The 72089-nt window shown below is 43.8% G+C and overlaps 1 protein-coding gene across 7 annotated transcripts; it reads right to left on the bottom strand.

The window, feature by feature from the left end:
• Positions 1 to 20692: 20692 nt before the first annotated feature.
• On the bottom strand, positions 20693 to 47229 carry LOC147891714 (uncharacterized). 7 transcript variants are annotated; one of them, XR_015542491.1, is made up of 5 exons: positions 46901 to 47229; positions 46734 to 46809; positions 45575 to 45922; positions 20998 to 21082; positions 20693 to 20720 (listed from the first exon to the last, which is right to left on the bottom strand). XR_015542491.1 is itself a non-coding variant. In XM_087388751.1 (3 exons), exons 1-3 carry the CDS (start codon positions 47193 to 47195, stop codon positions 45859 to 45861), a joined length of 435 nt encoding a protein of 144 aa, XP_087244877.1. In that variant the 5' UTR covers positions 47196 to 47229; the 3' UTR covers positions 45380 to 45858. The 7 variants fall into 7 exon arrangements, 2 of the variants coding, with proteins under 2 accessions (XP_087244877.1, XP_087244879.1); XR_015542490.1 differs by lacking the exon at positions 20693 to 20720 and having other exon boundaries at positions 20963 to 21082; XR_015542493.1 differs by lacking the exon at positions 20693 to 20720 and having other exon boundaries at positions 45779 to 45922.
• Between the last annotated feature and the right edge of the window lie 24860 nt (positions 47230 to 72089).

Below are 72089 nucleotides of genomic sequence, written 5' to 3' on the forward strand. Positions count from 1 at the left end.
TCCCCCTATTCCATCGGCGGAATAGGGGGAAAGAGGCTTTCAAAAGTCCTAATGAGGCTTTCAATAGGGGGAATGAGGCCTCATTAGGACTTTTGAAAGCCTCTTTCCCCCTATTCCTGTGAAGATAGTGGGAGAGAGGGAAGGAGTCTCACTTGCGGCTTTCTCACATACACAATGGGGGAATACACACAAAGGTGGAGGCTAAAAACAGTTTTCCTCTTCTTAGTTGTGTAAGCCAAAAAGAACTCAAGTACAAAGAAATAGAAGAGCCCTATATGTGGGTCTCAAACCAAACTCAACTAACTAAGGTGGCACACTAACTGAGCCACAAACTAGAGCAGATAAGGATAGTTGTCATCCAGCTATTATTTGTGGGCGTTGTACCACCGCATCTGTAGCTAACAAGTCGGTGACATAAATGGACATCGATCACCCTGGCATATCACGAGTGGAGCTCGATATCTCAACACTCCCCCTTGAGCTCAATCCCAATTCCTGCACACCAAGCAGGTCTCTGAACTTGCGCAGCTTCTCTATGCCCAATGCCTTCGTGAATATGTCAGCTACCTGATCCTTTGTGCTGACATAAACTAGATCAATAAGACCTAGTAAAACCTTCTCCCGCACATAGTGATAATGCACCTCAATGTGCTTTGTTCTAGCATGATAAACTGGGTTATTTGCCAAGTGTATACTGCTCATGTTGTCACAATAAATGACAACTGGCCCATTTGTAGACTGATGCATATCATATAGTAGCTTATGCAACCAAGCTACCTCACATGCAACCATTGCTGCACCCCTGTACTCAGCCTTTGTGCTCGATAAGGCAACTGTAGGCTGTTTCTTGCTGCTCCAAGTGACTGCAGCACTCCAAAAGAGAACATATACCCACTCGTAGATCGTCTATCAGAAATACTACCAGTCCAATTAGCATTAGTGTATCCATGCAACTGTATCTGAACCCCAGCCTCATAAAATAGTCCATACTGCAATGTGGACTTCACATACCTGAGTATGCATCTAGCCGCATCCAAATGCGGTTTCCTTGGAGCTTGCATAAACTGACTTACCAATCCAACACCATAGCTCAAATCTGGCCTGGTAATAGTCATATAAATCAAACTTCCTACTATGCGTCTGTACATAGTAGGGTCTTCCAGAAGCTCACCTGCATCTGTGCTCAGCTTCACATTCTGCTCAAAAGGAACTGAAATAGGCTTACAGCCTGTCATCCCATATTTGGACAGCATGTCCAATCCATACTACCTCTGTAAGAGCTGTATCCCACTTGGTGATCTAATCACCTCAATGCCCAAGAAATAACACAGCTCTCCCAAATCCTTTATCTCAAACTTCTGCTTCAATAGCATTTTCACATGAAGGATATCTTCATCACTATCACCTGTGATGATCAAATCATCAACATAAATGACAAGCAGCATAATACCTTTCTCTGTTTTTCTCACATAGTGTGAGAAATGTGCCTTGGAGATCTGAAAGCCAATAGTGAGAAGATACTGTCCTATCTTGTCAGACCATGCTCTAGGTGCTTGCTTCAAGCCATACAAGGCTTTCTTCAACCTGCAAACACACTGAGGATGAACAGCATGAACATAACCTGGTGGCTGCTCCATAAAGACTTCTTCTTGCAAATCACCATGCAAGAAGGCATTCTTTACATCCATCTGATGTAAAGGCCATCCCTTTGATGCAGCCATAGCAATGAATGCTCTTATAGTTTCCATCCTTGCAACCAGACTGAATGTTTCTTCATAATCAATGCCATATGTCTGTGCATACCCCTTGACAACTAATCTTGCCTTGTATCTGTTCACAGAACCATCTGCATTGTGCTTGATCTTATAAACCCACTTATAGCCAATTGCATTCTTGTCTTTAGGCAAAGGCACTAATTCCCATGTAGCATTTGCTTCCAAGGCATCCATTTCTTCATCCATGGCTTTCTCCCATTTTTCATTTCCCATGGCTTGCTCAAAAGAAGTGGGTTCTGGTTCCTGTATCACTTTGACCATATAGGCATAGTGAATGGTTGTAAATCCATCATATTTCAGCCTATCCACAGGATACCTAGCTCTGGTAGACCTGTGCAAAATAGGCTCACTTCCAGGTGCTCTCAAAACATCCCTGGTCTTCCTTACTCTAGGTGTAACAACAGAAGGAATACCTAACTCATCATCAATGCTCTGTTTTGAGCCACTGGATTCACCATCCACATAAGAGTGACCTGCATTCACATCAAACATGGGCTGATTTACCTTCTCTTTTCCTTTTCATGATACCTGCGTACCACTATCTGCATTGCTTTGAGGAGATTCTCCTGATCTCAATTTGCCTGTCCATGGCAAAGTATGTGAAGCACTGCTAGAGGACACTACAGGTCCACTGATATTTTGTGATTGCTGCTGTGAATTTTGTGCAGCATTACCATTTTGTGCATCTACATCAATCATCACATTTACTGGTTTATACCAGCTGCTCATCTCATCAAAAACAACATCTCTGCTTACTGTGAACTTACGTGTAGAAGGGTTATAGCATCTATACCCTTTCTGCTGTAGAGAATAACCAATATAGATGCACTTCTCAGCTTTTGGATCCAACTTGGACCTCAACTCATCTGGCACATGAACATAGGCAATGCAACCAAAAATTTTCAAATGAGAAATGTCTGGTTTCTTACCAGCATACATCTCCTCTGGCATCATGCCATGTATTGCTGTAGTGGGAGTCCTGTTCATTATGTAAACAGCACTACTGCTTCAGCCCAATAATAATCTGGTAGATCTTTTTCATTTAGCATGGCTCGAGATACCTCTCCAATATGCCTATTTTTCCTTTCTGCAAGTCCATTTTGCTGTGGGGTATGACTGCATGAATATTGATGCTTTATGCCATGCTCTTGCAGGAACCTTGCAAACTCATTTGAGAGGTACTCTCCCCCTCCATCTGACCTTAGGCATTTTATTTGCATGCCTGTTTCTTTTTCAGCCATAGCTTTAAAAGCTTTGAAATGCCCAAACACTTCACTTTTCTTTTTCATAAAATGCACCCAAACTTTTCTGCTGTAGTCATCAATAAAAGTGACAAAATAATGACAGCCTCCAATAGATGCAGCTTTAGTAGTCCACACATCAGAGTGGATTAATTCCAATGGGTTCTTGCTCTCTTGAACATGCCTAGGAAATGGTTTCCTTGCCTGTTTTCCAAATTGACAGTCTTCACAAACCTTATGCATTTCTGCAACCTTGAATTTAGGCAATCCTGCAAAAATATTTTGGGCCTGCATCAATTTAAGTCATTGAACATTAACATGACCAATGCGTTTATGCCAGATATCAATATCTGCAACTACACCGGTCCCATGTGCAAACATTGCTGTACTCAATTCAGGCATGTCTACATCTAGCGTAAACATCTTGCCCTTCTTCTTTCCTTTTGCTATCAGGTGACCATTATTTTTCATATCCTCAACAAAGCATCCATGAGGATTGAATCTGACCTGCAAGCCCTGCTCAACCATTTGACCAACAGAAACTAGGTTCTTGGTGATGTTCGGGACATGAAATACATCAGACAGGTATTTCATTTTCCCATCCTGCATAGACAAAGGAATTTTACCAATCTGCACAATAGGATGTGTAGTATCATCACCAGTCTCCACAAATCCTAGTTTTTCCATTTTCCTTGCATCCTGCATCCATTCTGCATGACCTGTCATGTGGTTTGATGCACCTGAGTCAACATACCACACATCATTTCGTTCTTTTGCTCGTGTCATAGAATTGGTCATGTGTTGCACCATAAATAGATGCTCATTTCTGTCATCACTCTGTCTACTAGAAGATGCATAATTGCCTTGCTGCAATTTTCCATTCATAATGTCATTCTGCTTTTTGTAGCAATCTTTAGCCATATGACCCATTTTACCACAGTAGTAGCATTCAACATTGCTATTTGCATTTTAGCCTCTCTGCCATCCACCACGGCCTCTTTGGCTCCCCCTGCCTCTAGAGTTACCACGTCCTCCTCCATAGGACTGGTTTTCTTGAGTTTGCTGCATATTTTGATTTCTACCATGGCCTCCAGATGGGCCTCCTCTACCTCTACCTCTACCTCTTCCAGCATTTGAGTAGAAGACAGTTTCTTTTGAAGTTCCACTTGAAGAAGATGCACCCCCATTTCTCTACTCTTCAAAATTTAGAAGAGCAAACAACTCTTCAAAATCAGGAAAGTTTTCACGGACTGCAATGGATGTTCGGAACTGTGCATAATCCTTTCCTAGACCATTCAAGGTCACAGAAACTAGATCATCATCTTCCACTGGCGACCCAATGGAAGCAAGTGCATCTGCAATTTTCTTCACCTTCATGTGGTACTCATTGATGCTTAAATTTTCTCTCTGCACATTGTGCAACTCCTGCTTGAGCTGCATTTTCCTGGCTTGTGTATTTGTGCTGTACATTTTTGCCAAGGTATCCCATGCCTCCTTTGGCGTACTTGCATCCTGAATATGCACAATCATAGAATCCAAAATATTGATAGAAAGCCAATACTTAACTTTTCTGGCTCTCTCATGCCATCCTTTAAATGCCTGCATTTCCTGTCGATTGGGAACATTAGGAAGAACTGGTTCCTCTTCATTTCCTGTGATGAACTCCCAATAGCCTTTTCCCATAAGGAAATTTGTCATTCTAAATTTCCATGCTTGGAAGTTGTTCTTGTCAAGCTTTTCAGTGACAATCTATGAAAGAGAGTCAAACGCCATTATAGAACACTGCAAAGTATTCTGTCACTGCAAAAAAACACAGCTTTTGCCTCACACGAGCAGATCTGCAAAACTAACAAAAGTGGTATTCGACCACACAGTCACTTCCTAGTGACGATTTTGCATCAACAGGCAACAAGGATGATTCTGCAACTCCCAATATCTTTGCGCACAGGCATACGATGCAATTTCTGCAGGAACTTTTTACGGACTAGCAGAGCAGTGGTTGCACAGCAAAAACGGGGCCTTTTTCTGAGTGCTTGCAAAGAACTTCTGCCCTTCAAAACAGGCCCGAAAATGGCCTCAAATCAAAAAAATAAAGTCACCAAGGTCTTCGCCCCTCACCGTAGCATATACTGTCCTCTTGCCACACCATGAAGGGCGTCTCAATCTAAAATAGTGCACTCTTGCACTTCCGGCTGTGCTACCTACAGAGATTTGCTCCCAAAATCGAAAAGGAAAGCAACACCGGTCCTCTTACCAGGACACCATGAACTTGGTTTGCTTTCTTGAGCTCCTTACCATGAACAAGGCTCTGATACCATGTGAAGATAGTGGGAGAGAGGGAAGGAGTCTCACTTGCGGCTTTCTCACATACACAATGGGGGAATACACACAAAGGTGGAGGCTGAAAACAGCTTTCCTCTTCTTAGTTGTGTAAGCCAAAAAGAACTCAAGTACAAAGAAATAGAAGAGCCCTATATGTGGGTCTCAAACCAAACTCAACTAACTAAGGTGGCATACTAACTGAGCCACAAACTAGAGTAGATAAGGATAGCTGTCATCCAGCTATTATTCGTGGGCGGTGTACCCTGGCATAAATGCACAACGGTCACCCTGGCATATCATGAGTGGAGCTCGATATCTCAACAATTCCACTGGTGGAATAGGGGGAAAGAGCCTAGATTTTGAAGGCCTCTTTCCCCCTATTCCGCCGGCGGAATACCGGCGGAATAGGGGGAAAGAGGCCTTCAAAATCTAGGCTCTTCCTCATTAGGACATCCTCCAACCCCACAGCAGAATAGGGGGAAAGAGGATGCCCAATGGATTTGTTGGGTAATGCACATGGCCTATGGGCATTGGATGTACATGGCATTGGGCATTGGATGTAGCTTATGGTAGCTCATGGATACATAGGGAGCCACCCAGGTGCTACATGGGTAGCCACCCATGATATGAAAGGTCTCTCTCCCCCTATTCCGTCGGCAGAATAGGGGGAGAGAGACCTCTGATATCATGGGTGGCTGCCCATGCAATCCCATCTCATTGCTCCAAATGCTCATATCATTTCTCCAAATGCCCATCTCATTGCTCCAAATGCCCATCTCATTGCCCATCTCATTGCTCCAAATGTCCATCTCATTGCTCCAATTTCCCATATCATTGCTCACCTCATTGCTTCCCTACCCTATTCCACCGGCGGAATAGGGGGAGAGGCATTGCAGTTTCAAATGCTTGGGTGAAGCTAATTTCTCATATGAGCTCCGAATATAGCCATCCAAGTACTCAAATTGACCGGAACAAGTCATCTAGATCCATATACATGGTTAGATTTTTCAAATTATATCTTATAAAAAAATTTTATAAGAAGTTTATGTATACCATCACCCTTTAAAGCCTTAAAAATGGTAGCACGGGCTAATATTTGCAACTTTATGTTGGGGAATAGGGGGAGAGGCCCATCTCATTATTGCTCCACATGCCCATCTCATTGCTCCAAATTCCCATCTCATTGTCCACCTAATTTCTTCCCTACCATATTTTGCTGGCATAATAGGGGGAGAGGACCATCTCATTGCTCCAAATCCCCATCTCATTGCACACCTCGTTGCATTATTTGGCATCCATTGGCATCCATTGGGATTCTTTGGCATCCTTTGGCATCCTTGGGCATCCTTTTTCCCCCTATTCTAGTAGCGGAATAGAGGGAATGGCATCCTTTGGCATCCATAGGCATCCTATTTCCCCCTATTCTAGTAGCGGAATAGAGGGAATGAGGATGCCCAATGGATGCCTATGGTCATGTACATTGTACCTGGGTTTTTTTTTTCTCATGGATGTAGCTTTGGATGTAGCCCCTTTCATGGGGGATGCCTATGGGTGCCTATGGTCATGTATGCCCAAGCTTATGATACCTTGGGATTTCTTTTTCTCATGGATGTAGCATTGGATGTAGCTCCTTTCTTGGGATGTAGCCTCTTTCATGCATTGGGTGGCACTGGCGATTGACATTTGATTTCATGCATTGGATCTAGCTGGGGAGCAACACTTGCCCAAGCTCATGGATGCATAGGGAGCCACTCAAGAATAGTGGATGTAGCACAGCTGCATGGGTAGCCACCCATGATATCAGAGGTATCTCTCCCCCTATCAGAGAACTGTGATATCATGGGTGGGCAGCTCCTATATCCCCTATTCCTAGGTGGCTCCCTATGCATCAATGAGTCCAAGGATCCCTGAGCTTGGGCATCCATGGGAATCCATGAGCTTGGACCATGAGCTCTTTACTTTCATAATTCTCTAGTTACTATGTCAATAATTATTCCTTACTTTACCTCTCAGGTATTTCTCCTTTTGTGATTCTCATTTGGGTGGAATAGGCAGATTGTACATTAGGTTTTTCTCACAACATGGCTGCTCTTTACTGTTCTTATGATGCTATGTCAATACATGTTCTTGACATTCATGAATCTCTCTTTGCATATTGTTGGTTGGAAGATTGGAAACAACACCTATTTCATTAATTTTGGACTCTTGCATTGTCCAAATTCATTTTGTGAGATAATTCTGGATAAAACATTTCAAAAAAAGAGGCTCTTATAAAACAAAACATTGAGTCAAAAAGGAAGATTTAAAAAAATCAAATTAGAAAAAATGACGTGAGATGTTAAAAATAGAGTACATCACATTGTTAAAAGAGACAAAAAAGTAAGATTTTAAAAAATCAAATTAGAAAAAATGGCGTGACATGTTATGAAAACTAGAGTACATTTCAAAAAGAGCACATCACATTTGTAAAGAAGTAGATCATATTACTCAAAGCCATATGGTGTCAAAAAACACCTTAATACAGTCTCTCTTAACATCATCTTAACATCACATTTGTACAAGAAGTAGATCATATTACTCAAAGCCATATGGTGTCAAAAAACACCTTAATACAAAGCCATATGGTGTCAAAAAACACCTTAATACAAAGCCATATGGTGTCAAAAAACACCTTAATACAGTCTCTCTTATCTAAGTCTAGAAGATCTCATCATTGGTCTCTCTTATCTTCTCAACAACCCAATCCTTCACTGCCTCCATAGTTATATCCTCAACATAATTACATGCGAAGAAGAAGTTTAAGCAATCACAAATTGTTTCTTTATAATTTCTCTGAGAGGCTCTTATTATTCTCTCAGCATCCGCATCAAATCGCCCATGACGAGAGCTGCGATAACGCAGGTTACTTAAGAAGTCTAATAGATCTTGTCGTGCTTTTATCATACGTCTTAGAAGTATTTCACTGTCTGCTATCTTGAGAGTCTCCTCCCTCTTTGCGTGCCTTTGTGCAGCAAATTCCTCTCTCTCCATGTGTGTCAAAGGAGAACCTTGTTGAATTCTGGCCTCTCTCTGTGCTCCTTGGTCAGCAATCCATTCTTTGAGATTGTTAATTCCGAACTCCACGTCTTCGACAATGCCAAGGACATCCATGGGTGGGGAGATGATAAAGAAAGGGAGATGGACTACGATGCAAGAAAGAAGAGAGTGTCTGCGGAAGAACTAGGATAGAAGAATACTTGGTTATCAGGATGGATGAAAGAAGACTCTGAGAGTGTTTGCGGAAGGACTAGGATAGAAGAATACAAGAAGAATACAAGTTAATGAGAAGCACTAGGATGCAAGAAAGAAGAGAGTGTCTGTGGAAGAACTAGGATAGAAGAATACTTGGTTATCAGGATGGATGAAAGAAGACTCTGAGAGTGTTTGCGAAAGGACTAGGATAGAAGAATACAAGAAGAATACAAGTTAATGAGAAGCACTAGGATGGATGAAAGAAGAGAGTGTTTGTGGAAGAACTAGGATAGAAGAATACTTGGTTATCAGGATGGATGAAAGAAGACTCTGAGAGTGTTTGTGGAAGGACTCGGATAGAAGAATACAAGTTACTCAGAAGGACTAGGATGTAAGAAATAAGAGAGTGTTTGTGGAAGGACTAGGATGGAAGAATACAAGTGCACTAAGGCATGATGTGTTCACTACGATAAGGATAAGGGTTGGAATAAAGTGAGTGGCACGATGTGTTCACTATGATAAGGGTTGGAATAAAGCGAGTGGAGATTGAATGCTCTACTTTAAGTGAGTGGAGATGATAAGGATAAGGGTTGGAATAAAGTGAGAGAAGCATTGCGAATGCTCTACTTTAAGTGAGTGGAGACTGTCCAATTGAATAAAATTCTCATCACACAAGGATTTATTTCCAAATAATCACATCATCACACATTCATATCATAAAATTGTGTGCATGAAGAAATATATTACAAATATTACATCATCACATATTCATATCAAAATTCTCATCACACAAGGATTTATTTCCAAATAATCACATCATCACACATTCATATCATAAAATTGTGTGCATGAAATAAATATATTACAAATATTACATCATCACATATTCATATCAAAATTCTCATCACACAAGGATTTATTTCCAAATAATCACATCATCACACATTCATATCATAAAATTGTGTGCATAAAGAAATTATATAAATATCATGATTATGCCACTTAAGTAATAAGTCACAAATTGGTGTATAATCAACAAAAACTACAAACACAACATCATACATGCATCACAACTCTTGTGATGCTTCTAGTGGAGACTGTGGCAACTCTTCGGATGCTTCCAATGGAGGCTGTTGTGCTGTAGATGTACACTCGGTCTCTACTTCTTTTGTAGTATGTAGTGCTTTCGGAGTAGACCCAGTATCCTCTTCCTTAAATGCAAGCGGAGGCGGTGGCAACTCTTTTGATGCTTCCAGTGGAGGCTATGGTGCTGTAGGTGTACATTGGGTCTCTACTTCTTCTGTAGTGTGCAGTGCTTTCATAGTAGACTCAGTCTCCTCTTCCTTAAAGGGAAGCTCTGGTATTGCTTCAGTTGCACGTTGTATTCTAATGGTAGCAATTAGGTCTCGAATGATTTCAGCCCTAAACAATTGTATATCCTCCTCTGAATATTTGAGCTCCAAAGAGTCTTCCGATGAGATCTGTGGCTTAAGTGAGAAAATTTCTTTGAAAATCAACATGCAGTTGTAGGCAACTCTCCACACACAACTATGCCCATCTTCCTGCTCTACTACTAAATGCTTTTGGAAGTCTAACGAGTCTTTGTACTGTCCTGTTTCTCTGATAGCAGATACCAACTTCTCAATCGACCTGCTCATCGTGACATATTAAAAAAACTTAGTGTATCTATCACATAAGGTACATAATATAGAAGTAACAACAGATTAATAGAATACTTACGTTTGCACTGAGCCATGAAAGCCTGCAATCGAGTTAACAAACCAACAATAGTTGTCTTCAAGGTTCCAAACCACCAGACTCCAATGTTCCCTACACGAATAATTAAGAACCATTATTATTTAACACAATGTTGCCAGTATAAGATGAAAATAAAGGTTGCCATGATACTTACATCTCATGATATGCCATAAATAGGACTCGCACGCCATGTAAATGTAAAGGCTGTAATAATTTACAAACATCGGCTATTGTCTTTCTGCTATCGCTAAGTATAGGAGAAAGGAGGGAATCCAACATATACACACGATTTTGTACGACTCTACCAAATCGTGAGATAACTATACTGCACCAACAAATAAATGAATATTAGCTTATTAGATTTAATCAAAATAAATGAATATTAGCTTATTAGCTTATTAGATTTAATCAAAATATTGAATTATCAAGTAGAGAAAAAGTTTGTATCAAACCTGAGAATGGCCATCATAACGTTGTTATTGACCTCATTTGAAGCTCTAGAGAGAATTGAAATCTCCTCTCCCCCAAATTCAAGATACTGAGGTCTATGTTGAATCATAACCCTAACATTAAAAGAGCTTCCCAATTCTTTTAATGAAGCCATGTTTGTAGAGTTGAGGTCATCTATCCTCTTTGACTCTTTGATGGCATTCATTTTGCAATCAATGAATGCTTGAATGGTACATGTTATAAATGCATAGAGATGCAAATCCGTATATGTTGATAGTGTGGTGTCATTTTGCATCTCAAAAATTTGACCAAGTACGAAAAAGAAATTGTAGCCCACCCTCCATCCACAATTATAGATGTGGCTATTATCTTGATGTGATACCTGACATGTTATATACTCTATTTGTTGTGCCAAGTCACATTGCCGCATTACTATGTCGATAGCATCTACTAATTTTCGAGCTGATCTGCATATCAAAACATATAACAACAGTGAATATGTGCATTGCATATCAATCTACATGTCAAGAAGTGACAACAAGTGTAGTCTATACTTACTCTAACACATTGCCATGGACGGATGTCATTGAGTTTGCAAAGAAGCACTTCTTCGCAAGGATGTCCACGACTACCAAACTCCAATGTGAGCTGCATTATCAATAAAGAATAATTACTGTGTTTGAGACAATTCTAGCAATGCAATAGAAAAAACAAGTAGGGTTTGATGCTTACTTCTCATAATATGCTGTAAAAATAACTCGTGCATCATTCATAGGAATGTGCTTCAACCACTTGCAAACATTCTCTATGGTTTCTTCTTTGTTGCTAAGCACTGCCGAAATACGAGGATCGAGCATATATGAAACGCTTTGTATATTTTGCGAAAAATTTGCTATAACATTACTATAAAGGCTGGAACAAGCATACAAGTATAAAGATAAGGTTTTTTACATGCTGCAATGTAGTCATATTTTCATGTTATTTCCCAATGGTAGTAATTAGATGCTGAATACTCTCAGCTCGAAATGCTAGCAGATCAGCTTCTGTATATGATTCCATTTTGACTGGTAACTCCAAATCAAAAATCTCTCTAAGAAACAACATGCAGTTGTAGGCAACTCTCCACCCACAGCTGTGTCCATCTTTTTGCTCCACTGGCAGACGTCTTTTGAATTCTACTTGACCTTGTTGCTCCGTGGTTGTTCTGACAGCAGATACTAGCCGATATGCAGCACTGTCCAGCATGACATATGAAATATATTAATATGTCATGATCATAAGATACAAAATAAGAAAGTATCAAAAATATTAAGAGAATAATTACCTTGGGGAGTTGGCATGATAGCCTTCTATTGAATTCACAAACCATAAATGGTTGAGTTCAAGGTCCCAGAAGATCAGACTCCAATGTGAGCTACACGACCAGAATAAAAATGATTATTGTTTTACATAAACTTCCCAAAGAAATAGTAAAAATAAGGTTAGAGTTGATACTTACGCCTCATGATAAGGCATTAAGATGACTCGCACCCCATCTAAATTCAAAGGGCTTAACCAGGTACAAACATCTTGTATAGTCTTTTGAGGAGAGCTAAGAATAGAAGAAAGGAGAGCATCGAGCATGTAGACACGATGCTGCACTAAGCTGAGAAATAACTACACTGCACCAAGAAATAAACAAACATTAGCTCATAGAATTGATTTGCATTCTGCACTAGGAAACTGATATATAACATAACTGTGAATAAATAAACAAATGTTAGCTTATTGAAGTAGCAATAAATAAATAAACATTACCTGAGAATGGCCAAAATAACATTGTCATTAACCTCTTTTAAAGGATTGGAGAGGATTGAAACCTCCTCTCTACCAAAGCTTAAATACTGAGGTTCTCGTTTCAAAACGATCCTAACTTGAAATGAGCTCTCCATTTTATCTAATGCAACTAAATTTGATTTTTCAATCAAATTTAGAGGTGGTTGCATTGTTGAAAGGGAGTGCCTCTGTATTGACTTCATCCATTTCTTCTCCCTCTATTGCCTGTAAACAAATATGAGAGATTAGATTCATTATCTTTAAATTTAAATCTTATTTAAAAAATTGTATTTAGTTGAGAAATAGAGAGTTCATACTGCATAATTATCAAAGAAGGCATCATCATATTTGTCTTCATCCACCAACCTCTCTGTGAATGGGTCATGTAAGTCCATCTTTTCATCATCAACAACTGGGACATTATGATCTTCAAGGTAATCATCCATGTCATCGGTGTCCTTGTGGTCTATCTCTTTTTCATAGCCTGTGGTTAGATCTGCTTGAAGCTGGAAATAGGCCATGAGATGCTCCCAACCTGCCGGCAGCAAATTCTCCATCATGGTAAGCAAGAGACTCCCACTTTTTGCAGGACTTCCATAGTTGTTTTTTTGATAATGTATGGACCTGGGAATATCTTGCTCTTCTAGCATCAATCTCAAATTATTTGAATTCCCTCTTATGTTCTTTTGTAAGGAGTGATCAGGGTTGGGACTCCGCATACACAGAATGATTCAAGAGTTTGAATCGCTATGCCACATTCTCTCTTGCCTCTCTTTGCTGCATAAACACCACTATAGATCTTCAAATCTGATGAATATGCTCGCTCTAGAGTAACCTGCATGGCTTCTTTGTCTTTTTTATCAACAAATATGACAATGTTACAAATCGCCACTTTGCTAATGGTGGTATATACTATTCTATCAATGAAGTTATGGATATCATCGCTAGAAACTTCATTGATAAAGAATAGTTGTGGCTTATCCCATGCTGACTCATTCTTGAAGAAGTCATCTTCTGAGACTCCCCTGAAGTTGACAAGCTTTCCAGACTCTGCCCTAACCTCTACATTGAATTGAAAGCTTTGGTGCATATCTGTCGGCATTCTTATCTCGCTGATTAATCTTTCCACATATGCAACCACCTGTTGTGGGATCTCTTTTCTCATATAAGAGGTTACTATTTCCGACCCATCTTCATCCTTTTTAATCCACCTATTTGCCCATAGCTTTACCTTGGGTGTTGACAAAGAAGCTATATGCTTCACCACATTATAGTCAATGTTACAATGAGTAAGTGGAATTTGTTTCTCTGACAGCAAATACTTGATGGCACTATGCACTGCATCACGCCTCACCTGTACATTGATGCATTCTTCCATGCAGTGGTCTTTGTCTTTTTTTCCAAAAAACCATTCTTTCTTTAAAATTTTTTGTACTGCCATGGATGCATACTTATCAGGTAAGTACTTTACAGGCCTCCACATCCTTGCCGTCAACTCCTTCTTATCCATTACCTTTGACTTGCCGGAGATAAACAAAGGAGCTTCATAGGTCAGCTGTCCACGCTCACAAGCAATGCACGTTTCAAGCATCTCATTGAACACTTCAACACGACGAAATATGATAGAAGTGTAGTCGGCATATTTGTCCCTCGCCACCTTGAGGCTTGTCATACTTTCTTCCCGCTCTTGGGTTCCCCTAGGCACAACTGCACTCAAAGAAGTATAAAAGTTTGTGAGTGTGTCGGCATCTGCTTTTGTGACCTTTCGCTTCAAATCAGGATTTGGAGAACCAAATGTTGTCCATATCACCCTTGCCTTCTGTAAGACCTCTGATGTTGAGGATATCTTACGCTTTCCATGGACATAATGATTAAGTCTTTCGGACTCAATCAAATACTTAATCTCATGCTTGAATATACAGATCGTTGCAGGATAATAATGGAATGAGCTTATCTTTACAAATTGTTCTGGAGTGAGTCTTTTGCCCTCCTTTGCTTCCCTTGCGATCTGATTACAAGCATAAGCCCAATGTTGACCATCAATGGGCTGGAATCTGCAATGAAGGAGAAATTCCTTCTTGACTTCCTTTAGCATATTCTCTCCTTGTGCCTCTTCGCCTTGTTCATGTGGAATATTTTTTAGAGTGTTTTTAAAGAATTGACTGAAGATCTCCTCGAAATGTGTAGGCCCTGTAAATGTTATTTGATCCAGAAAACTATTTTTGGTTGGACAAAACATTATTGGGCGCAAGACCACATTGCTTGCCACAGGTTTCTTACCATCTCTCAAAGCCTCGTATATTTGCATTGCATAGGATATATCAAGGCTTCGGCTATTAGTAAACAGAGCTGCAGCTTCCACATCTTTGGCATTCACAAACCACGTCCTTTGACCCCAGATATATCCCACATCATCATCTATAACTGCTTCATTAAGACGCAGATTAAGATTTTTGATTGATGTGAGTTCATCCTGATCATCTTCAGCCTCGGATTCTGAGTCTTCTTCATCTTTCTCTTTTTTTGACCGTTTTTCATCCACATTATCTTTCTCTACAGTGGGACGATGTCTTTTCTTACTGCTTGGAACCGTGGCTCTTGCAGTACTAGCCTTTTGCATTTCACATCGTGGTTTGCTAGCAAGAGCTTCTAGCATAACTGCAGTGGATCAACCTTGATCTTCTTCAATTTTTGCTAATTCCCGTGCACTCAAGGCTTGTTTTTCATCATCCTTAGTTACATCCACCATTTCTGGCTCTAGAAGTTTGCGCTCATGTTCTACAGGTTTGTGACAGTGTGCCTGTTCTTCTTGTCCCTGCATTGAAGTCTGAGCTTTTTGATCTCCTTCATGTGATGATTCTTGCATATGGGGAGCATATTCTGCATCCTGAAAGTATTCAAACATTATCTTTGCATGCATCCTTTTCGCCACCACACTAGGAAATTGCTCCCAAGTATATGAAAGAGTCTCCAATGCCCTTTGCAGCTCTGGAAACTTTGATGGTTGAGGAGGAGGCATCACAAAGGTCTTTGCGTCTCTCCTTGACACAATAAAATGCATACCGCCAACTTCAGGATCTGAACTCTTTGTTAAAATATCCACAAAGGTGTCTTTTCGCTGAATTATTATGCCTACTACAAGGCTTGAAGTCATATCTTTTTTGAAGAAAGTAGCATCCCATGGATCTTCAACACCATTGAACTCCCTTTTTGACATAAGTAGAAAGAGTATCTTTTCCTTTTGATGAAGAAACCAAGCTCTTCTACCCATGTGATATCGATTCCACCTACCAAAGCCATTGGGGCTATATTCCTTTCCTTTGAAATTCAAAGTGACATCAGAAACCCATTCTCTGATCTCAGAGTCATTTAGCATAGCCATCACATTAGCTGATTGCTCCATAATCCTAAAAGAAAAGATAATGAAGAATTTAGATACATACAAGTAAAGTACAATATACAACCCTTGATACAATAAATGTGGGAAATAGCCCAAAAGGCTTTACAAGGCTTCATATGGCAATAAATGTGGGAAATAGCCTAAAAGGCTTTACAAGGCTTAAATATTTGTACAAATGTAAAAGAATTAGCCAATAAAGCTTTACAAGTAATATAAAATGTCGTCTAGTGATAAAGCTTCAATCTTCGTGAAGATTCATGTAATCTGTCCATCCATTGATATCTGTGCACTGATACCCAATTGATGCAATCTATCCACTAAAAACTGTTCCACTGATATCCACTTATGCAGCCCACATGATATCCACTTATGCATCCCACTGATACTCGTTAATTAGTGAATGGTCGGGATGGTCGGGTTTATTACAAGGCGCTTCATATGACAATAAATGTAAAAAATAGCATAAAAGGCTTTACAAGGATTTTTATGACAATAAATGAGCTTAAATATTTATACAAATGCAATAAAAATAACCAATAATCATCAAGCTCCAATATGTCCCATGACATGTAATCTGTCCACTGATATATGTAATCTGTCCACTAATATCTGCTCATGCAATCTGCCCACTGATAAACTTCTTGGTAAATGGTAAAAGGTCTTATTTAATAGCATGTTATGAGTGTTAAACCACATGTGAGCGAAGGGACTGACAACGATTAGGAACTAGTTAGAAAAATTTGAGCATGGCTTCGATTGGCAACTTGGAGAATTGTCTCTCCTCTAAGGCAATCTAATCTATGCTAAACTATGCTAAACCAACCGTCGAAGCAAAGAAAAGCAATAAATAATTTCTTTTTCTGTGTTCATTTTAATGTGCTGGGGTTTAAGAGGCTTAAATATGCAAAAGAAGGGGTTGTGATGTAGAGGCTAAACCTGCATGTGATATAAATGAAGAACAAGTATCTAAAGAAAAGTTAACAATTTTCAATTTAAAAGATGAATATATATAAAAATATTATCTCACCTTCAAAACAAACCATAAATTCACTCTTTTATAATTTTTTAAAAGTATAATATAAAAGATGTAAATATATAAAACTCTCTTTACTTTCTCTCTCTCTCTCTCTCTCTCTCTCTCTCTCTCCTCCTAAATCTCTTTGTAGCCATAGTCAAGACACTTCATTCTCTCTCTTAATCTCTCTCTCTCTCTCTATAACTCTTAAGTATTTTTCTCTCTATCCTCATCCCACTTATTCTCTCTCTCCCTCTCCTTCCCTCTAGCAGAGAAGTTTCATTCCTCTCTCTCTCTCCCTCTCTCTCCCTCTCTCTCTTTCTCTCTCTCTCTCTCTCTCTTTCTCTCTCCCTAAGTCTCCCTCTTCTCTTCTCTCTCTCTCTCTCTCTTTTCCTCTCTCCTCTCCCCACGTTTCATTCTGATAAACATCTCTCTCTCTCTCTCTCTCTCTCCCTCTCTCTCTCTCCCTCTCTCTCTTTCTCTCTCTCTCTCCCTCTCTCTCCCTACTCTCTCCCTCCCTCAAGAAGCCACGGTCCCCAAGAGACCCGCTTCTCTCTCTTAATCTCTCTCCCCCTCTCTTCTCTCTCTTTCTTTCCCTCCCTACTCTTCTCTCTCATTTAAAAATATAATATAAAAGATGTAAATATATAAAACTCTCTTTACTTTCTCTCTCTCTCTCTCTCTCTCTCTCTCTCTCTCTCGACTCCTAAATCTCTTTGTAGCCATAGTCAAGACACCTCATTCTCTCTCTTAATCTCTCTCTCTCTCTCTTTGACAACTCTTAAGTATTTTTCTCTCTATCCTCATCCCACTTATTCTCTCTCTCCCTCTCCCTCCCTCTAGCACAGAAGTTTCATTCCTCTCTCTCTCTCTCTCTCTCTCTCCCTCTCTCTCTTTCTCTCTCTCTCTCTCTCTCTCTCTCTCTCTCTCTCTCTCCCTAAGTCTCCCTCTTCTCTTCTCTCTCTCTCTCTCTTTTCCTCTCTCCTCTCGCCACGTTTCATTCTGATAAACATCTCTCTCTCTCTCTCTCTCCCTCTCTCTCTTTCCCTCTCTCTCTTTCTCTCTCTCCCTCTCTCTCTTTCTCTCTCTCTCCCTCTCTCTCCCTACTCTCTCCCTCCCTCAAGCAGCCACGGCTCCCAAGAGATGCGCTTCTCTCTCTTAATCTCTCTCCCTCTCTCTCCTCTCTCTTTACTCGCTTCTCTCTCTTAATCTCTCTCCCCCTCTCTCCTCTCTCTTTCTTTCCCTCCCTACTCTTCTCTCTCATTTAAGGAGCCCCTCTTCTCTGTGTGAATCTCTCTCTCTCTCTCTCCCTCTCTCCCTCTCCTCTCTCATTTAAGGAGCCCCTCTTCTCTCTCTTAATTTCTCTCTTTCCCTCCCTCCCTATTCTCCCATTTCTCAAATTTACAAACTCAAATATAAATAAAAAACTAATTAAAATAGAACTCAAAAACTCAAATAAGAAACTAATTTAAAAAGAATTGTAATGCCTTCTAAAAGACCACCCTCCTCAAAAACTTTAAGAATAAACTAATTGAAAAAGAATTATAAGTAAAGAAAAAGAATTACAATACGAATTTTAAGAAATAGAACTCAAAAACCTTAACAAGAAACTAATTGAAAAGAATTGTAAGTAAAGAAAAAGAATTACAAGACGAATAAAAAAGAATGCAAGTACTTGGAAAAAGTGAAAAAAGTAAGGCTCCCCTTATCCTTTCTCTTCCGCTTTTGGTTGCTTTAATGAAATGAGGAGAGAGTTAAAACTAGTCCACTCCTCCTACGCATAAATTTGAATTTTCAAAAAAGAGAGGGAAATTTGAATTCATTATAAATTTGAATTCAAATTTGTGTTCAACATTCTTCTTTTACTTTCTTCTCATACGTTCCTTTTGAATTCAAATTTGTGTTCAACATTCTTCTTGATACTTTCTTCAACATTCTTCTCGATTCTCGTAAGTCCTTTTCATTCTCGTAAGTCCTTTTCATTCTTCTCGTAAGTCCTTTTCATTCTTCTCGTAAGTCAAATCTTATTTGTCGTTCTTGCTCGTGATAGTAAGTCAAATCCTCCTCTCCCATCTCTCTCCTTTTGCTCCCTCCTCTCCTCTCCCTCTCTCTCTCTCCTCTCTCTCCTTCCTCTCCTCTCCCTCCCTCCCTCCATCCATCCCTCGACCCAACCCTCTCCTCCCTTCTCCTTCCCTCCCCTCCCTCTGCTGCCAAAACTCCTCCCTCCACCCCTCCCTTCCCCTCCCCCCCCCTCCTTCCCCAAAATCCCCCTCCCCCTCACCCTCCCCTCCCGCTACCCTTCCCCCTCTCCCGTCGCCTAACCCCTTCCTCCCCTACCCCTTTTTCCCCCTACCCCCTTTTAACCTTCCCCCCTTTTCCCCACCCCCCTTCGCGACCCCCCCAACCCTCCCACCCTCTTCCCCACTCTCCCTTCCCCGGGCTGGCTGCCGCAGTTGCCAGCCCCCCCCCCCTCAACCCCTCCCACCCCTTTGCCTCCCTCTCAACCCTCCCCCCCTCCTTGGCGACCCCCCCAACCCTTCCTCCCTTTCCCCCGAACTGGCGGCCGTGGCCGCCAGCCCCCCCCCTCCTCTCAACCCGTCCCACCCCCTTGACCCCCTCTCAACCCTCCCCCCCCCTCCTTGGTGACCGTCCCCCCCCCTCCTTCCCGACCCCGTCGAGCCCTCCCTCCTTTCCCACCCACCCTTCCCCAGGCTGGCGGCCATGGCCGCCAGCCCCCTCCCCTCCTCTCAACCCCTCTCACCCCCTCTCCCACCCCCTCCCCCCCCCCGGGCTAGCGGCCGCGGCCGCTAGCCCCTCCTACCACCCCCCTCCCCGCCCTCGAGCTGGCGGCCGCGGCCGCCAGCTCTCCCCCCCCCCTCTCAGTCCCTCCCATGCCCTTTCCTCCCACGCAACCCCCTCCCCGGGCTGGCGGCCGCGGCCGCCAGTCCCCCCCTCCTCTCACCCCCTTTCGTCCCACCCTTCCCCCTCCCCCTCTCAGCGCTCCCCCTTCCCCACCCCTTCCTTCATGACCCCAGCCCCTCCCACCCCCTTTCCTCCCACCCAACCCCCTCCTTGGGCTGGCGGCCGCGACCGCCAGCCCCCCCCGCCCTCTTCACACTCCCCCCCTTCGCAACCCCCCAGCCCTCCCCCTCCCTCTTCCCCACAACCCCCCTTCACCCAGGCTGGCGGCCACGGCCGCCAGCCCCCCCCCCTCCTCTCACCCCCTTTCCTCCCACCCAACCCCTCCCCGGGCTAGCGGCCGTGGCTCCATTGCCTCAAAAAATCACCAACCAACGGTGGGTATTTTGTAGGTGTGCCTCCAGCTTTCTTCTTTCTTTATACACTTTGGAGCAGCTATGCAAGAAGCATTTCCAACTTGCACATCCACTTGGATCTCGAACCTCAAAAACAACAACAATACCAACTTTCCCTGCTGCAATGTGATAATCGATTAACACCGTGAGTTGTACTAGGTTACAATTTAGAAAAGCTGAATATGTGTGTAAATATCTTAAAAATTCAAAGTATTGTAGGATTTTGGAATAGTTTCTTGTAGATGTTTGGGTTGAACTGATGTGTGACTTTAAAGTGACACGTGATGGAGATGGGTGGAACATCCCCCTCTTGGAAGCACCCAGCTGTACCACAAACCCAATCATCTCCCTCTTTTGAGCTGAATCTTCTGATGGCCGATTGGAGTTCATGTTGAACACCTACAACCATTCAAAAAATCATGAGAATGTGATCACAAATAAACCTTGAATATCTAAATTTGTGGGACGGTGTCATGTAATGTTTACCAAAAAAATCTGCGGTCACATGTAGTCCTTGATGTACGGGTGTTGGCAGCTTTCTTTATCCATCAATAGAGAGATCTTATAATAAAGAAAGATAATGAAAAATGATAAAGTCAATCATGTACTTTGCAAAACAACACGACCAATCACACACTTGACTACAGTTTCATCCTGAGATTTCATGAATACAAACCTTGCATTGTCCTTGGCAGCCTCTACTTGTTCATACACACATGTAGTCCTTGATGTACAGGTCTTGGCAGCTTTCTTCATCAAGGCTGCCATCAATAGAGAAATCTTATAACAAAAAAAGATAATTACAAACAATAAAGTCAATCGTGTACTTTGAAAAACAACACGACCAATCACACCCTTGATCGCAATGTCAGCTTCTCTTTGTTTATGGTTTCATCCTAAGATTCCATGAATACAAACCCTGCATTGTCATGCACCATATATTGTCGATAAAACACGTAAAATGCCACAAAAAAATACATGTTCTTACTTTACTTCTAATGTAGAACAAAGAGGAATGTCACACAATCCATGGGACTTCACGTGCCCCTACGAAGGTTGAATTCAACTACCCAGAAGAGATTGTGAATTGTAGGAGGGTAGATCCCAATCTCTGACTCCAACATGAGTCTATGACCTACTACATGAGGATTGAGTCGAGGATGATATGTGCTTAGTACTGAGGCTGAGATCTACTGCTAATAAATATTGAATGGAGGCTGAAATCTGCTTCATAATGAGGCTGAGATCTTCTGCATAAGAAAGCCTGAATGGAGGCTACGATATGCTACATATAAGAGGTTGTAAAAGAGCTGAGGTGATTTGTACTATATTCGAGTGTGAGAACTACCTGAGACGGGTGAGCTATTACTGTTGCTTGGCCAAGAGAAAGTACTGCATAAGATGTGGTTTCTAAGCCCCCAATTAGAGAAGAAGAGATATCCAAATGAAGGCCACCAAGCCCCTTCAAACAGTTTGAAGGTTGGCTTGGTTGGCTGGCAAACTAACCAACCAATTGACTGGCAAACCAACCAACCAGTTGGCTGAACTAGCACAATAATCGGGCTATCATATTGTTGGCTCCTAGCTATCCCAACTGGCTTGTTTCGTGTGCCTCTAATGCTCTCGTCTTAACTGCCCCAACTTTGGCAATCCAATGACTGCCCTAGAAGTGTCCCTATCTCGGTGAGCTTTTGACTGCCTATGTGGTATTGTTCTGAACCCTCTTGCTATTCGAGTGGCCTAGACAAGATATTTCCTTACAATTCAATTTGAGTGGCTTGCCCTGGACTCTTTTTGGTTGACTGACTTATCCCTTTTCTAAAGGGATGCCTTTGCCCAATTGACTTGAGCATGTGCTAGCCACATGTATCTTGGCTTTTCCCAATGTACTAGCCCAGCAAGTGGCTCTAATTACCAATCAAATTCACATGCTACGCCCGATATTGGCATGACCTACTAGCCTATCTCAAAAGGCATTGACCCTCCTTTGTCCTATCCAGTGGGCTCGCAAGCCATGTATACCATACTATCTACATGCCTAGCAATAGCATACCACACCACCTATAGTAGATGAATATGACATGAACCTATGGCACAATTAGCTTTTAATTAGCTAAAATCATAGACCGATTCTTCTATTTAAAGTAACATGGCACTCATTTCATAATTAATGGAATAATTTCTAACCACTCAAGCAAGATCATGAGCACAAACAAGGTAGGGTTAACTAGGTGGTCAACCTATTTTGGCTAAAGTACTGTGGTGGCACTCATTACATAATCAATGGTGTACTTGTTAACCACTCGAGCTGAATCATGAGCACAAACAAGTAGGGTTGACTGACTGGTCAGCCAATTTTGGCTGATTTGGTCAATCAATAACTCGCGAGCCCAATGGTAGGTAAAGAGGCCAAACAACTGATCTATTTGCCCCTCCTTGACCTACAAAAAGGCAGATCTTGCCACTCATTTGTGATGCCATCTGGTTCCTTCCTCTTCAGCATCTCCTCAGCCTGAGATTCTTCAACCCTGCATGCTCTCAGCCTACCTAATGAATGCAAGGACTGTGGAGGTGAGTCCCTTACCTGTTCACCAACTAGGCAACCTATTTTGGAAACATTGTAGAGCAACATCCACCTCATCTTTTGTGATTTATGGGAGCCCTTCTCTTGGAGTTTTGTACTCAAATTTGTCAACATGTATCACTGCAATTTAATTAGAGTTTTATTTGTCTCTTGAGTTCTTCTATTGGCTGGATATCTTGAGAGTAAAAGATTTTGTTTCTGCTCCATCACCTACAACAACCATCCTTTCACATTGTTATACCCCACTGACAACCTGCAAATGATGCTCAAGCTATCTACACATTAGGTACTATTACTGGTCTTCTTACCACATCATGCATGCATCAATTCATCCCCTACAATGACATCAAAACAAGGCTCCAAAAGCCTTAAGGCCACTAAAAGCACTCAAAATCCATCTATTTGGCAACAACATGCTAGCAGCCTAATGCTTGTCAGACCCCAACTCACTGCATACATCAACACCCAATGTTCTATCCACACCTAAGGGCCCTCACTTTTATCAAAATCCCCTAAAATCCACACCTTATGAGACAGAGGCATGAATGATTCTCCAAGAGACTCAGAGTCTCACCTAGGTGGTCATAGGCCTTTAATTTCTTAGAGGAGTATTTCTATTTGAAAAATATGAATAATAAGAACAAGAACCCGATGCGGTACTTGTAAGCATTCAAACTCCCATCATAAAGCCTTAGTTAAATGCCAGTAACCTCCAAATCTAGTCAAAAGGCAACACAAAGCTGTATTGTGAGAAGGATCAACAACACTAAGGAAATTGTGAAAATGCCAAGGACCTAAATTGGTAGTCCACCATGCAAGCGTAGTGGTCAATGGAATTGTTGGAGTGATGCCATAGTCTTTGCTCATGGCCTCCAAGTATGTCGGGCCCTTATCCATTGGACCTGTGTGATTGCATACAGTAAGAATGCTAAGGAATGTGATCCTATCTGGTTTTACACCTTCTACCCTCATTCTGTCTAGCATAAGAACAACGATCCCTCTCCTCCCACATTATTCATCTACTCTCCAATGGTATTCAACTTGCTCCTGCTATTCCTTTCAAGGATCCTAACAGTGCTATAGCTTTGGCTCTGAGAGAGAGAGATTGAGGACCATCTTGAACTGATTCAGAAAGCCTTCATAGACAATCGTTGGGCAACAATAGAGAGTGCACTGAATGTGCATCATAGGAGCACAACTTGCTATTTTAAATGAAGTCTTCTCTCAATGTAAGTGAGATATGGATGAGCCACAATATATTCAAGTCATTTGAGTCAATCAATGCATGCACTTGAAAATCTACCTATTCATGCAACGAGAATTAACATATGCAATATTAGATAGGGTTGATGTTTCTTTGTGATGCAAGGACTAGATATCTAGCCACAGTTTCGAGAGAAACCATTGACAAAAAGCATACCTGGAATGTGAACTGATCTTGGATCAGGAAGGCTACAGATCATAGGGAAATGACTATCTTCCACGATTTATGCACACAATATGGGAAGACTTATCGAAGGAGGCAAGGTGGGAGCTAGGGAGACTGCACCTTAGCTTCATGACTGCAGATCAGGGATGACTACATCGAACGGGCAGGCGATGAGGAACCTATCAAACTAAGCTTAGGTTTGGAGCTTGTGCATGTGAATCTGGTGGGAGCGTGGGAGAACCACGTTTGAACTTGTATGATACGAGGAGGGGGAGACTCCTCACATACGTGCATGCATGCTTGTGTTTGCATGTTGACACTAATAGGGATGGCCTTTGTAGCAATGGCAACAAACCTGCAATAACCCTGAGGGGAGGACTACCCATGAGGTAGACACATGCAATGAAAGCATCCGTCCTGAGTGTTAAAACCCGGCATGTGTAGACAGGCAGAAGATATTCTTCTCATCTTCAGACAAGTCTTGGCCAATTATGCGCAAGGTTTTAGTCCCGATTGAATGTTCCCAGTTGATTGTTGGATGAGCAGATATGATCCTGATTTGGAGTTGCTTCCATTGGATAAGCATGCATGCATTGAGGTGATCTTCCACTTGTAGAGCGGCCACAAGCTCTTGGTACACCACGGCTGTGCATTGTAGTGGGGTGTCATTGGTGTTGTCTTCCAATGCCTCATTGTTGTGCACTAGCAATTGGAGTTTAAGCTTGGAGATGACTATTTTTTGGGAGTGCATCTCATTCATTTTTTCTTTGCACTGATGGTAGATGGTTGTGTATGCCTCCTTAAGCTTTTTCATTTGCAAGGTGACCTTTGCCTGTTGAGGAATGTCTTCAGTGGTATTGGACCATTGGTCCAAGACTTGGGCTTATGAAGTGCTGGCCTCTTGAACAGTAGTAAGTTGGTCTTTTAAGATTCGGCATTCCCTTGTAAGCTCATCAATGCTGAAGGCACGTACTGCCAAAGATTGTTTCATGTCTTCAAGCTTGTCTTTGCAATCCTGGAGCTCTTCTTCTTTATGAATGAGAGTGAGTTGAGCTTGTGCCACTACCTTTGTTTGTTGCACATGTGCAGATGTCAAGGAGTTATAGTAGGTCTGTAGGATTGCCGTTGCTTCTACTACCGCAGTCAGCTATGTTTGACTTTGGTGGAGGTTGGAGGTCACATCCCTTACTGCCTTCTCTTGAGCCTAGAGAGCTTGGTTCATGCACACTTCTTCTACCTCCTTCTCATCTATCTATGCCCGAAATGCCTTGACCTCTATGGCAATTGCCTGGAATTGGTCTTTGATTTCTGATGCAGTCTGCCTTTCCAATTCTCTTGCATATGCTTCCTTGGCCAAGCTAGTGAATAGTTCTGACATTTGGATCATTTGGCTAGCTTGATGTTGGAGAATGACAGACGGTGATGAGGTCTGGTGATATTGCTGATACAAGTGGTGCCCCTGTAGCCATCCTGATGATTCTGTAGTACTTGGGGGAGGTTGTTCCAATGGCATCTCAGTCCCTTGTGTACAATAGTCATACTACTGATCTGGCACTAGCTCCCCTTGTGGCTCATCGACTAGCATGGCATCGATGGGCGGTTCAAGTGCTGATGTGGGCTCAAGATCTAGTGCTGATCTTTCCTCAGGTTTGGGTGCCGACCTTGTCTCGAGCTTGGGTTGGTGCTGTTGGTGGAGACTTAGTGGTTGCAGTTGTGCACCGAGCTGTAGCATTTCTTGGGGCAATTCTCCAATCTTGACCTCTAGAATAGGTACTTTTGCTAAGGCATCTGCACTTATCAATCTGATAGTTGGAGAAGTTGGTGACGGCTCCCATACTGGTGAGAAGGGTATGTCCAACTCCTCAATTGGTTTTGGTGACTGGGGCAGAGTCATTTCTCTTTCTTGTAGTTCTTTTTTGATGATTATAGCCAACAAGTGTGGAATTTTACACTTTTGGCCTGAAGAACCATCAAGTTTTTTGGTAAAGAAAATGATGATGTGCTAGACCCAGTCTTGTTTTAGCCTCCTACTCAGCAAAACAAATGTGCAGAGTGGAAGGGAGCATTCCTTGCCGTATTTCATTCCCAGGATTGTGGATAGGAAGTGTGCTGCTTCCTTGAGGCGATGGTCAAGGATGGTGCGAAGCAATATGCCATCCCTATGGATCAGTGTGCCCTTGGTGAGGAGAGACTGTACTTCGACAAACTTTGTGTCAGCAGACCCTATCATTAGATCGATTGGCATGCCAGTATGACCTTTCTGTGTGTGTGTGTGGGACATCCTTTGAGAGTGTGGAATGAAAGTGTGTGGTACAATTATTCATGCAATCATCTCTGTGTCTAAGTGAAAGCGTGTGAGTGCACGTGACCTAGTAGCTAAGTAGGGACTAACTATATGCTCTTTTTTGCTGGGATTTTCATAGGGCAGCTAGAACTCATTCATCACTTCTGAGCTCTAGGTAAAATTGATTGATGCTACCTATATGTGCGAAGACGTACATATGCAAGTGAGTGCTCGTGATACAATCTAATCCTAACTAAGGAAGACTTGGTTTCCCAAATCTTCGTTTTTGTCGGGGATGGCTTGCGTGTTGATGTAGTACGGCTTCAATCGGCTCCCGTTTATTGTTGTGTTGAATTGGACTCCATCCAATGTTTCAAGTAGCACAGCTCCGATGGGATTCATATTTCGTACTCGGTATGGTCCTTGACCTAGATACTTCAGTTTTCCCTTGTGTACTTTGGCATTGTATAACAGGACTAAGTCGCCTTCCTTGATGTATTTAGCTTTAAGGTTTCTGTCAAACCATGCCTTTCTTTTGCATTTTTCTGTTGTCATGGCATGGTAGGTGACTAGTCTTGTCTATGTATGCTTTTCCAACTGATAGAGCCTTTCTTTCAAGGACTCATGATCACCCATGCGTTCCTGTACTGTGATGCATAGACTTGGTATTACAAATTTGAGTGGGACCACGGCTTCAAGGCCATACACCAATTGAAAAGGTGTGTTCCCTATACTAACATTGAATGTGGTTTTGTATGCCCATAAGGCTGCATTCAGTTTCTCTGCCCAATCAGAACGATGTGGTTCTACTACCTTGGTGAGGATAATGTATATTATTTTGTTTGTGGATTCTGCTAGTACATTCCCTTGGGGGTAGTAGGGTGTGCTTTTTCTATGGATTACCATGAAGCCAGACAAGAGTTCTTGGATGTGCTTCTGGCATCTGCCTTTTTGATTGCTTTAGCTTCAGCCCATTTTGTAAAGTAATCAGTGGCCACAATGATGTAGCGTGCCTATGTTCCTTTTGCTGCTGGATGTATGGGACCCACATAGTCAATCCCCCATTTTTCAAATTGTTATTGTGCAACAATTGGTGTTAGGGGATTGAAGTCTTTGCGTTGTGGTTTAATAGTCCGTTGGCATACATCACAGCCTTTTACATATTCATAGGCATCTGACCACAATGTTGGCCACCAGTAGCCTACTGCGAGAACTTTTCTTGCTGTGGCTTCCCCTTGGAAGTGTCCTCCTGTAATGCATTCATGGACTTCACTCAAGATTGGCATGATTTCATGAGGCATTACACATCTTCTTAATATCTGGTCCTTGCCCATCTTGTACAGCTGTCCTGCAATGAGTTGATAGGGTGCAGCTTTTAGAATCAATTTTCTGGCATCTACTGCTTTCATGTCAGGGGGTGGTCTTCCTGCCATCAAGTACCCAATGATATCTCGACGCCATTCTGAAACAGCATCTATTTGAAATAGTGTGGCATCTGGTAAGTTGTCTTCTACTCCAGTGGCTTCTTCTCCTGTCTTGACTCGAGACATGTGATCGGCAATGTAGTGTTGGGCACCTTTGCGGACCACGATTTTGAAGTTGAGTTCTTGTAGCAAGAGGAGCCATCTGGTTATTCTTCCTGTGGTACACGGATGGTTCACAAGATAAAGCAATGCTTGATGGTCGGTGTAGAAGACAAAATCATTTGCAAGTAGATAGTGCCGAAATTTCTTTATACTATACACCATTGCTAGGGCTTCTCTTTCTGTGGTTGTATAGTTGATCTCTGCATCATTAAGTTGTCAACTGGCAAAGTAGAAGGGGTAGTCTTTCTTATGTTCACCAAGTTGACAAAGCACACTCCCAATTGCATACTTTGATCCATCAGTACGAACATGAAAATCAGTATCCCAATTGGGAGATATAAGGATGGGTGTTGTGATTAGGTGCCACTTTAAAAGCTCAAAGGCTTGGTCGCACTCTTCGGTCCATAAGAACTCCGCTAATAATTTGTAAAGTGGTCTCACTATCATGGCATACCGCAATATAAATCTTCTATAGTAGCGAGCATGTCCCATAAAGACCTGTACACCTTTGGAATTTGTAGGAGGAGGCAATTCCATGATGATTTTGACTTTGTCCATGTCAATTACAATCCCATGTTAAGAGACGATGTGTCCCAAAACAACTCCGTGGGTGACCATGAACTAGCATTTTGTTGGATTTAGGGAGATGCCATACTCCCTGCATTTGATTAGTACTTCTTCAAGACATTTGAAGTGGTCCTGTTTGTTTGAATGGATGCACAAATCATCCAAGAACACCTGTAAAAACTTATTCAAAAATGACTTGAAAGCTGTGAACATGACTCGCTGGAATGTGGCCGGGGCATTACAAAGGCCGAATGGCATGACTCTATATGCAAAAATACCCCATTCTGTAGCAAATGTTGTTTTTGATTGGTCTTGAAGAGCAATTTGCACTTGGTTATAGCCACTGAAGCCATCTAAGAAACTATATATTTTGGATCTTGCCACCCTTTCCAACACTGTTTCTGTTAAGGGTAGGGGATAGTGATCCCTAATTGTGGCGGCATTCACATTTTTTAAGTTTACGCATATTCTGAGCTTCTTGTTGCATTTAGGCGCAATGACAATGGGTGAAACCCAATCAATGTGCTCTATCTCGTAGATGAATCTGGCATCTAGGAGTTTTTCCAACTCGTCATAAACCATGGTGCCATATTTAGGATTTGTGCGATAAGGTCCACATACCTTAGGGTGAGCACCTTCCCTTATAGGTATTGTGTGTACTGCCACTTCTGGTGAAATTCCTTTCATGTCTTTGTATGACCATGCTAGGCAGTCATAGTATTCCATTAGGAGTTCTTTGAGTTTGATTTCATCTTCTTGACGGAGCTGTTTCCCAATGAAAACCAATTTTTCTTCCTCCCCTTCAAGGGCGACGTTTATTGTGCATGTTTTTGCCGGTCCCTCATAGATTAGAGTTTCTCCAATGCTATCAGTTTCTCGAAGATCGGCCTCTGATGGAGTTGAACTAGCTGGCATGTCTCATGTGTACTGGGTGGCATAGTTGCATTTATTAATTTGTTAGGCTCTTCTTTTCTTTCTTTTTCTGAAGTCGCTTGATCGAGCTTCATCTGCACATGTGGCTTATATTTCTGAAACTTCTTACGTTGGGAACTGTGGGGTAACTTTTCCACTGGTAAGGTGTTTCCAAGTAAGGGTTCATTTGCTGTGCATACTCCTTCCTGTCCCTCAGGGGACCATTCAAGAGGCAGTGGTTCTAATTTTGAGGGAGCTGACTTTGCAAGGTACAATTCGACAATCCTTGTTTGGACTCGTTCAAATTCATTGAAGTGCTCGGCCTTGGCTTTTCTGTGATTTCCTCCTTCAGCTTTCTTGCGGGATCTTCTACTATTATTCAACTGCGGAGGTTCAACTTTTGGGAGCTCGACTGCCATTAGGGCATGCAGAATGGCTAAGTCATTATCAAAGATTTGATCTTCAATTTCAGCATTCACAGCCTCTGTTTCAAGGTCCTGAGGAAAATCTAAGTCATCATTGGTATGGGTACCTTCTTCAGGTTCATTATCCCATTCGAGGTCAGCCATAAAGAATGGCATCTCTAGATCGATTGGTTCTTCATGTGTCAGTGGAGGATCGACCTGTAGTGCATTAGCATCTATCTATGAGAAGATGGGATCTAATGAATGGCAGTTGTCGATGGTAGCCAATGTTTGTATCTAGTTATTGACATTGCTTTGTGAGTCACCTGCTATGGCATGCTGTTGCAAGGGAGCTGATTTGCTTGAGATTGTCGTGGAAGATGTGTCATCCAATGCTCTAGGAACAATTGGTTTAATAGCTTATGTCCCCACATTCACCCTGACTGCAATGTCTCGATTCTGGATTGTCAGTCTATCAGTTCCCCAGTCATGGAGGATTAATGCTTCCCGTAACCAAGGATGTCCCAGTAAGATTTGATAGGATTTCTTAGGGAGATCCAAGATTGTGAATTGAAGGGAAAAGCGGACTCCTGCGATCCTTGTGGACACGCCATTCACTATTCCCAAGGGTTTAGCCAGTGAATCATCGGCAAGGCGTATGTTGAAATTAGCCTTTTGCATCGGTGGGAGACCCCATTCTTCGTAGTCTAGCTCCTTTGATAGGACATTGACACCTGCTCTACCATCCATTATGGCTTGGACTTCATTATATGCCTTGTGGATCAAAGGCATAGTAATGTTGTGTATGTCATCTCTCTCACCCATCCGCACAGGGATATCTTCAATGTCGTTCATAGGTGGAGGGGGATTTGCGAGTTCAATCCATCCTTTGAAACTCTCCCAGAGATTGGGACAATTCCATAAGAGGATTCCGATAGGAATTGACACAGGGCAACTCAAGATGCTAGAGAGTGCGGCTCCTTCAAGTTGACATGGCGGTACATTCTGTTGTGGAGTCTGTTGTTGGAACAAAGGCTCGAGTATAGTATCAATAATTTGTGGGGCCAAGTCATGGGTTGGGTCTTGAGCTTGTTTCTTAGCCTCAAATTGAGCTTGTCCATTTTGGACCCATTGCTGAAGTACCTCAAAATGAGCCTTCTCCACCTCTGCATTCGGGTATGGAGCTTCTTTTATTTGAGGCTCGGGAGTTGATGTGGATGAGCTCGGCTGCTCATTGCTTGGCGAGGGTGGAGGCACTTGTGCTTTCTTTTTCAGAAATCGCTTTGGTTAGATTGGAATGTTAGGGTCCTTGGTGGCCTCTTTCTGTTGGCATGTAATTACATTGACAGGTTGTGATTTTACACTTACCGAACGCAGACTTTGATGGTCCACCCCAATGATGCCGATGGGGACGTCAGGCTTAACCTCTATTTGTTCTGGGACCTTATTTTTCATGGGACAATCCATACAGGCATGTCCTATGCCACAATCTCTGCAGAGTGGTTGGAAAGTAGTTGGGCTACCATGATGAGGGCACTCTGCAATCCGATGATTTTCTCCACAACCGTAACACTTGATTGGTGCTCGAAATGTGTTGGGTCGTACTTGATTGGCATAAACCGGTATTAGACCCTTTGCACCTTTTACATAGTACACTGGGTACTCCGCTTCATACTCAAATAGTGAGTCTACTTCCTCGCCTTGTAATTGATGTATGGAAACTGCCTGAGGAGCTGAATTTGGTGCTCTTGGATACGGTCGTGGATTCGGATTCCTAAGTAGTTTTGGGACTTGTGTCCGAACGGGAACAGGATTTAGCCTCAGAGCTGGGGGCGCTTGTGCAAGTGCCAATTGCCTGTATACTGGCATGGGTGCCGCTTGGGATTGTGGGGGTCGAGGCGGATTGTTGCGCATGTTGAAGATGCAACTATTCTCATCATGGCCGCCGACGACGCAGATATGGCACCACAACCGTGGCGGTGGATTTGCTTGTGCAGTGATCTTGGCTCTTAGGACTGGGCACTCATTTGCTATATGATTTAAGCAGTGTGGGCACCAGACATTGTCTCATCATGGATATGTTTGAGTTGGTGGCTGAGACAAGTGGAGTTTTTGATCCATGGCCTACATCATATCTTCTTTCATCTTCAAGGTCACGGCCTCTAGGTGATCTTCATTGGATGTTTCAGTAGTGTCCTTTGATTTACCTTTTTTCGAGCGCTTATCTCGTGTATTTGATCTAGCGTCATCACTGCTAGTGTCTGAGTCTATCATGCCATCTTCGATGTCAATGGCTGCCACATGAGCAGCATTGAATGTTTCATAGCTACTTATTTTTTTCATATCCTTGTGGATTTTCTTTCTTAGACTTGTTATGAACCATGCTGTGAGGTACTTTGCATCTGGGCGTGGGTCACATTTGGTGATCAATCTCTTCATCTTTCCCAGGTATGTGCGTACATCTTCTATCCGGCCTTGTTCGATCTTGCTGAGTTGGAGAGCAGGATCGTCTTGTAGCCTCTCCATTTGAAAGCGTCGTTTGAATTCAATTCAGTTTGAAGTAGGTCCCATGTGGCGTGTTCTTCCACGAGAAGGTCGAGGTACCATTCTGATGCCTCATCAGTTAATGCCATTGGAAACCAAGCCACCTTGGTTTCATGGGATTGATCACCACGTGCTCGACATGCAGCATCAAAATGCTGGAGGAAGCGAGCTGGGTCTCCCCTATCATTATATTTGGGAAGTTTCAATTTTCCCAAGGGGCGGCGGCTTTGATTGTTGTGATGATTTCGGTGATTGAAGAAGTTGTCAGCCTCTGCATTGAGCTCGATATCACCATCATGGTCATGACGCCGTCCAACCATGTTGGGGCGTGGAGGAGTTAAAGGGAGTTGTTAAATCCCAGGGGGGGATTTAGGGTAGAGGATTGGCATGGGCGATGGTTGTAGCGGAGTTAGATGCAGATGTGGTCAGCGTTGGAGTCGAAGTCGTTGGTCGGAACGTAACTGCATGCAGATTGTGAGTGATTTGCTAAGGGTGTCGCTGCCCCAAGTGCGGGTGTGGATGTGGTGTTGTTAGGAGAGTTAGAATGGTGTTAGTTTGTGTAGGGATTTTCGTGTTAATAATGTGCCTAAGATTGTCCTATGTGTGTAGGGAAATGTGCCAGTGCAGACGAAGCGTTAAACGGAGGTCACGGCGTGAAAATACGAGTGAATTAGTGCAAAATAAGGCCCACACGGGGTGCAAATGAACGAGTGCTAGGGGTGCCGAAATAGTGTGCAATGGCTTGGCAAAATACCCCATAGTGTGGTGTTTTTGTGTATGAAATCTGGGTTCAAACGGGGTTCAGTTTGGGTCCCAAACAGATGAATTACGAGGGGGTAAAGGAGGGGTAAAATGTTGGTTTTGGGGGGGAATGTGTCCTAAGGGTGGTGTGAATGGACTTTAGGTCCAACTGAGGGGTTGAAACCAAGTGACTCTAGTTAAGGAAACTTACCTAGATCCTCCTAGTTACTGTAACTGGGAGGTTTACTAACTGTAGTTAGTTACTAACTAAAGAGTTAGTCTAACCTAACTATGGGTAATCCTAACCGAATCTAGTCTAACTAATTGAGGGTTAACTAAACTAACCTAGCTTCAGTTATTACTAACCTAACCTATGTGAACTAATCTAACCGAGGTTAACTAACTAACCTAGTTATCCTAACCTAACTGTAGTTAATACTAACCGAACTAAGGTTAAATCTAACTCAGGGTTAGTTTTAGGTTTTTTTTTTTTGGGTTCCCGTGGGGGGGCTTCCCGATGGTGGTGCCCGGGGGGGGTGGTTTCACACAGGGGGGGATTTTTTCAGCCGGAGGGGGGGGGGTTTGTGCGGAGGGAACGGTTTTTCGCAAGGGGGGGGGTTGCGAAGAGGGGGGAGGGCGAGGGGAGAGAGGAGAGGGGGGCGAGGGAGAGGGGCGAGGGGTTGATGGGAGAGAGGACGGGGGAGAGGGGGTGCGGGGGAGAGGGGGAGAGGGGCAGGGTGCGCAGGGCTACATGGAGGGGGTGCGGGGAGAGGGAGAGGGGCAGGCGAGCGGGGGCGGGGTGCACGAGGCGGTGCACACAGCGCCACCAAGGGCAGGCTGGGACAGAGAGCGGGGGCGGCGAGGGGGTGCGGGGGAGAGGGGCGGTGCTGCCTTGCAACGCCGCGGGGTGGGAGGAGGTAGGGCGGGGCGATCGGGTGGAGGCCCTGTGCCGCGGGCGGGCGGTGGTGCCACACCGCAGGCGGAGGGGCGGTAGGAGGTGGTTGCATGCGTGGGCACCGCCACTGGCGGCTCGGCCGCTGGCACGGGGCAGGGGAGTGGGGCGGCCAGGGGGTAGCAGGGGCGGCGACTCTGCGGAGCACCGCCGTGGGGCGGGGGGGTGGGGTTGACAGGGGTAAGGAGGAGGGGGAGAGAGAGAGAGGGGGTGGGGGAGAGGGGGTAAGGGGGAGAGAGAGAGGGGGGGTGGGGGAGAGAGAGAGAGGGGGGCGGGGGGGGGGGTTGACAGGGGTAAGGGGAAGAGAGAGAGGGGGGGTGGGGGAGAGAATGAGGGGGAGACAGGATAGAGTGAGAGAGAGAGGGGGGGGGAAGAGGGAAGAGAGGAGAGAGAAAAGAGAGAGAGGGGGATGGGGAGAGAAGGATAGAGAGAGAGTAAAGAGAGAGAGAAAGAGAGAGAGAGAGAGAAAGAATAACAAAGAGAAAGGGGGAGGGATAGAGAGAGAAAGAAAGAGAGAGAGTGAAAGGGGGAGGTGGTCGGGGTGGTGGAAATGGGAGGGGGAGGGAGAGGCGGAAATGGAGGGGGAGGTGCAGATGGAGGGGGGAGGGGGAGGGGGAGGTGGAGATGGAGGGGAGAGGGGAGAGGGGGAGGGGGTGGTGGAGATGGAGGGGGGAGGGGGAGGTGGTGGTGGAGGGGGAGGGGGAGGGGGGAGGGGGAGGTGGAGATGGAGGGGGGAGGTGGTGGTGGAGATGGAGGGGGGAGGGGGAGGGGGAGGTGGAGATGGAGGGGGAGGGGGAAGGGGGAGGTGGAGATGGAGGGGGAGGGGGGAGGGGGAGGGGGAGGTGGAGATGGAGGGGGGAGGGGGAGGGGGAGGGGGGAGGTGGTGGTGGAGATGGAGGGGGAGGGGGAGGGGGGAGGTGGTGGTGGAGATGGAGGGGGAGGGGGGAGGTGGTGGTGAAGATGGAGGGGGGAGGGGGGAGGTGGTGGTGGAGATGGAGGGGGGAGGGGGAGGGGTGGTGGAGATGGGAGGGGAAAAAAAAAAGAGCAAAAAAAACTTGACGGACGGAAATTGAAAAGGAGGGAGAAGTGGTCACCTGAACACTCTTCAAGTCTTTCTCGATGTAACGGGATTATTGTGGAACAATGGACGGTGGGTGGAAGGCTAGGTTATCGCTGCGAGATGGGCTCGAAGTCACTTACAATATGAGCATGGGAGTAAGGTGGTGGTTGATGGAGAGGGAGGAGTGTCTTGCGTGGGGCTCGGAATGAAGAAGAGAATGGAGGCAAAAAGTGAAAGATGAAGAATGAGGGGGTGGAGTTGGTTTTTATAGGTTTTGATTTTAGGTTTAGGGTTTAGGTTTAGGCTTTAACCCTAAACACTTTCTGAGCCGTAACTCTTTATGAATAGCTTGGTTTGAAGGTCAAAAAATCGAAATTGCAAGCTCTACGCATTCGTGTTCACTACCTAGCATGATGGTATATCATGTGGCTTCTATTTAAGAAATAAAGAAAATTTCTTAAGGTAATAACCCAATGTTGGCTCTCTCCTACTGCTCTCGTAGGAAGAGCTGGGTATTCTATGTTTGCAGGGTTCTGAGGATTTTTGTCACCTACAGATATATTGGGATTGTCAGTTGTAGTATATGTGTAGCTTAGGACCTCGAGTCATGTTCCGGTGAGAGACGTAGGCTTAAGTGTGGTAAGCAAACAAAGTGCATGCATGTGTAAAAGGAACATAAATCCTCTTTATTGAGGTAATGAAGACTTTCACCTTCATTGGGGGTTGTAGGGTTTAGGAGGAGTTTAAGGGTTAGAAGGAGGTTCCAGGGTTAGAAAGAGGTTCCAAGGTTCAGAAGGAGGTTCCAAGGTTCAGAAGGAGTCCAGGGTTAGAAGGAGGATCCAAGGTTCAGAAGGAGGTTCCAGGGTTTAGAAGGAGGTTCCAGGGTTTAGAAGGAGGTTCCAAGGTCAGAAAGAGGTTCCAGGGTTCAGAAGGAGGTTCCACGGTTTAGAAAGAGTTCCACGGTTTAGAAGGAGATTCCGAGGTTCAGAATAGAGTACATGGTGGAGAACTCGTCTCCCTCGTAGATCATGGTGTTTTAAGGGTTGAGGAACAAAGGGTTTAGGGGAGCATAGGAGTGGGAGAGGAAGAAGGTGTAAGAGCATGGAGGAAAGAAGAGAGAGGAGGGAGGAGGAGGAGGGAGGAGGAGGAGAGAGGAGGAGGAGGAGGGAGGAGGAGGAGAGAGGAGGAGGAGGAGGAGGGAGGAGGAGGAGGAGGAGGAGGAGGAGGAGGAAGGAGGAGAGGGAGAGGGTGACTAGTACCCCTATGAAGTCAATGTCAAGGGGGGTATATGAATGTGAGAATAACATGGACAAGGTAAAACTCACATGGAGCCTACTCTATCTTCTCCAAGGAGTGAGCTTCCATCTAATCAAGTGAGATGTACCGGTACCATGTCCTCCTCACCCCTCCACTATGATGTAAAGTTCTTGTATTACTATGTTTTTATGTATTTCCAAGTCTGAGTTCTTGTCCTTGTAATAAATCTTGCCAAGAAATGGGTTTAAGTCATTGGGTTTCTTCTTAGCAGTATAAATACAAATATATCCTTCATGACGGATTGTCCTTACATGATGGTATATATGTATTTAACAAAAATTATCACCTTATTGTCTGGTATTTTAGGTTATTCTGAAGATTCCAATTTACTACTGAAACTACTTTGATTCCTTTTCTCCTCTCATATAGTTTGGATACTAATTAGGGCACTATTGGGATATTCATACATGGTGGAGTATATTTTTTTGTATATATTCACCCTAACCCAAACCCCAATGCTAGAAGTTGTAGTCTACTTCTTCCTTTGTTCTACGGATGGGGGGAAGGAGAGGCATGTTGGATATGGTTTCACACAGAGGCCCTAAAGGACTCATATTTGGAAGATGACTTGAACTCCCAAACCCTCAACCCATAGAACAAGAAGTCGACCCTGACAACTTAGTCGGCACTCCCTTGCAATATGAGCTCAATAACACACTATGACTGATCAGCATGTTGTAAATCATATGGGTAATTTTCCATGATTTTGGTTACTCCCTAAGTTTTAGATTGTGTTGTTTTATAAATGGTGTTGCAAGGAAGTAACGGTAACCTGTAGTTGGAAGGAAAAGAGTCAAGAGAAGATGCACAACAAGGGCAAGCATGGAGAAAAGGCTGGTGAACATCACATTAAGGATTAACGGGGCAACATGGGGAAGCTAGATCAACAGATGCATGGGAGCGATCTGATGCGAGCGAGTGGAGGGCGTGAAGTATTGTCACAAAATTAGTTGGTGTGCATGGACAGCTAGTGAAGGAGAAGACAAAAAGTATGCCTCACTTGCCTACAATATACCTACATCTCCTTCAGCCAAATGGGCACATGCATATAGATTACATGTATCCAAGACAAAGGAGAGGTCTCAAGTTCCTCAATGACTAAAACATGGAACAAGAATTTCAAATACATACACAAAAAAGGTTAGAAAGATGCAATCAAGTGTAACATAGAAACTTGATGGCTGTATTAATAAACTCGTGTGATAAGACAATGTCAGGTCAAGTGTCCCATAAGTCTTCAAAAAAGGTGAGAAACATGTAATCGATTGTTCCAAAGAAATTCAATGTCTACATTGATGCACTCGTACAATAAGACAACATCAAGTCAAGTATCCCACAAGTCTATATGTGGATGAATGAAGGCTGCATTTCCTCACTAAGCACCCATAAGAGGGTGAGCTAGCCTTGATTCTGGCACTTGGTAAAGAATGGGGCAAATGATTACAAGTCCCTTGAAAGACGGCCTTGAGGAGAGATGGTCGGCTAGTGGATGAGCTATTGACTAATGCCAATGCAAAGAAGATGATGGGACAAACCAATTGCCACACAATTATCAAGATTGGGAGTAGGTCATTGGGAGGAGGGTAAGCACTACGACTAAATCCACAACACACAATGTACGAGAAAGCAACTCCTCATTTCCAACACTTGAAACTCTAACCACTCTGCCCCTTCCATGGGACTGCAAACCTACACATGTAAAAAGTGGGCCTCCATGCCAAGTACGCCCCACGTCCTTATGGACTCTGTGGCAAAGGTAGGGTTATAGAATCTTTAGCACAGTCTTTACTGTAAACACCAAAAATGAAATAGCTTCAAATAGAGGTTTTCCATGTTACATTGATAAAGTCATCCAAGTTTCGTGAGAACGACTTCCACCTTTCAATAAGAAAACTAGAACGTTCCACTTAAAACAAAAAACTTGTAAGTCCTTAGAAATTTACATTGTATTCAAACACTTTTTCTACTGACTCTCAAGTTTTGATTCTGAAGTCCCTATTTATCTTTTTCATGGTATTAGAGAACATTTTTAATGTACACATGGCACTAAAGTTTGAATTTTGTTTTGTATCTTTGCTTCTTCTATTCCAGCTTAGGAGATTGATCTTTACAAGAATTCCATTTGGTTAGATTTGTGTATGGCCAACTAAGGCCAAAAAATGGCCTATGGGACCCTTGAAAGCATACATAATCTTCTTCCACAAGGGAAGGTAGCAATGTAGAAACAAGTGCCAGATGGAACAACAAACACAGCCATATGCAAATCCATCTTGGTAGAGGCCCAATCCTCGTTTGGCTGTGAAAGATATATTGACATCTTCAAAAGCCCCCAAGGGTCCATATGACCAAAAGTAATCTAGTGTTCCATGAGGGGAGAGAAAGAAAGAAGAAATATTACGTCTTCAAAAAGGAAATTGAGCCATTGAAAAAAAATGGTCACTCACCTCTTTGGTACTTCGCTAGTGGATTCCTTGGTGGGCGGATGTTGTGTGAGCCTAGGAGTGCCACGTGTCAAGGTGGCAGTGGAGGACGTTTCCTTGTCACCATAGATGTTAGAGATCAATACATGTACAAGCTTGGTCTCCCAATGCATGATTGTCACAGGGCAGCCTAACCGTTGCTTGAGATGTCTCAATTTCTGGCATTTATGCAGCATTGCCCCTGTTTTTGGTGACATGACTGACGCCGTCTCTACCTCACCACCTCTAGTGTCAAGCTCAGATGGGGCACCAGTGGCAAAGGAGGAGATTTGCTCAAGCTGTAAAAATCAGGAGAAGGCACGCAGGCCGATGGGACCATGCCTGATGTGGAGGCTGACTAGAAACATCCCATGAATGAACATCTCTAAGTGCTCCTACTTGAGAACAACATAAGGCAAGACTGATCATATAAGGTAGAGTAGGTTAATTATGACCCCGTGAACTTGGTGCCAACCTCTACCACACAATATGCCCCATGCCATTGAATGTGGTCTGGCATGTGCAATTCCATGTGAGGGTAGCGTATCCATCATTCCTACAATGGCTGGCTAAGCTCAGCCCTCACAATCAGCTACAACCTCCTGACGGAGGTCAAAACAGGGCGAAAATACAGCATCAAAGTGCATGCCACTCAAGACAAAGGAGCAGCCAAACATGGACCAAGAGAGGGCCCGAGACATGGGCTAGGGCCAGCCTAGAAGGCCGACCAAAAATGGTCAGTCGGCCCTCTAGAAAGGACCGACCAGTTAATTCAGGTCAGCCGACCACCTACCATCGTACCCCCCTTGTTCTCCTATGAATAGGCCCTCCTACCTCCTCATTCGTCATCTCCCAGAGCTGCAAGGGCTTCCAGCAATTGGTTGCCTGCACCCCCTGCCTCGTCCCTCATTAGATCTGCTCTCCTCCTGCATCCTCCAGCAGCAGTGCAGCCCTCCCTTGGAGGCGCCTACCTGCAACAGCATAGTATAGTTAAGATCTGGACATCCAGAACAGATCCAGCCATCTGCTAGTCAGATCTACTGTAGATCTGGGAACAACAGTAGCTAGTATACAACATTCAGTGGGTAGTCATCTGCCTCAGCTCCAACATGGAGATCAGGGCACATCTACCGTGGCCATCATCCCACATCAGCAGTATATCAGTCGCATGATCCATTGATTTGTATCCATGTACAATCAGTTAGTCAGGCATTTATGCCAGCACTTGTAATTATATGAAGATATCTGGTGTTCCTTGTGCCCTTTATGCATGCATTCAACATATGCTTTGGCACTGCAGCACAGTAATTCGGCCCACACCATGCAACATATCACTTCTTCATCTCTTTCTTCGAAGAGTAACATCCTCAAAAAACAACATATATGTGAGGAGAAGAAACATAAGAGCAGGACTGGGTGACCGCTGCTGCAGTATCTTAGAGTCCAATTTGTCCGCTGTGCAATGGTATCTTCCGTTCCGGGGATATATCTCCATACGCATCACAACATTGTGAGGTTTGTCACTATTTGTGGAAGGACCCTTGTTGTCCTTTGTACCTGCTTGTCACATCCCGAGCTCTAGAAGTAGAGGGTTGAGGGACTCGGGACTTTGGCTTGAGCCTAGGCTTGAATCTAGACCTAAATCTGACTCACTTGGAGTTGAACCAAAGCCTACATTGTGCTTTGGATACCTGCAAGGAACTCCATAAAATTTTGCTGCTCCATCCTTGTTTGGAAATGAGTTTTCAAACAAACCTCTCTCCAAATGCATTGCTACTTATTTTCTTGGGAAAAAGAAAGAAATTTAAGTTCAAACAGCTTAAAACCAAATCAGGCTACAATTGTAAGTTCAAGATTGCACAAGTTGGTGTGTGTAACTTGGGAGAAATGGATTGGTGTGTAGAATCATGCGATATGCTGCCGCATCACCTTCTTATGTTTCAGGAGTTGAACGAAAGCCTACAATCTGCTCTGGATACTTACAAGGATCTTCAGTTTTGACAGACCTCTCTCTTCAGTTGTGTTGCTACTTCTTTTCTTTGGAGAAAAGGAAACAAATTATGCTCAAACAGTACAATTATAAGCTGCAAGGTTGGAACAAGTTGTGTCACTTTGGAGTAAGTAATTGGTGGGGAGAATCGTGTGACATGCCACGGCGTTGAACTGCCTGTGTTCCAGAACACAACTGTTGGGCTTGAACCAAAGCACGGATACCGCTGTGATTACTAGACTCTTTACAACTGAATTAAAGTGAACATCTCTAAGTGCTCCTACTTGAGAACAACATAAGGCAAGACATCATATAAGGTAGAGTAGATTAATAAATTGACTTCAGCCTTCCTTTGATGAAGGTGCCGCAAGGTTGCCACCACATGCACCGAAGTTCACAAGAGTGCTTCAATTGTTTTCATGATGGCAAGAGATGTAATCTAACCACCATAATTGAGCCGACCCCGTGAACTTGGTGCCGACCTCTACCACACAATATGCTCCATGCCATTGTAACCTATTGAATGTCGTTTGGCATGTGCAATTCGCATGTGAGGGTAGCATATCCATCAATCCTACAATGGCTGGCTAAGCTCAGCCCTCACAATCAGCTACAACCTCCTGACGGAGGTCAAAACAGGGCGAAAATACAGCATCAAAGTGCATGCCACTCAAGACAAAGGAGCAGCCAAACATGGACCAAGAGAGGGCCCGAGACATGGGCTAGGGCCAGCCTAGAAGGCCAACCAAAAATGTTCAGTCGGCCCTCTAGAAAGGGCCGACCAGTTAATTCAGGTCAGCCGACCACCTACCATTGTACATAGGCCCTCCTACCTCCTCATTCATCATCTCCCAGAGCTGCAAGGGCTTCCAGCAATTGGTTGCCTGCAACCCCTGCCTCGTCCCTCATTAGATCTGCTCTCCTCCTGCATCCTCCAGCAGCAGTGCAGCCCTCCCTTGGAGGCGCCTACCTGCAACAGCATAGTATAGTTAAGATCTGGACATCCAGAACAGATCCAGCCATCTTCTAGTCAGATCTACTGTAGATCTGGGAACAACAGTAGCTAGTATACAACATTCAGTGGGTAGTCATCTGCCTCAGCTCCAACATGGAGATCAGGGCACATCTACCGTGGCCATCATCCCACATCAGCAGTATATCAGTCGCATGATACATTGATTTGTATCCATGTACAATCAGTTAGTCAGGCATTTATGCCAGCACTTCTAATTATATGAAGATATCTGGTGTTCCTTGTGTCCTTTATGCATGCATTCAACATATGCTTCGGCACTGCAGCACAGTAATTCGACCCACACCATGCAGCATATCACTTCATCTCTTTCTTCGAAGAGTGACATCCTCAAAAAACAACATATATGTGAGGAGAAGAAACATAGAAAGCAGGACTGGGTGACCGCTGCTGCAGTATCTTAGAGTCCAATTTGTCCATTGTGCAATGGTATCTTCCATTCCGGGGGCATGTCTCCATACGCATCACAACATTGTGAGGTTTGTCACTATTTGTGGAAGGACCCTTGTTGTCCTTTGTACCTGCTTGTCACATCCCGAGCTCTAGAAGTAGAGGGTTGAGGGACTCGGGACTTTGGCTTGAGCCTAGGCTTAAATCTAGACCTAAATCTGACTCACTTGGAGTTGAACCAAAGCCTACATTGTGTTTTGGATACCTGCAAGGAACTCCGTAAAATTTTGCTGCTCCATCCTTGTTTGGAAATGAGTTTTCAAACAAACCTCTCTCCGATTGCATGGCTACTTATTTTTTAAGTTCAAACAGCTCAAACCAAATCAGGCTACAATTGTAAGTTCAAGATTGCACAAGTTGTTGTGTGTAACTTGGGAGAAATGGATTGGTGTGTAGAATCATGCGATATGCTGCCGCATCACCTTCCTATGTTTCAGGAGTTGAACGAAAGCCTACAATCTGCTCTGGATACTTACAAGGATCTCCAGTTTTGACAGACCTCTCTCTTCAATTGTGTTGCTACTTCTTTTCTTTGGAGAAAAGGAAACAAATTATGCTCAAACAGTACAATTATAAGCTGCAAGGTTGGAACAAGTTGTGTCACTTTGGAGTAAGTAATTGGTGGGGAGAACCATGTGACATGCCACGATGTCGAACTTCTTGTGTTCCAGAACACAACTGTTGGGCTTGAACCAATGCACGGATACCGTGTAGGATCCCGTAGGATAGAACAAATGCATCTTGCAAGAGGTGTGAGAACACAATGAGATCTCTATATAGATTGTGAGAGAGAAGACTCTCTCTTATAGAAAGGGGGAGAAGGTAATACCTTCCCTACATAGTGGCAATCAGTCCCTACATCAGTGGGATTCCCTTTGTCTTACATCATCACTGAGGTCACACACTAGGCACATCATAGCACTTGATGTGCCTTGACAACACACACAAACACACATGTGACTCCCCTAGATGCACACACGCACCATAGAGCAAGCCCTTGATCATACTTATCCCAACAAACCCCCCTCAAGGGATTGCCTCTTGCAGTGTCAAGGATACATCTAGTCTCATAGTTTCTCATGCCATCTCATGGTGGTCAAGGATAAATCTATGGCTAGGATCTCATGCTAGCAAGGGTTCCCAAGGGTGTGTGGTTCACAGAAATGGGATACTCAACACACATATCACATGGCCTACATCATATGGTGACCAGAGGTGATTTACAAAACATATTCTTTTTGGAGTACTACTCCAAGCAGAGAACCTCAAAATTTGACCAAGTAATGAACAAAAAAGACAAAGTGCCTAAAAAGCATAGTCTTCATTTTCTTCATTTGCTGATGGAGTTCTTCCTTCAGCCAGATTTCCTTTGTTGTTGAAGTAGTCCTTGTCTTTGATCAACCAATTAGCTTTTTCTTTTGTAGACTTCTTTCCATTCACAACATTCCATATCTTTTTTTTCAAAAGCATAAACTTGGCTTTTGTTTGCCAAGTATGGAAATTAGTTCCATCCAACTTCTCAAAAAAGGTCTTAGCTTCCATGGCAAGGTCTTACCCGAGGGCAGTGTTTACTGCCTTATAAGTGAAATATGAGCAATCCTTCAAAGAGTAACAACTTGAATACTTTGACTTAGATTTCTCTATGTGACTTAAGTAAATGTCAAACCATACAGCAACATTTATGCAAGATGTCTAAGCAAAAGATGACCAAGTATATGCTAGAAAATGAGCATAGCAGACTGAAAATAAATCTTGGTCAAATTACCAGTCAAACTTTGACTGTCCAAAGTCAAACTTAGACTAGCATAGTCAAGCTTTCATGGCCAAAGAGGCAGCTCGAAAATCTGCTCCAATTCGTCATGTAGAGGCCGAAATTCAGAGGGGTTTTGCAGTGGAGAGGAAGGTAAACATGTAGAGCTTCACCCTCAGAAAGGAATCACACAGAAGATAAGCACGTCGCCCAGCATTGTAGAAGAACCGTGGACTGGTTTTTTGACGAAATCCACCCGAATGTTGCTCCAAATGAGCTCAGACTTGATGAGCAGCAAGGTCGTGATGTCGCCCAGCTCCCTCTGGAAGGCATTCGACAATGTTGCTCTCCACAATGAGAACCAGGAAGAAGGTCGACGCAGCTTCCTGAGACAATGCCGCCCCGAAAATGGCGAGATAGCGCATATGGCTTGTTCTGCAAATTCGCCCTGCCCTTGGGAAGACTCTCCTGAAAGATGAGAAGCTGAGAATGCGAGCTTAAAGAGAACTCACTTCCAAAATCGACTTTGGAAGGGAAGGTGGAAGATGGAGGTGAGGAAGAAGAAGATGATGTGGCACCTAACTAGGGCTTAGGCTAGAGAAAGCATCTAATGCTAGGCTAGGCTAGATCTAGAACCTAGAGCTCTGATACCAATCGTAGGATCCCGTAGGATAGAACAAATGATCTTGCAAGAGGTGTGAGAACACAATGAAATCTCTATATAGATTGTGAGAGAGAAGACTCTCTTATATGTAATACCTTCCCTACATAGTGGCAATCAGTCCCTACATCAGTGGGAATCAATCCCTACATCAGTGGGATTCCCTTTGTCTTACATCATCACTTAGGTCACACACTAGACACATCATAGCACTTGATGTGCCTTTACAACACACATGTGACTCCCCTAGATGCACACATGCACCATAGAGCAAGTAGATGCACACATGCACCATAGAGCAAGCCCTTGATCATACTTACCCCAACATACCGCTGTGATTACTAGACTCTTTACAACTGAATTAAAGTGCAGGAAATTACTCTCAAATGACTAGCAGACAGAGAATTATAATCTAAACCTGAGATAGAGAGGAGAGAAAAGGAGAAAAGTGGTCATTGGCTTAGTAGAACAACACTGAAATACAATGCAGCAGCATGCTGTTGTAGAACAGTAAAATCAAAAGGACTTACCACCCCTGGATCTGATCTGAACCAAGGTGCCTCTGCTGTGGACTGTTGCTGCCCTGGTTTGTAGAGAATTCAGCAACCAAAGGAGAGACAAACTGAAGAGGAAGTGGGAGGACAGATGTGGCTACTGATGCCTACATATTGATGCTATATTAAGAGCTGGCCTGCATCAAAGTCACTATGGAAAAGAATGAGCACGCTTCCAACCTGTCATGATGACTCGTGACTTTCGGTCATCTCCAGTGTGTTCATATAGCAGTCATAAAAGGGCCTTTTCCGTGGGTGTATTAGTGATTGCTACCACCATAAGCATCACCAAGTTTGTACTTGTGCCACTGTCCAACCTCCAACCTGTCTGAAGAAAAATATAAAGCAATGAAAATGTCCAGTGTAATATACTCATACTCAATTACAGTTTTAAGGATACTCGTATGAAGCTGACTAATTCTGTCATTCACCATGTTTTTGAAAGCACCAGAAACACCTACAACATGGCTTTATTTAGAATGAAATTCCAAAATCATTTCTATATGCAGGCTACAGATTCTGTGTGCCTGTTCGATTACAAACCACTCTGTAGAGTATATAGCCACACTATAAAAGCCGTTGGTGTCAAGACAATGTTCAACACTAGAACCGAGCCTTCTCTCATAACTCATAATTCAGAAGATCTTCAATTTTGAACATCTCTTGCAGCTTGCATTCTTGGAGAGAGAGTAACTTGCTGTGCAGATCATTCTTGGGGTCATGGAAAAATGGAGTTCTGGAAGCCTTGACAACTTGTTTAAGCTGATCCTGCAGGCTGGCCTCCAGTTTGAAAGCATTCAAGCCCTTCACAACCATAGCAGTTTGAAGCTCTCTCTCTGCTTTGAACCACAGAACCAATCTGCAATCCAGGACCTTTTGGGATAGCCACTGCCAGATGCAAACGAACAATACACAACCCATACCCCTTGCCGCCACAATTCACACACCGTCCTGGTCTTCCCCCAGCCACTAGACTGGAAGAGGCCGGCAACTGGAGCATAACCTTCCCCCTCCAATATGTACGTCAACGCCTGATGCAAAGTGTGGACATTGTCCAGGTTCCGGTATTCCAGCTCGAATGCCCTTTCTGACAGGCCACAAGAAGGGGAAATTAGCTAGAGTCGGAAATCTTTACCTTTCTTCAGTGGAGTCTGAAAATTTATCACCTCTGGCGAGATTAGCAACCGCTGGTGTTTCATGCTGTTCTATGCCTGTAATACACAAAATGAACCAATAAAAAAGTGAGATCCAAAGACCGATCTCACAAGCAAACAACCAGAAGAGAGTTAAAAACCACGATACCTTGGGATTTCTCCGGTCCGCGAGCATGCACGACGCCAGCGTGCATGTAATCGATCAATGAATCGAGCATGCGAACCGCTACAACCGGAAACCAAACCGCCTCCGAACGCCCTCTCCTCGGAACACCAAGCACATCCTCGGCACCAAGCACATCGATCAGCCAATCGCAGAAGCGCTGCGTATCTGCAACGACTGTGTGTGGCACGGACATGCGATTCACTCCCGACCTGCTGGCAAGAATGAGAGCATCTCTGGCTGTCTCGCGCAACGGATGCACAAACACTTGCACTTCCATCGTGGGGATTGGAAGCAAATATCAAAGGGGTCCCAAGTAAGGGACCTTTTCTTTGGGAGGGTGCCACGTCGCTCCCGACTTCGATGGGTACCCGAGTGCTCTTAAACTCATGACTTTTCCTTTCACGAGGAACATGACTCATCTACGACGGGTTAGAGAGGTCTTAGAATGTATGATTCCAACAAATAAAATTTCAAGTTTTATATACAAATATCAAAATTTTTATAAAAATTTCATGTTTGTGTGTTGTGTTGTGTTGTGTTGTAAATCTAAATATTTCAATGAAACATGTCATGTGTGTTTTTTGTGTGTGTGTGTCTTCTTGTTAGAAATTAGATGAGCTACTAAATTGATCGATTGATATATCAACACAAACACACAATCATATGTTGAATTGACTAAAGGCAAATTTCACTTACATCCACAGGATGCAATTTGCATGCATTGTGACTCTTCAGCATACTAAGCATTGGCATACATGGAGCGATACACATATTTTGAGTTCGAGCAAAAAGAAACTCCTTTTTTCTAGCATCTAGGTTTCTATATAGCCTGAATGTTCTACATTCAAACTATCATTAGGGATTTCTTATTTTTAATTGTTCATCATTAGGGAATTTCGGCCCTCTTGTTTCTTGTTGAAGAAGGACAATGACGAGTGAGAAAAAGTTGTCTTAACCGATGCTCTCATGTCAAGGCATGGTTAGTGACCATAGCCATTTTAAATAAGGATTCTCAGGTGTTTCTAGTTCAAGAAAGCTAATGATGAGCAAGAAGTTGTCTTGGCTAATGCTCACCTATTTCTCATCTCTACACCTACCTTTGGATTGTTAAACTGCCACTATCAGCATTTCCCATACACTCATAGTTGAAGCCAGAATCAGATTGCAAGCATTTAACATGGTGCTTTACAATACGCAAATTGCCTCTAGGAGCCTTGACTTTGGGACCCTACAAAAAGGAGACATGGCAAACTAGGATCAAGTTGGTCCTCGTGAAGAAAAGCTTATGGAATATTGTAAATGAAAAGAATCCTCGGGATCCTACTCAAGCCACTGCATCGGAAGGGATTATAGAAGGAAACCATTTGCAAAATCGTGTGCCGTCTCTTTGATGCACATAGTACCACACCCTTCTTTGCCCATAGCCTCCATGATCACTTCTCCCCCTCATCATAACCATTGTAGCTTTTGTCAACACGTATTTTCAATTGATTAATCCCTTGTTGGCCATTAGCTATCTTGTTAGACTTGGGACATAAGTTGTATTCCAACAACCACCTAGAGTTTGTTAAGACTGAATAGAACGTGTTCTAAATGAGTTTTCTTTTATACTTTCCTCAATCAAGCCTCCTTTCTTGCACTAATGGAAGCCAGAATTGATTTGTGGATGTCACATGCGGCTTTACAATAGGCAAAGGTCTCAAAGATCCTTGAATTTGGGTGACTTGCACAAAGAAAGGGATTATAGAAGGAAATCCATTGCAAAAAGAGTGTATCATCTCTTTACTCAAGGTGCACCACGCCCTTTGCCAACCTTAGCCTCCTTGATCATAGTTCCTCGCCCTCACCATTGTCCCTTCTATCGACATGCATTTTAGCTGCCCGAAAGGAGCATCCATGGACCAAACTTTCCTTCAATAATTCTCTCCATCCTCTAGTCACTCTATTAAAACTTTTCGGTTTCATGCCACGTAGCTTGTCTCTCAAAACCAACATGTTGTTGGGTCTTTGACGGAAGAATCCCCAATTTGATTTCCTCCGACTTCATCATCATCTCTACACCATGACTCCAACTTCTGTTTTAAAATCCATCATACTCTCTAAACTCCATCAACCACACCCTACCTTTAGATTAATGTATAACTATATAGTAGCAACTAATGGACTCTCTCAATACATTGAGTCAACGTTGCTATGTCTTTTAAAGCACATGCCAACCACCTACTCTCGATGCTCATTGCTGAAGTTTTACTTTTGGTCATAACCTATTGCTCACCTCTACACCTTGTCACCCATGCCTACGTTTGGATTGTAGCACTGCCATTATAAGAATTTCCCATACAATAGCACATGCAAGCTCCATGTCTCAATGCTTGTTTCCTATTGCTCACATGTGCACCTAATAAACTACCACACATAGCTAGCCCACCAACTTGTTATTGCCTTAATACCAAATCCATCATCAAAAGTGGTGCAACAATAGTGGCAAATCCAATGATTCTGCCTAGATGCCAAATCCATCATCAAAATAGTGGCTTGTTACACTTCTTACTTGTCCACTACGATTGTGTTCAAGGGTGCAATGCTTTCCTTTTGCTTGAGATCATCAACAATGCCTTTTTGTCATCTTCTTGCTACAATTGAATGTTCTTGTCATTGACTCGTGTGTCAAAATGGAAGCAATTTCTATCTTGAAATTTTGGGGGATTGGACTACATTAATAATACCCCATCAATCTTAGCATGACCACTTGATCTTTATAAACTCTTCACTTGTGTCTTTCCTAATGTACCACATTCGTAGGTTGAGTAACTCTATCAACTTAATTGGTGTAAAATAGATGGAGCCCAGCAATAGTATTTTTCCACTTGCTTTTTAGTTTTTTTTTTCACATTGTAATCATGTCAACATCCATCTTTGCTCAAGTTTTTCTCCAATCTACCTTCCTCACCAACATGGAAATGGGCTCAAAGGAGATGGCCCCTCCACCACATGTCAATCAAAACCATCGCAAGGATCTTCTGGTAGGAGATGGGGCATGGTAAATTCGTCTACAACATTGATTGTTGTCAATGTCAAGCATCAACAAATGAAATCACGCTTTTTAGTCTCTGACATTTTTACAATCACATTCTTCCATGGAGAACTTGGCCTCTCCTTGCATCTCATCCATTTGATCTTGGGCCCCCATAGCTCATACATCTCACCATCCCCCAACCCCTAGCATCCATGCATGGCATTTGTCATCACAACATAGCTACCCCCATCCTCGTACCCCTTCCTAGCTTGCACTATTGGTGCTAACATGAATTGTGAGTCCTAAATACTTACAAAGCTCATGTGGTGAGCATCAAAATTGTTGTCAATAAAAGCAACATGACAATCAAAGTATATAGGCTTCCATCACCATGGAACAATTCAAACCTTGGAGATGCTCTAAGCACTATCTTTTGTAAATCTTTGGTGTCATTGCATTAATGTAGCAACTATTCACAATTTTTTCCTCATGTATACCATTTGTAAAATGTCCACAAAAAGAAAAGGCATCACAACTTAAGTACACCACTTCTTCAAAACTTTGGAATCCCATTTCATTAAAAAATTTGCAAGCTCCAAATTAACAAAAAAAGAAAAGCATGGCACAAAGGAGATGGGTGTCAACACTTGAAAGATGGCAAGGCAATGCCATCATGAAAAGAACATGCAAACCAATTGGTGAGCCAATGTGATGTAATCTAGATTAATGCTTGAGAGAGAGAGAGAGAGAGAGCGAGAGAGAGATCTCAGGATGGGTGGACAAAATTAGCTTTTATTGAAGAAGCATATAAGCATGTATCTACAAAGGTGGATGTGGAGAAGCATTGAGTGGTAGTGATCAACTATGATGACTCTACTTCCCTTGAAGATTTGGCTCTTTGGACGATCCTTTCTTCAATCAAAGGTTGTCAATGCACGACTCCATCAACTTCCTGCATTTCATTACTTCAATGTGAACATTGCATACATCATGAGCAAGGACACTATCATCAAGGAAGGAATTCAACTTTCATCAATGAGCAAATCTTCACTGATTTCAACTCCCCCACCTACATCAATGAACGTGACAAAAGCATTAGTCAGCATCTAAGGAGCTCATTTGATTACGTTGTCATTAGGGACTTGTCTCGCTTAGCTCTAGAAAAATGATTTCAGCCCAATTACAAAGACTCCGAAGTCCTCCAGCTCTTTTTATTATTCATAACCCAAGGAATGTCCATTCGATAGTCAACTTTAAATTAACATAAACATTGCCAAGAAGCTGCATTGTGGTTTCATTAATGCTTGTATCATGGATGACCTATTCTTCAGCTCCACTTCATTTCCAATTTTTACGCTCTCCAACATCGCATGTAAGTGTTGCACAGCAAAATTAAAATTTGAGAACATATTCATATATCAATCAAAACCGTTTTAGTTATGTGTGGGCTTGCGTGCATTCTTAGCCCAGAATTCACTTGGCTTCTGTTTGGCCTGGCCCTTAAGCGAACGAAAAAGATGAATGATCCTGTTCTTTTTTATTAGTCATTTGCTCTGCACTTCCTTTCTAAATTGACATACCAAATACTCCTACACTTGCAACCTGACCACCATAAAAATATTTGTGAAGAGCAAAACAAACTACCATCCTCTAGCTGCAATACGAGCGGGTGGCCAGTAGTTGGTAAACTAAATGGAGGCTACTCTTTTGAAGGCTAAGGAAGGGTTCTCAATAGGAATGCAACACAACCTTTGCTCCAACAAAGGATAACACAGGCTGGCTATTAGCTTTATCGAGATAAATTTGAGCAGTTAAGAAAAGAAATATACAAAATCAAAATGCAATAAAAGCCATCCACGCTTTTGAGTTTTGGGTTCACTCCATGGGCAAGGGATTATCTGAGAGAGAGAGAGAGAGAGAGATTACGTCAAGGGGAAGGAAGCTTTATGCCTAAAGGTGACCAATGTTGCACAGACAATCTAGGAACAAAAATTGATGGATCTTTGAATCTCCGCGATAGCTTTTCTTACTGTCTTTGAAGCTCCGATTGAGGTTGACCCTGCTAAATCCTCCCTACAACTCCCTCCTTCCTCCCCTCCCCCCACTTGAGCCCCTCCTCTGCCGCACCTTCCCTGTTCAAAAATCCCATCCTTTTCTTGAACTCTGCAAATGTTCCTTGAGCAGCTCCTCCTAGTCAAATCAACACTCCGTTTGTGTCTGAACATACATTCAATGAAACATTGTCAGAGAAAATTGGATTGATGTCTAGCAGTAGCTCCCATAAGGCTTTATACATGTCTCGAATCTTCAAGAGCTTCTCTAGTGGCCTCCTACGTATGGATATGGCCTCCCCAAAGCTTAGTAGATACTTCATGCTGCCCTTTGCTAGGTCCCGTTCTCCCGCCATGGATTCATGCCTGTAAAACCAAATTTACAGTGATGATGCCCTTGATCTCAAAAATTTTGACATAGCTGACACATTGACTCTCAAGTGGATGTGAGAAGAAGCTTTATTGGCAAGTGTTGAAAATACATTGCTCTTGACAACTCTCTCGACACCGTCCCCCCTTTGGCTCTCAGAGTAAGCACCACTTAACACAATGTGTAAAGCATGCAAGGCATAATATTGTGTTTTTGAGTACGTCATGGAAATGTGCATGGGGACAAAAGCCAATTGAAACGCCACAATGTGCCAATCTAGTAACACCAATATGATGCCCATCAAGTAACTTGTTCAAAGCGAAATGAAGAAACAACCCCGTTGTTGAATGACCATGACGATGATGTGACGAGGCAACACTTTTGCTTCTTCAGGAGATGAGATGTCTTTGCAATGCTATAGCAGCCATGGATCATCCAAGATATTTAAGGAGTGGAGCTGAGCTCAAGAAGAAAAAGTCTTGACATCTGACCTTTGCTGCTGCTACATGACTTGCTCTGAAAATGGTGGCTCGATTCTAAAGTGTGTTCTTCATCCTCTGTAGCCATGAACGTTTCGACAGCTTTCCAACTCAATTTGAAGCCTAGAGGAAACCGATTGGGTCTCGCCCTCCTGATCCCTTGCATTCCTCTGATGCAAAAATGGGTGATCGCCCTCGAGCTCATGGCTACTCTTTGGTGCAAGCCACACCCAAAGACGATGTGCTTGAGAAGCGGCTTTCAGAAGTTCCTTGGCAAGCCTAGTTCTTACTAAGCATGGAGGGCAGGCACGTTTGACCAGGCAAGAGCTCGATGCTTCCAGGTATCCAGTCCTCAATGGGTATCCAGCATGGAGTGAAGCGTGCCTATGATGAGGCGATGACTGAGAAACGGTATACTCATGGATAAATTCAGAATGGCTCCTATGAAGGAATGGCATGGCCACCTCCACCTGCCCAAATCCTTGCAGCATCAGCAAAATCCAAAGTGGAAGTGAATCACTTGCCTCAGCAAAGGTTGCATGCAGGGCAAGGTTGCAAGCAGGGATGGAGGGAAGTTTTTTCCACGACAACCGGGTCTCAACGGGCAAGGAGTAGCAGACATATAGTGGCAACGGGTATTTAATGCAGAGAGCAATTGGAATTTCAAGTTTCAGGACTGAGACTCATGAGCTAGAGCCTGCTGGCAACACAGATGCTTCTTAAAGACAATATGCATGTCTCCATTTGATTGCCATGTGAAAGTTGCCTTTCATAAAAGATAAAAGATGCCCGACTCCGAACCTCCATTCATATTTCAAGGCTAGTGATCATTTCTCTCTAGTCTTAATTTCGATGATGTTTTTTATTCGAGGTACATACAGAGAATAAACAACAGCCTGCCACTTTGTCATATTGAGAAACTCTTTGCCTTCATTAAAGGATGGAGCAGCAATTTCGGGACTTGAGGCAGATTGATGCTGACGAAATCCTTGTCTTGAGCACCACTTCACATCTTCACAAATATTGTAGTCGAGGGTTTATACAGTGCCATTCATGTAAGACTTTCAATCAAAAATTGTGAACAGACCTTCCATCATCTTAGCATAATCGCCCACCACTAAAAACAGGCTTGACCATTGCCCCAAAAACCAAATCTACCAAAAGAGCCAGAGGGCATATGTTGGATATTCCGTATCAAGAAAGCCATAGTTCGTATCAAGAGATGGATAGTCTACGTTATGATCCTTCTTGGATCGTGCTTCCGCAAGCTAAAACTGTCCATCCATGCGATAGTGGTAACAGACATGGAAATTCTTTGAAAGCTTTCATACTTTACTTTTCACTTTTCTAAACAGGGGATTCATGTGTAATTCTGGTTCAATATCCTTACATTTTAGACCTTTCATCTCATTTTTTAATTTCTTTGAGAATTTGTGTGCTTGTTCCTTCCCTCCCCTCCTCCAAAAGTAATAAATCCTAGTTATTATTTAGGGTTTGTCTCTTTGATTCTGTAACTCATACAATGTTGTACGTACATGCCTTTATATTCCCATAAGTGTTGGGAGATCATTCAATGCAAAGTTTTGTCTCATATTATCATTACCTCAATATCTAAAAAGAATGCAGTGTTGATAGCATTTATAGAGTAAGATGATCATAGGCAATCAAATTGTTTTTGGATCTGTGGTCACGCAAGAGTTATTTGCTATCAATCTCAAAAGCAGCATTATCTCAAAGCTCAATGCTTGTTTGGGAGAGACTCAACTGACTTCGATGAAGAGAATAAGGACTACGTTTTGATTAGCCTTTGTTGTGTGTGCTCTTCACTTTTAAAGCCTTTGTCATGTGTTTGCTCTTCACTTTTAATAAACACTCATGGCATGACATAACTCACATCCCACCCATGCAGCTGATCATCCCGTCGCACCAGGCAAAAGAAGTGTCGGAAGATGACAAGGCCTATCTCACATCCAACTTCCCATATCTAACCACTCTTTCTGCCAACATCATAACCTCACTTCCCCTTGCTGCTACCACCCTCTTAACCTTCCTCGAGCTCCATCCTAACATCTATTCCCTCCATCGTCTCTTTGCTCATCCCTCTCACCATTTTCAACTTACCCAACAGTCACAAACTTACGAGCCCCTCACACCTAGCTTTTTCCCCTCCCTTGCTAATCCTACCCTTGAGGATTACCAAGCTACTCATACCATTTGCCCAATTCTTCCCCCCCTTCCCTCTGCTCCCCCTTCTGCCACTATCACTCTACCATATTTCTCCCCAATGTCCCCTGATTTTCTCCCTGCCCCGTCATCACCTGTGACACTTCTGGTGCTTCCATCAGCAGAAAATGACACAGTATTTGATTTTGGATATCAGGATCCAGATAATCCAATTCATACGCCCATGCCAAGTTCCAATGATGGATATGATTTTGATGAGATACCACTTCCCAGTAACCCCATCAAGGAATTTTGGAGCAAATATCCTGATAATATGAAAACTCGCGATGGATAACTTTCCTACCAACCTTCGTTAGCATCAAATTAGTGAAAGTTGGATTAGCAAATTGGATCCACAACCTGATTGGCGCCGTCCCAAGCTCTTTGATGTAATCTTCTTAAAGGAGTAGTTATGGGCACCTCCATGTCTCAGAACCCATCCCAAGTTCTATGCAGTTCCACGGCGTAAAAAATGGGAAGCCAACATACACACTTTGGTTGAAGATCGAGTCATTAATTGGCCAATGATCGAACCCTACTCTGGTGTAGAATGGAATATCCAAGGCACCATGCTCCAAGCACTTCAGCAGCATGAACAAATAATGCGCAACAACATTGATCGTTTCCTTCGCCAAAGTGCCATATTCTATAAAACATTGGAATTCATTCTGGAGGTCCCATGTTACCTTGATTCCCATTTGCCTCCAATCAGCTTTAATCCCAATGAAAGGATTCATGGTCAGATTACAAGCCGGCTCTATCAAAGAGTGATCTTCTTGGAGGCACGCCACATATCTCTGTTTGAGCAAATGGTGGATACAGGCTACCTGGAAACTACACGAAAATTGTATGGTGCTAAGGCTCTATGGCAAGATCGATTGGCATGACACAAGTGTTGAGATATCGAGCTCCACTCGCGATATGCTAGGGTGACCGTTGTGCATTTATGTCACCGACTTGTTAGCTACAGATGCGATTGGTACACCGCCCACAAATAATAGGTGGATGATAGCTATCCTTATCTACACTAGTTCGTGGCTCAGTTAGTATGCCACCTTAGTTAGTTGAGTTTGGTTTGAGACCCACATATAGGGTTCTTCTATTTCTTTGTACTAGAGTTCTTTTGGCTTTCACAACTAAGAAGAGGAAAACTGTTTTCAGCCTCCACCTTTGTGTGTATTCCCCCATTGTGCTTGTGAGAAAGCCTCAAGTGAGATTCCTTCCCTCTCTCCCACTATCTTCACATGGTATCAGAGCCTTGTTCGTGGTAAGGAGCTCAAGAAAGCAAACCAAGTTCGCAGTGTCCTAGTAAGAGGACCAGTGTTGCTTTCCTTTTTCGAGTTTGGGAGCAAATCTCTGCAGGTAGCACAGCCGGAAGTGCAAGAGTGCACTGTCTCAGATTGAGACGCCCTTCGCGGTGTGGTGAGAGGGCATTATATGCTGCGGGAGAGGGCCATTTTGGGGCCATTTTGGGGCCCGTTTTGGAGGCGGAAGTTCTCCGCAGGCACTCAAAAAAAGGCCCTGTTTTTGCTGTGCGACCACTGTTCTGCAGGTCGGTGAAAAGTTGCCGCAGAAATTGCATCATATGCCTGTGTGCAGAGACATTGGGAGTTGCAGATTCATGCTTGTTGCCTGTTGATGCAAAATCGTCACTAGGAAGTGACTGTGTGGTGAAATACCACTTTTGTCAGTTTTGCAGATCTACTTGTGTGAGGCAGAAGCTGTGTTTTTTGCAGTGACAGAATATTTTGCAGTATTCTGTAATGGTGTCTGATTCTCTTTCACAGATTGTCACTGAAAAGCTTGATAAGAACAACTTCCAAGCATGGAAGTTTAGAATGACGAATTTCCTCATGGGAAAAGGCTATTGGGAGTTCATTATAGGAAATAAAGAAGAACCAGTTCTTCCTAATATTCCCAATCAACAGGAAATGCAGGCATTTAAAGGATGGCATGAGAGAGCCAGAAAAGTTATGTACTGGCTGTCTATCAGTATTTCAGATTCAATGATTGTGCATATTCAGGATGCAAGTATGCCAAAGGTGGCATGGGATACTTTGGCTAAAATGTACAGCACAAATACGCAGGCCAGGAAAATGCAGCTCAAGCAGGAGCTGCACAATGTGCAGAGAGAAAATATGAGCATCAATGACTACCACATGAAGGTGAAGAAAATTGCGGATGCACTTGCTTCCATTGGGTCGCCAGTGGATGATGACGATTTAGTTTCTGTTACCTTGAATGGTCTAGGAAAGGATTATGCACAGTTCCGGACATCCATTGCCGTCCGTGAAAAATTTCCTGATTTTGAGGAGTTGATTGCTCTTCTAATTTCTGAAGAGTAGAGAAATGGTGGTGCATCTTCTTCAGGAGGAACTTCAAAAGAAACTGTCTTCTACTCAAATGCTGGAAGAGGTAGAGGCAGAGGTAGAGGAGGCCGATCTAGAGGCCGTGGTAGAAATCAGAATATGCAACAAACTCAAGAAAACCAGTCCTATGCAGGAGGACGTGGTAACTCTAGAGGCAGGGGGAGCCAAAGAGGTCGTGGTGGATGGCAAAGAGGCCAAAATGCAAACAGCAATGTTGAATGCTACTACTGTGGTAAAATGGGGCATATGGCTAAAGACTACTACAAAAAGCAAAATGACATTATGAATGGAAAATTGTAGCAAGGCAATTATGCATCCTCTAGTAGACAGGGTGATGACAGAAATGAGCATTTGTTTATGGTGCAGCATATGACAAATTCTGTGACAAGTGCAGAAGAAAGCAATGATGTGTGGTATGTTGATTCAGGTGTGTCAAACCACATGACAAGTCATGCTGAATGGATGCAGGATACAAGGAAAATGGAAAAACCAGGATTTGTGGAGACTGGTGATGATACTGCACATCCTATTGTGCAGATTGGAAAAATTCCTTTGTCTATGCAGGATGGGAAAAAGAAATACTTGTCTGATGTATTTCATGTCCCGAACATCACCAAGAACCTGGTTTTTGTTGGTCAAATGGTTGAGCAGGGCTTGCAGGTCAGATTCAATCCTCATGGATGCTTTGTTGAGGATATGAAAAATAATGGTCGCTTGATAGCAAAAGGAAAGAAGAAGGGCAGGATGTTTACACTGGATGCGGACATGCCTGAATTGAGTGCAGCAATGTTTGCACATGGGACTGGTGTAGTTGCAGATATTGATATCTGGCATAAACGCATTGGTCATGTTAATGTACAGTGACTTAAATTAATGCAGGCCCAAATTATTGTTGCAGGATTGCCTAAATTCAAGGTTGCAGAAATGCAAAAGGTTTGTGAAGCCTATCAATTTGGAAAATAGGCAAGGAAATTATTTCCCAAGCATGTTTAAGAGAGTAAAAAGCCATTGGAATTAATCCACTCTCATGTGTGGACTACTAAAGCTGCATCTATTGGAGGCTGTCACTATTTTGTCACATTTATTGATGACTTCAGCAGAAAACTTTGGGTGTATTTTATGAAAAAGAAAAGTGAAGTGTTTGGGCACTTCAAAGCTTTTAAAGCTATGGTTGAAAAAGAAATAGGCCTGCAAATAAAATGCCTAAGGTCAGATGGAGGGGGAGAGTACCTCTCAAATGAGTTTGCAAGGTTCTTGCAGGAGCATGGTATAAAGCAGCAATATTTATGCAGTCATACCCCACAGCAAAATGGAATTGCAGAAAGGAAAAACAGGCATATTGGAGAGGTATCTCGGGCTATGCTAAATGGAAAAGATCTACCAGATTATTATTGGGCTGAAGCAATTGCTACAGTAGTTTATATAATGAACAGGACTCCCACTGTAGCAATACATGGCATGACGCCAGAGAAGATGTATACTGGTAGGAAACCAGATATTTCTTATGTGAAAATTTTTGGTTGCATTGCCTATGTCCATGTGCCAGATGAGTTGAGGTCCAAGTTGGATCCAAAAGCTGAGAAGTGCATCTTTATTGGTTATTCTCTGTAGCAGAAAGGGTATAGATGGATGCTAGAACCCCTCTACTCGTAAGTTTACAGTGAGCAGAGATGTTGTTTTTGATGAGATGAGCAGCTGGTATAAACCAGTAAATGTGATGATTGATGTAGATGCACAAAATGGTAATGCTGCACAGAATTCATAGCAGCAATCACAAAATATCAGTGGACCTGCAGTGTCCTCTAGTAGTGGTTCACATACCTCGCCATGGACAGGTAGATTGAGATCAGGAGAATCTCCTCAAAGCAATGCAGATAGTGGTACGCAGGTATCACGGAAAGGAAAAGAGAAGGTAGATCAGCCCATGTTTGATGTGAATGCAGGTCACTCTTATGTGGATGGTGAATCCAGTGGCTCAGAGCAGAGCATTGATGATGAGTTGGGTATTCCTTCTGCTGTTACACCTGGAGTAAGGAAGACCAGGGATGTTTTGAGAGCACCTGGAAGTGAGCCTATTTTGCGCAGATCTACCAGGGTTAGGTATCCTGTGGATAGGCTGAAATATGATGGATTTACAGCCATTCACTATGCCTATATGGTCAAAGTGATACAGGAACCAGAACCCACTTCTTTTGAGCAAGCCATGGGAAATGAAAAATGGGAGAAAGCCATGGATGAAGAAATGGATGCCTTGGATGCAAATGCTACATGAGAATTGGTGCCTTTGCCTAAAGACAAGAATGCAATTGGCTATAAGTGGGTTTATAAGATCAAGCACAATGCAGATGGTTCTGTGAATAGATTCAAGGCAAGATTAGTTGTCAAGGGGTATGCACAGGCATATGGCATTGATTATGAAGAAACTTTCAGCCCGGTTGCAAGGATGGCAACCGTAAGAGTAGCCATTGCTATGGCTGCATCAAAGGGATGGTCTTTACATCAGATGGATGTAAAGAATGCCTTCTTGCATGGTGATTTGCAAGAAGAGGTCTTTATGGAGCAGCCAGCAGGTTATGTTCATGCTATTCATCCTGAGTTTGTTTATAGGTTGAAGAAATCCTTGTATGGCTTGAAGCAAGCACCTAGAGCATGGTCTAACAAGATAGGACAGTATCTTGTCACTATTGGCTTTCAGATTTCCAAGGCAGATTTCTCACTCTATGTGAGAAAAACAGAGAAAGGGATTATGCTGCTTGTCATTTATGTTGATGATTTGATCATCACAGGTGATAGTGATGAAGATATCCTTCATGTGAAAATGCTATTGAGGCAGAAGTTTGAGATGAAGGATTTGGGAGAGCTGCATTATTTCTTGGGCATTGAGGTGATTAGATCACCAAGTGGGATATAGCTCTTGCAGGACTGGACATGCTGTCCAAATATGGGATGACAGGCTGTAAGCCTATTTTAGTTCCTTTGGAGTGGAATGTGAAGCTGAGCGCAGATGCAGGCGAGCTTCTGGAAGACCCTACTATATACAGACGCATAGTAGGAAGTTTGATTTACATGACTATTACCAGGCCAGATTTGAGCTATGCTGTTGGGTTGGTAAGTCAGTTTATGCAGGCTCCAAGGAAACCGCATTTGGATGCGGCTAGACGCATACTCAGGTATGTGAAGTCCACATTGCAATATGGACTATTTTATGAGGCTGGGGTTCAGATACAGTTACATGGATACACTGATGCTGATTGGGTTGGTAGTATTTCTGATAGACGATCTACCAGTGGGTATGTGTTCTCTTTTGGGAGTGCTGCAGTCACTTGGAGCAGCAAGAAACAGCCTACAGTTGGCTTGTCGAGCACAGAGGCTGAGTACAGGGGTGCAACAATGGCTGCATGTGAGGTAGCTTGGTTGCATAAGCTACTCTATGATATGCATCAGTCTATAGATGGGCCAGTTGTCATTTATTGTGGCAACATGAGCAGTATACACTTGGCAAAGAACCCAGTCTTTCATGCTAGAACAAAGCACATTGAGGTGCATTATCACTATGTGCAGGAGAAAGTGTTACTAGGTCTTATTGATCTAGTTTATGTCAGCACAGAGGATCAGGTAGTTGACATCTTCACAAAAGCATTGGGCGCAGAGAAGCTGCGCAAGTTCAGAGACCTGCTTGGTGTGCAGGAATTGGGATTGAGCTCGAGGGGGAGTGTTGAGATATCGAGCTCCACTCGCGATATGCCAGGGTGACCGTTGTGCATTTATGTCACCGACTTGTTAGCTACAGATGCGATTGGTACACCGCCCACAAATAATAGCTGGATGATAGCTATCCTTATCTACACTAGTTCATGGCTCAGTTAGTATGCCACCTTAGTTAGTTGAGTTTGGTTTGAGACCCACATATAGGGTTCTTCTATTTCTTTGTACTAGAGTTCTTTTGGCTTTCACAACTAAGAAGAGGAAAACTGTTTTCAGCCTCCACCTTTGTGTGTATTCCCCCATTGTGCTTGTGAGAAAGTCTCAAGTGAGACTCCTTCCCTCTCTCCCACTATCTTCACAACAAGTTCCATAGCCACTAGACTAAAAACATGGCAACCCAGGTATGTGATCGCAATAAGCCATAACCCGAGGATGGGTAATAAAATGGATCCGGGAGTATGTTGACTCTGTGCCAACATGAACTTATGAAGAAAGGGAATGTGATACAACTTTGTGTTACAACTTTGTGATACAACTGTGTGTTACAACTTTGTGTTACAACTTTGTGATACAACTTTGTGATACGACTTTGTGTTACGACTTTGTGTAACAACTTTGTGTAACAACTTTGTGTAACAACTTTGTGTTACAACTTTGTGTTACAACTTCTATATGTAGAAAGAGAATGTGTTACAACTTTGTGATATAACTTTGTGCAGAGAGAGAAGCTCTCCAACTTGTATAAATACCCCATAATAGAATGAATCCCACACTCTTTGGGGCATTGTGTTGAGTCTACTTTGGTATTCCAAGCATTTGTCTCAAGTGTCCATGCTCCCTTGCACTGCACGTCCAAAAGCATGTCCTAACCTTGCAACCCTTCTCCCCTCTCCTCCAACCTTGCAACCCACCCTTTCCCTCTCGTCCTCCCTCCTCCTCCTTCCTCCTCCTCCTCCTCCTCCCTCCTCCTCCTCCTCCTCTCTCCTCCTCCTCCCTAAGGAGCAAAGAAGGGCGCAGGAACACTTGGTCAACTACGCTTTGATGATTGAGGTAATCCGTGCTGATGAACCCAAGTGTCTTGAAGAGGCACAGGGTGATGAGAGGTGGATGGAGGCTATGCAGTTAGAGTATGGCTCCATAATGAAGAACAGCACTTGGGACCTTATGGATTGACCACCAAAACACAAGGTAATTGAAACCAAGTGGGTGTACAAGACCAAGTACAAGTCCGACGGCACGTTGGATAAGTACAAGGCTCGCCTCGTGGCAAAAGGATTCACACAGGTACATGGTTTTGATTATCAGGATACTTTTGCTCCCATAGCTCGACTAACCACAATTCGCAGTGTTTTGGCTTTAGCTGCCCAGGGAAGTTGGCTTGTGTTTCAGATGGATGTGAAATCCTCCTCCTCCCTCCTCTCTCTTCTTTCCCCCATGATCTTACACCTTCTTCCTCTCCCACTCCTATGCTCCCCTAAACCCTTTGTTCCTCAACCCTTAAAACACCATGATCTATGAGGGAGACGAGTTCTCCACCATGTACTCTATTCTGAACCTTGGAATCTCCTTCTAGACCCTGGAACTCTTTCTAAACCCTGGAACCTTCTTCTAAACCCTGGAATCTCTTTCTGACCTTGGAACATCCTTCTAAACTTGGAACCTCCTTCTAAACCTTGGAACCTCCTTCTGAACCTTGGATCCTCCTTCTAACCCTGGACTCCTTCTAAACCCTGGAACCTCAATCTGAACCCTGGAACCTCTTTCTAACCCTGGATCTAACCCTTAAACTCCTCCTAAACCCTACAACCCCTAATGAAGGCGAAAGCCTTCATTACCTCAACAAAGAGGATTTACGTTCCTTTTACACATGCATGCACTTTGTTTGCTTACCACACTTAAGCCTACTTCTCTCATCGGAACACGACTCGAGGTCCTAAGCTACACATATACTACAACCAACAATCCCAATATATTTGTAGGTGACAAAAATCCTCAGAACTTTACAAACATAGAATACCTAGCTCTTCCTATGAGAGCAGTAGGAGAGAGCCAACAACTGCACACACTATCATAGATGGGGAAACCATGATACCTCCCAATGCCGATTCCCAAGGGCCCTGTCCCAACCTATGTATCAAGTGAGACCCCCACTAGCCCTAATGGCCCCGCCTAACCCTATGAATGCATAAGGTTCCCCTTTGGCTAGCCTAGGGTAGTACATAGCAGAACATGCTCCCCTACTGCCACCCATTATGGGTCCCCAACCTCCCCCACCCCGTATAAATTTCATCAATCAAGTATTGGTAGAGGAAGTGCCCAATGATTGGGAGGAACTGGATCTAAACCATGGACACCTCAACTATTACCCTTATGAGGAAGGAAGTGGCACCCTAAGTCGCTACCTCCTATAGGAGGATCAGCAAGTCCCAATGTTCCATACCGCCCCCTTGCTCAAAGGTCCCCAACCCAATGTTATACCTACCCACACAGGGCAAGTGAGTGCCACTATAAGGGCACCTCAAACCCTCCGGTGTCATGCTTCAAGTGCCAAGGGCCGAATTTCTTAAAGGATTGTCCTTACCTCTATCTTACCCTAGTGGTTCCACCCATGATAGGCACTACACCTTTGTGTGCTAGGTGTGGAATAGAACATTTATTCAAGGATTGTCCCTTGAGAAGACCAGCAACTTTGATCACCCCACCTAAGAGCACCAGCCTTAACTTGCTAAGTATTGAACATGGCTAGATGGCAGCAGTACCTTTGAAGGTCATCACAAGGATGTAGGCCAAAGCCATAGGTAGGGCAATGAAGAAATAGGTAAGGAAGGATAAAGGGCCCCTACCACAAAATCCTGAGGTGTCTAAACCATCGCTAACTCAATTCAAGAAGGCCATGCAGGTAGGTGAGGGAGCTGACCAGGTGCTTATTCAAGATGGTTCTAAAGAGGAGACTACCACCCTCGCTACCTCCTCTGCCTCCAGACACACTTCCACCAAGGTTGACCCAGGTGTACCTCCATACTCGGATGTAAACAAGCTAGTGCAGGCACGAGGCCTTGCACCCCTACCCCCATTAAGGAAACCTATCCGGACCCAGCCCTGGAAAAACAATATGTACGAGAGGCTCAAAGCTTGGTACGAGATTTCCAAGAAAATTTTGAGCATAGACTCAAGGCTAGCAGAGGTCGAATACCATCCACCCAACCCACCTAACCACTCACCAAGGGGCAAAGGTGCTCAAGGTGTTAGAAAGGGTAGAAGAAGAGGAAGATTCCAGCTTCAGGAAGTCAGAGGCTATAGATTTGATGTAGTGGATGTTACAAGAAGACCCAGTATTGCAGAACCTACAGGAAGAAGGTTACCTTTATGGTTTTGAGGATTTGCTATCAGTAGGAAGAGAGATCTCACAAGAACCTTGCAATAGCACAAGGTTGGCAGCGTTCCTCTTTACAGAGGTAAAAATGCCAATCACCTCCTTGTTAAGAGGGTATCCCACCCTCTAGTGAGCCCCCAGGACCTACTAGCCCTAAGGCCGATCAATCACCAAAGGAGGGATAGAACTTACCCAAGGTTCCCATCAATAAGTTAGGCCAATCCTTCGAAGGTGATGATAATGTGGCTATTCCCATAACCTACCAGCACCAAAAGGTTCATGCCATCCTTGATGGGGGAGCAGGAGTGAGTGTCTACTATGCAAGGTGAAGTGAAGCCATCTGGTGGTGAAGTTAGCTGATGGAAGAACTGTGGAACCCTTGGGAGTCCTCACTGGTATTAACATCAAAGTATTCGGTTTCACGTACCCCATTTGGTTCGTAGTCATGGACTTTACCTAGCAGCTAGGATATGAAGCCATCCTAGGTAGGACCTTGTGAATGTCTGAGCTCATACACCACTGGAGTACCATGACAACATCTATTTGTGGCATGAGGAACAAATCATGCGGGTGGATTTGCGAACCTACAAGGCCCACCCATTTTTAGAACAACTCTTCGCCGGCAAAATCTGACACAACCATTCGGACAGCATCCCTAAAGCTATTCCGACCCTGTGAGAGGGAAGGGGATGAAAAAGAGTTCGATGAATTTTGGTATGCAGCCCTCCCTTGGCTGGAATTCTCTCAGAACTAGATCCACATTCTAGACAATGTCCCAGAGAGGATAGGGTTTTAAGTGACAATGCTTGAACTCAAGACATTGACCCCAATGGTTCTCCTTAGGATGTTCAACATGCTCAAACCCCGCGAGGTGAGCAAGGGTATAGTAAGGGTCAAATCAGACCTCCACTGGCTAGCATATGTTGGTGTCACTACCGCCCATCATGAGTTCTCCTCCAATTGGGGAGCCAAGGTAAGCAAGGTAACCTCCCTAGTTGGCTCTATAAGTTCCATGAAAGAGCCATCTTCAGGTCCAAAACTCCCATTATCCAAAAGCCCGACTAAGGTTAAGAGGACCAACCCCCATGAAGTGATGGAAGAGGAAGGTGGTGAGAAGGAGGATCTACGATAGGTACGAGCCCACTACAAGGCCTACACAATCGAGGATCACAAGATCTTATACCAACAGGATAAGAGATCTCAGGAAGATGGGTGCTCCCAAGGATATGATGGCCCATCCCCGATCCCCGATCCCCGATGGAAGAGGAAGGTGGAGAGAAGGAGGATCTACGATAGGTACGAGCCCACTACAAGGCCTACACAATCGAGGATCACAAGATCTTATACCAACAGGATAAGAGATCTCAGGAAGATGGGTGCTCCCAAGGATATGATGGCCCATCCCCGATCCCATCCCTGATCAAGGAGGCAAACCTGGCTTCAGAAGGTCAGGACTTTCAACCAGTATTCATCGTCGATGATCTCACCCCCAATGAAGAGAACACTTTAATAGCTCTCCTTCAAGAATACAAGGACTATATGGCTTGGAAATACATAGATATAAAAGGGGTACTCACTAAAGTTGTGCAGCACATGATACCCATGCTTGATGACACCAGGCAGGTGCATCAACGTCCCTACCCTATGGATCCCAAATATGCGCTCATAGTGAGGGAGGAAATCCAAAAAGTCATAGATGCAGGATTCATCTATGAGATCAAGCATACTGACTGGGTGTCAGTCATCGTGATAGTCTTGAGGAAATAGGAAAGATTTGAGAATGCGTAGACCTAAAAACAGTTAACGCCACCACCCGGTGCAACCACTTCCCCTTGCCATTCACAGAACATGTCCTAGAAAGGGTAGCCAGAAAGAAAGCCTAGCTTCTTGGATAGATTCTTTGGATACAACCAGGTGTCCATCACTTCGCAAGATCAACACAAAATAGCCTTTTGCAACTGAGTGGGATGTGTATGTAGCTAGAGTAATGATATTTGGGTTGACCAATGCACCTACCACCTTCCAACGGTTGATGTCACCATCTTCAAGGAGTACCTAAGGGACTTCGTGGAAGTCTTCTTGGATGACATATGTGTGAGCTCAATGTGGGATGATCGCTTGAAATACCTAAGACTAGTCCTAGAAAAGTGCCGGCTGTACCGTATATCCTTGAATCCTCTTAAATGCCAATTTTGGGTTAAACACGATGTAATTCTCAACCACATAGTGTCTCGTAATGGTATCTCCATGGACCACAACAAAATCATGCTCATCCTGGAATTACCACCACCCCACAAACACCAAGGGAGTGCAATGATTTACAGGCCACATGGGCTACTATCAAAGGTTCATTCTGTTCTACACGGACATAGCTTGCGGCCACTATACAAGCTGTTAGTAGTCTTTGAGTGGATTGAGGAATGCCAGAAATCCTTCGAAACCCTCAAACTAGCCCTGGCCATTGCACTGGTATTACGAGCCCCGAATTGGAATCTCATGTTCCACATTCACATAGATGCCTCCAATTTTGCTATCGGGTGTGTGTTAGACCAAGCAGGGGAGTATAGCTTAGACTACCCAGTGTACTTTGCGAGTCGGAAAGTGAACGAGGCCAAGGTCAACTACACCAATAGAGAGGGAGGGTTTGGCCATGGTCTATGCAGTCAAGAAGTTCAGGCATTACTTGTTGGCTAGCAAGTTTGTCTTCTTTGTAGACCACCAAGCACTATTGTACTTGGTCAACAAGCTATGCATGATGGGACGCATCACCAGGTGGATGCTAATCCTCTTGGAGTTTGACTTCACAGTTGCTGTGTGTAAAGGGAAGACCCATGTCCTAGCCGAACACCTCTCGAGGAAAATGGCAAAGCTCCGATGGGAGTCAAAGATGACCTTCCCGATGCTTCCCTCCTTGATTGGGCCGCTGATATCAGTCACAACCTGGCCAATAGGTTTTCTCTGGACCAAGCCCCCAAGAAAGATAGAACCCGCAAACTCATCAAGGATGCAGCACCATATCAGCTAATTGTAGGCCAACTATATCGCATGGGCAAGGACAGCATCATGTGTAGATGTGTGTATGAGCAAAAATACATTGATGTGCTCGAAGAAGCCCACTCTAGAATTGCGAGAGGGAATTTTCCACTACTGACGTTATGGCACGTAAGGTGCTATAGGATGACCTTTGGTGGATGACTCTCTTTGGAGACACAGCTGACCCTTGCCACTAGCGTGTGCAAATTCCACATAAGGTGGACATGATGCCCTTAACAGGAATATTAACTGACTAGTCCTTGGAGAAATGGGGCATAGGTTTTATCAGACCAATAAGCCTAGTAGCTAAGGGAACAGGGGCCAGATACATTATTTCGGTCACAGACTACTTCACCAAGTGGGTAGAAGGGAGAGCCACTGTGAAAGCCGATGCGAGATCCACCGCTAAGTTCTTATACAAGCAAGTTATCACGTGGTTTGGATGTCCATTAGAGATAGTCAGCAAGACAACCAGGGAACTCATTTCCTCAATGAAACTATAGTGATCCTGACTAGTGAATTCATTTCCTCAATGAAACTATAGTGATCCAGGGCAAATGGCCTAGCTAAGAGCTTGAATAAAACTTGCTGCAAGATTATAACTTGCATGGTGGAGGCCAGTCATACCAACTAGGAGCATAAGCTCATCATCGCAGCCTTGTGGTCCTATTGAATCTCTTATAAAATGGTCACGAACAGCACCCTGCTAGCCTTTGGAGTGGAGGTAGTTATGCCAATGGAGTATGTAGTACCTAGCCTCTTCCTTACAGTCAAGGAGAGGCTCACTGAGAATGCCTTGGCAGAACGCTTGATTGACCTTGAAATGCTAGACGAGATGAGGTTGCGTGCAGTCTACTGCCTCCGCGTGGAGAAGGTGCGATGCAAAAAATGGTTTGACCACAACCTCAAGAATAAGGACCTCATGGAGGACGATGTCGCGCTCCTCTATAGCATCCACAACACCAAACGTAAGCTCAAATACCGAGGCATGGGTCCCTACCATGTGGTGGAGATCACTCCACAAGGGGCATGCCGGGGATCGCCACCTTGGATGGAGTAGAAATGGAAGGCTACCTTAACTAGAGCAAATTGATAAGATATTATGAACCGCTCACCCTGCCTACCCTTCAAGCCATCCATATAGAAAAAGAGCTCAAGGCCGAGGTAGCCCAAATGAAATGCCAAGCCATCGAGGAAGCCAAGGCTCATAACACAAAAATCAGGCAACGTAAGCAAATGGCATTGCTTAAGGCGCAATGCTTGAACACCTAGGTTTAACTAATGAGCTAACAATAGAACCATCTAGGTTGAATGTCCAATTGCAGGGTCCGGGCTTACGCATCCAAGCACTTGTAGATTCGAGAGCGAGCCACAACTTCATCTCTCGCGATGTATGGGAGAAGCTACAGGTACCCCTATTTACCTCATTGTCGCTTTAGTATGGGCTATCAACGGCCAACTCTTAAGTACATTAAGGTATGTGGACTTGATTCTAATGGTTGTTCGCCACAGGAAGCAGAGATCCAGTTTTATGTTCTCCCCATAGAAGCGACTGATAAACATATAATATTGGGAAGGACCTGGTGTTATGCCGTGAATTGTCAAATTGATTGGAGGGCCAGAACAGCATCCCTCACGAATGGTGGGAAGACCGCGGTAGTTTCGCATTGTGGACCATATCCCGCTCCCCCTATTGCACCATCGCCAGCCCGAGTAAAAGAAGTTCTAAGTGAGGGCAGACCTAAGGCCCCTTCCACCTCTAACACTCAAAATCCTGACCCTCCAAAGAAAGTCCGACCCCAGAAGGAACAAAGAACCAACCGCAGTGGTGGCCAAGTACGATCGCAAATTACTCCACCATTGCTTTCACCCACTTAGGAATTCCATGAACAGTAGGTACAAGAAGCTATTATATGTGCTCAATGCTAGTTCAACAGCAACCGATGGCCCAAAAAGATCCAAGCGGAGTATGGCTCCCTGATCACTCTTGGGATGACTCTGATGGGGGCAACCCACCTAGGAGGAGGGCATGACGCCATCCATCACCTTGACTCCCAAGACCTAATCCACCTCTCCAACCACAGAATCCCCACAAGCGTTGTGGGTCGCCACCAAGCTCTTGGAAAACCAAGATAGTTACAAAGGCAAGCCGGTCATCTGGGTACCAAAGTTCAAATCCCAACCCGCAGAAGTTTCGAAGGTAGTAACACAAGAACCTGTGTCAACCATGGATGCAGTACCACAAGAACCTACCATTGAACTTGCCACCACAAACACAAACCCTCGAGTATTGAATTTGCCCTATTACCATGAATTGTACAACTCAACACGAGGATCACTTAGGACAACAAGGAAGCAGCACAAGAACCGACCCCTATAATGGGGGGAGTTACATAAGAACCTTCCTCCAAGTCCAAAGGCAAGCCATCAAAAGATGTTCTGCTCAGACCATCACTAATGGAATTGCTCAAACCATGAGAGCAAGTTTCCATGTTGACTATGATCACACAAGAACCTGCTTATCCCACGATGAAAAAAGATCTCCCCGTAAAGGATCATCACCGCGCCAATGCACGTCTGGCAACCAGAATGAGACACAAGTTAGACACGTTCTCTACATGGTTGTTAACATGCTATGTAGTAGCACGACATTCATCTCCACTGCATTCCACATGATCATCGAGTCCAGGTCTAGGTGAGTCTGTATGGTAGGCATTTCACCACGATGCACCCACAACTCCCAAGTCACCTCCATGCACATACACCCACACATATTCACGATCAGCAGTAATCACTTGAGGTTAGTATGTCCATCCTGCATTTTTTGTATTCTTGCATGCTGACCTCACAGTCCACCACACGCCTCATCCATACACCTCACGTTCACAACCGCCCCTTCATAACCTTGTTCCCCCCCACCTCTCTCTCTCTCTCTCTCTCCTCCTATTCTTCCCTTCCCCCACCCTCTATCCTTTCCACCCTCCCCCTTCTTCCCTTTCTTCCCTTTTCTCCTCTCTCAGAGTTAGCAACTCCTATCCTATGGGCCGTTTCCATACTGCTATCCTGTCGGCTGTTGCCATACTACTATCCTGCCATCCATTGCCATACTGCTATACTACTAGCCATTGCCATACTGTTATCCCGCCGGTTGTTGCCATATTGCTATACCACTGGCCATTGCCATACTGCTATCTTGCTGGCCATTGCCCTCCACTCATTTGAATGGTTCATCGCTCTAGTATTTATCGTCACCATTTCCTCTATCCTCACACCCCGTCGCCTTATGCAATCCCCCCTGCCGTAGGGATAGTGGAATCTATAAAAACGTCCCCTATCCCCATGGGTCATCTTGCCATAGCAGTTACTGTCAAACTCTGTCAGAATCCTAACAAGAACCTCCCAGCCCCCTGCCCTCTCCCAGATAGCAATTCAGCCCTCAATACATTTCCTCAGCCTCCTCCTCTTCTACCGATTCCCTCGTTACTCAGTTGCCATCCTTTTTCCCCATGGACCTTGAAAATGAGTTTTTTGAGTTCGAGATGAAGCTTGGCCTCCACCCCCCTATCCCACAAGCCATTGGCCCCTCCAAATCACAGAGCATGCCCTCTACCACAATTTGTATGCCCTTCGAATTCGCAGCTGAACATCTGCAGTTGGAGGAAGAAATGTCTACTGAATAGGCCAAGGTGCCTACAACAATAGGCACTCCCCCCTCAAGGACGTCAAGGAAGCGCAACCCAGCCCCCACACAAGGGGAATACAAAATTGTGTGATCGCAAATGCACTCGCCACTTGGAGAAGCATGGCTCCAACAACTTGATGGGTGTGCCATCCACTCCCCCTACACGTACGAGGGTCACGAGTACACCCTCCATTATCACAACATAGCGGCATATCAAGCGCTTAAGGAGCTGGCCATTCAAGATGCACTCGCAGACAGGTCTAGGACCCATGACATCTCTTCCAGACCGTGACTTTTCTCCATAGAGTTTGGGCCCTACCTCAGTGGAGATTATTGAGACAAGCACTCGAGTCATCCCGACGACTAGCAGAGAGAGGCTTTGATACAACACGGTATGCACGAGTGTCCACATGGTTTGATAGCCACGACATCCAGATGGATAGGCTCCCCTTCATTATCTTTCTTTGTTATAAGATCTCTCTATTGATGGATAAAGAAAGCTGCCAAGACCCGTACATCAAGGACTACATGTGACCATGGAATTTTTTGGTAAACATTACATGACACCGTCCCACAAATTTAGATATTCAAGGTTACCTGGATATGAGGCTCTTGTGAGAATTTCTACAAGCCTACAACTCTGATACGAATGTTAGTATTCTACAATGTGACGAGCACTCCCCACTTCTACCACCTCAATGTGGACGTGGTGTGAGCCACCTTCGGCCTACCAATCATCGCCAATAAATACTCTATAAAGAAGAAGATGCTTGAGGCCCTCAGTGACATCTATTGATACAATCGCAAGAAGAGCAAGGGTGGCACTCATTTCACAAAAATCATTAAGCCAGAGATGGGGAAGTCAGCACA

This window comes from Dipteris shenzhenensis, chromosome 17 (genome assembly GCF_047967505.1).
Source record: "Dipteris shenzhenensis isolate YYH24624 ecotype China chromosome 17, Dip_SZ_1.0, whole genome shotgun sequence".
NCBI lineage: Eukaryota > Viridiplantae > Streptophyta > Polypodiopsida > Gleicheniales > Dipteridaceae > Dipteris > Dipteris shenzhenensis.

What these genes read in the sequence shown, in the direction of transcription:
- LOC147891714 (XM_087388751.1), bottom strand. Translation starts at nt 47,195, where the DNA reads ATGGAAGTGCAAGTGTTTGTGCATCCGTTGCGCGAGACAGCCAGAGAT. An exon ending in CGGACCGGAGAAATCCCAAG is followed by an intron (nt 46,810 to 46,900) that starts GTATCGTGGTTT and finishes TGTGTATTACAG; the next exon opens with GCATAGAACAGCATGAAACA. An exon ending in TCAGACTCCACTGAAGAAAG is followed by an intron (nt 45,923 to 46,733) that starts GTAAAGATTTCC and finishes TTCTTCAGACAG; the next exon opens with GTTGGAGGTTGGACAGTGGC.